The 70,854-nt window shown below is 51.0% G+C and overlaps 1 protein-coding gene across 1 annotated transcript; it reads right to left on the reverse strand.

Moving 5' to 3' along the window:
• Window positions 1-881: 881 nt before the first annotated feature.
• ALX4 (ALX homeobox 4) lies at window positions 882-45,310 on the reverse strand. Its single transcript, XM_067295551.1, has 4 exons — window positions 44,920-45,310; window positions 12,473-12,783; window positions 4,368-4,496; window positions 882-1,205 (listed from the first exon to the last, which is right to left on the reverse strand). The coding sequence occupies exons 1-4, from the start codon at window positions 45,308-45,310 to the stop codon at window positions 882-884; spliced, it is 1,155 nt and encodes a 384-aa protein (XP_067151652.1).
• Window positions 45,311-70,854: the final 25,544 nt, after the last annotated feature.

Genomic DNA, 70,854 nt, shown 5'->3' on the forward strand with positions numbered 1-70,854 from the left:
GCTGACCGTGGCCTGGACAAAGCAAACCCAAGGTGCTGACTGTGGTGTCACCTGAAAGCAGGCTGGGAAGTCGTCACCTCCCAGGGCCCTATCCCAGCTCAGGCTGGGGCACCAGGGAGATGACAAAGGCTCACACCGTGGTAGCACCATGCGTGGTAGGGAAAGCGGCCTCCCCTTCGCATCCTTAGGGCCTCTACAGCTTCTTGCTTCATCTAAGACTGCGAAACAGAGAGGAGGCAGGGCAGAAGGAGGCAGAGTAATGTCGCCTTCTTTCCAGCCTCGGGCATCGCCGCAGCCCTGTCCCATTCAGCTGTGGGAAGCCAAGCCTCCCGCCAAGCGGACGGGAGCAGCCTGGGCTCTGTCTCTTTGCTGGTGCCAGAGTCCCCATCCCGTCCCCTGCCCAGGGCAGAGCTGAGCCTAGCAACGCTGCTGACAGTCTGGGAGGAGAAGATGCACACGTGTGTGTGTGTGTGCGCGCATGGCGGGGAGGCACGGCGGAGCCCACTGGAAACGCCAGCTGGCTTTTGCTGCTTGGAAAGGCAGGTCTGGTGTCAGAAAAAGAAGCGGGGAGAAAAAGTGCCCAGGTCACTGGGAACGTGACAGTGACGGGGGACACATCCCGAACCAAGCCCCACTGGAAGAGCTGCTGCTCCACAACTTCGCTTTCCCTGACTGATCCCAGGAAGCTGCGCGTTCCCTGTGTTCATGCTGGAAACACTCCACTTAGGTTAACATATGTACTTTATATACCTAGGGTAGCTAAAAGTGCTGCATTCAGATCCCCAAGGAGGAAATGGCTGTCTGGAGTCCAAGCGGATGGATTTTTTCGGCTGTCCTCGTGTGCTCGCTCAGTGTCTCAAGGGCGCTGGGTTGCAACCCTGTCATGTCGCCCAGGAGATAGCGGCGCTGTGCTCCTTCGCCTTCATCCTCAGGGCGGCGATGCTGGAGGTCTTGCGGTCCGGCTCGCTGTTCAGCTCGTAGCCATTGAGGCCCGGGCTGATGCCGGCCGTGCCGAAGAGGCTGCCCATATGAGTCTGTCCCACGTGGCTGCCGGGGCCGGAGACGCTGAGGAAGTCGGAGACGCCACCGGCCGTGTGGGGGTGAGTGTGGGGGGACATGCAGGAGGGCACTGTGTCGCAGGGGACCACGCAGGCGGGCACGGGGGAGGCGGCGCCGTTGTTGCCAATCCAGGAGGGGTTCTGGATCTGGGGGTGGGAAAAGAAGTGTCAGGGCCGCCTGTGGCGGGATGCAGCAGGCCTGGCGAGGGAGACCCCCAACGCAGCCGTGCACGAGGGAGGGAAAAACCTGACTGGGGGCCCCGCTCCCTCCCAGCTCCTGGGTCACCCCCTGCAGGTGCTGCAGGATGTGGTGCCCTGGGCACAACGGAAAAGCGGCACCCGCAGCACCCCAGGCCGTGGTGCGCGGTGCCCAAGTAGGACGGGATGCTGCAGGACTGCCCACGTGTGCCATGGTGGGATGGCCTCCTGCGGAGGGGCGCAGAGGGCTCACTCCTGACGTGACTGTTGCTGGTTCCCACCTACAGCGGGGACTGGGACAGGGGTGCGGATGCTGACATAGGGTCATCGTGACTTCGGACATGGGCCTGCGAGTTTTGGGGGTGATGAACCAAGGGCAGTGGGAGACAATATGGTCTTTCTGTCTAGTCTACAATGGAGAAAAGAAAGGGTCTCTCATAAATCAGTCTAGAGACCAAAGGAGAGGGGATCCAAAGAGCAGTTTATACTGAAGGAAAAAGAGTAGGCGAGGAATGGGGTTGGAGGCGCTTGTCTTTCCAGTCTCATGTAGGCAGAGTGGATGGGGTAGGAGCGGGGGAACCGCCTGAGCTCACTGCATGGGGCAATAGGCAGAAGACGCCCCTCGCGAGGTCGCTGCTGGAAGGTCAATAGCAGCGATCCGGTCGTGTGTGCTCCCACCCCGAGTGCAGAGCAGTGGTGCTTCACCGGCCCTTCCTCACCGCTGGGACCTGCTCTTTGCTGATGAAGTAACTCCCAGCTGCCCTGAGCTGGAGGAGAGCACCTTCCCTGCGCAGTCACGAAGCAGGCCAATAACTGGGAGAGAGGATCTCATTTTGCATCTCTGATCCAGTAACACCCGGGGCCCCCTGCTTGCGCTTGTCCAGCCTGGCTCCAGCGCTGCCGGTCTTGGTCCCTCCAGCCTCATGAGTGACTGGAGCAGCTCTGCAAGTGAGGCTGTTTACCTGAGCCAGCCACTGGCCACCCCAGCTCTTGGGCACCCAGGAAGCGTGGAGCCTGGTACAGGCTGAGCGGGAAGGGGCTGGTCCTTGAGTCCTGGGGGGCTGCACCATCCCGTGGGACTGCACCGTCCCACGGGACTGCACCGTCCTGTGGGACTGTGCCATCCTGTGGAGGCTCCAGAGGGAGGGTGTGATGCAGAGGCACAGCCGGAGCCTGTCCAAACCAATGCTTATGCTCCTTCCCCAGTGCAGGGGTTGTCTTGGACAAGCTTCTTCACTTGTCCCAAATCCAGGGCAGACTAGGGAAAGGGTTTTTTTTCTAAAGCACTGTATTCACTTTTGTCAGTCCAAAGGCCTTTCCGAGTCAAATCACTTGACCGAGCGGCTCCTCGAGCTCTGCACTAGACTGCGCAGAAGGAAAGGTAGCAGCTCGGCAGCCCCCGGGCCCCCGCCAGCCTCTCTGGGGGAGCACGCGCAGCTCCAGCAGGCAGGCACCGGCTCGCCCTGGTGCTGCTGCGCTTCGTCCATGGCTCGCGCCCCAGCAGGCCACGCAGCCCAGCGTTGGGCTGACCATGCAGGACGCTGTGCGCAGGCATTGGTGACCATGCCCAGTTCACCTCATTGTCACTGCTGAGACCTCGGTCCGCGCTGTGCCCTTGGCCACCAAAATCCTTAAGCCGACCCTGACAGAGGCAGGTAGCACAGGAGATGATCGACACACAGGGGAGCTGGGCAGTGCCGCAGGATATGGTGTCTCTGTTAATCCATTTTCCCCTCCTGCCCCTTTGTCCTTTCTTTCATGCCATGAGCACTTTGGAGCAGGAATGGTCTCAGCACAGAAAACCCAGTGTTGTCTGCACTGTTGTTAGGGGGGTCTGTGGGCCTGTGAGCTGTGGGGGCAGCAGGCGGAAAGGGACACTGAACGGTCACCGAGCCTGTCCTCCCACCCCAGCTTGGGGTGGCTCTGCCTGCAGGAACAGTTTTTGCATTTCCCTGCAGGGCTTGTTGGAGCCGAGCTGACCGCAGCCCCCACGGGCTGTTTCCCGGCCCCTCTCCCGAATGGCGTGCTCTGCCTGCTGAGGACATGCACGAGTTGTGCCACCTGCCCTGGCTGCAGAAGCAAGGCTGGTTCGCGTGGCCAGCCGTCGGGGCTCCTGCACCTTCAGCTGTGAAATGCCACTGCAGGAGAGGAGCGCGGGGCTCAGCGCCTGCCGGCAGGAGGCCCCACGTGGGGCAGTAGGTGTGTGGTGCCGCGGGGAGAGGGCACGCGAGATGAAAGCAGGGATGAGGTGAGCGGCCGGCTGGAGAAGAGAGCAAAGGGCCCTTCATCCCACCGCCCGGCCGCACTGCTCGCCCTGGAGCCTGTCTGATCTTTTCCTCCTTCGAGTTGCTTTTTATTTTTGATCTTTCGGGCTGGAGGAGGCGAGCAGCATGGAGGCAGGGAGGTCGGATAAGTTGCAGAGGCAGGAGAAGAGAGCGCTGAAAAGGCCGCTGAGGGCGTCCTCTGCTTGAAAGGCTCCTCTGGCATCTCTCAGCTGTTTCGTAAGGGCTTCTTGTTCAGGCCGGGGACGACGCCAAGCAGGAGAGAGGTCGGATGCTCGCGGAGGGGCTGCGGGGAGCTTGGTGCGGGGAGGTTAGCCGTGTGTCGGACAGCCGGGGGCAGGAGCAGGAGGGCGCCCGCAGCGCCGTGAGGGCAGAACATCGCGCCCGCAAAACTGCGCCCTCGCGCAAACCCTGGGGGGCCACAGGAGGAATCGGCAGGACGGAGGGTTTTGCGGGGGCACAGCCCAGCCCTTGAGCCGGCGAGCACCCGGCTGCCCCGGCAGCGTTTGGGGGCGGTGCTGTGAAACGGCGGGGGCTGGCCGCTGCCCAGGGTGCTGCGGTGGCAGGTCTGCAGGACGTGAGCTCGAGGTGGCAGCAGCTCTCGCCGCCTGCCTCCTGGGCAAGGCAGGAGCGGCCCTCGCTAAATCACTCCGGGGTGGTCATTTCTGGGCAGTACCGCTGCCGTTGGGGGCCAGCGCCCCGGAGGCGCCGGGCGGTGCCAACGCGGGGGGCCGGGGAGGGGAGGGGAGGGGAGGGCGGCGCGGGCGCGGGCGCGGGCAGGGCCGGGAGGGAGGGAGGGAGGGAGGGAGGGAGGGAGGGGGGCGCTCACCTGGGCGTAGTTCTCGGCGCGGGTGAGCAGGGGCAGCTCGTAGGCGGTGGAGAAGTGGGTGCGGACCTGCTGCATCTGGCCAAACCGCTCCCGCTTGCGCCACTTGGCTCGCCGGTTCTGAAACCAGACCTGGGGGAGAAGGCGACAGGGGGCCGTGAGGAGGGCGAGCGGGGCCCCGTCAGCCCTGGGGAGCCTGCTGGCACCCGCGCGCCTCACAGGCCTCGCTGGGCATCCGGACATCTCGTCCAACCCCCCCTGCTCAGGCAGGGTCACCTAGAGCACGTTACACAGGATTGCGTCCAGGAGGGTTTTGAACACCTCCGGAGAAGGAGACTCCACCACCTCTCTGGGCAACCTGTTCCAGTGCTCTGTCACCCTCACAGTGAAGAAGTTTTTCCTCATGTTCAGATGGAAATTCCTGGGGCTTGAACCCTGATTATGACAATGCCATCAGCTTGAGAACTTATCACTGACCTCTCTGCCTTGTTTTTCTTAACTATTAAAAAAAAAAAAAAGTGGGACAACAGTTCCCTTCTTAGACCCAGGAAATGGCAAGTGCACTTCTACAGAGTTGCACATCCTGTAATTTACACCCAGTTTTCTTTGCAGGGTTTGTAGTCCTCTGCTTCACACTCATTTGTTCAGATCCCTTCAAGGCAGAGGAAACACCAAAACTCTGGTTCTGCTCTTATTTTTAGTAGCTTGACATCAGTGTGGATTATTGCACTGTTGTCAGCACCATTGCTCCTGATTTGCATCAGTATAAGAGAGATCAGAGCCTGGCCCAGTGTCTTCAAAGCCTCTTGAAGCTTGTGAGTCAGGGAAACACATCAATCAAGAGCTGCTTTGAAGGCCCGGAGAGATGCATGCGATCACCAGGCGCTGGGTTGTGAAGGTCACGCCAGTGCATGAAAGAAGCAGCCCAAGAGCCTCTCGTTTCTGCTTTGAGTTTTGCACGGTGACTCAGGGAGGAAGGGGGGGGCACCGCTAACTGACAGCTCGGCTTGGCAGCGCCTCACCGGGGCCGGAGGGGCAGCTCTGCTCCTCGCGGGCAGCTGCTGAAACCAGACACTGCTCTGGATGTCTGGAGAGGATAGCTGGGGCGAGCGGGTCGCTCAGCCCAGGGAGGGGCGGCAGGCTGGGTTTCAGGGACAGGAGAGGGGTGGCATTTGCCTGAGATGGCCAGACCCAAAGCAGCAGCCTGACACTACCCACCCCCAGCCAAAATATCAACAACCCAGGGAGGATTTGCAGACAGTGCACTGAAAGCCACAGAAGAGCCCCAAAACTATCGCCAGCGAGGGCGCACGGCGCATGAAGCACGTCCTGCTGGAGCAGGTCTGATGCCCCAGGCATCTGTCTGCTCTCCTTCTCCCTCCTCTTGGCACAGCCATGGCAGCCCAGCTGCAGGCCAGTCCCAGGGCTGGCCACACTCACGCCGCTTTGATCTGCAGGCTCAAAGTTAGCGGTGGTGACCCGGCTCATGCGCAGCGCAGGGGCCCCGCTGTGCACGGAGGGGCAGGAGCAGGTAGGGAGCATGGTGTGGGCCTGGGACCAACATGTGCCAGGCATGCGTGGCCTTCCCCCCGCGCAGCGAATGGGACAAAAACGCAGGCTTCCGCGGCAATGCCCTGCTTTGTGGGTGTCACTGGCAAAGGTGTCAAAGTGGGGCTCGTGCCATGGGACTCCGCATTTCGCCCCCCTCGGGTGGCGCTGCGGCATCCCCCGAGGCCTCAGGGATCTCCCGGGCATGGAGGGCTGAGGGGCACCAGAGGGTTTTCTCCTCTGCCGTTCGTGCGGGCACTGAATTCAACTGGTGCTAGCAAAAGCAAAAAAACCTGTAGACTGGTGGTTCCCAAATTGTAATCTCCATGCTACTGGGGGGATTTGCCTGTGGCAAATCAGCCACAGAGCCATGTCAAGCTGAAAATGAAAAGTGTGTGCAGTCAAGAGCTGATGATGATGCCTGGGGCACTCGAGAAGCTGTGGGGGCTGGCAGTGATCTTCTGATCCAAAACACTTGCAACAAGTTTTGGACCACTCTTTCAAATTATCTTTTCTCCTCTGACCTGGGCTGCTTGGCATCTTATGGCAGGGGTACTCCAGTCCTCTACAGTGGCAGGGCAGGCAGGGCAATGTATAACTCAAGGATGTCAGCAGAAAACCAACTAATTTTAAGTCTTTGTTGGCTTCCTCAATCTTAGAAGACACTGCTTTTAGAAAGCAAATATAACGAAAGCCCATTTTCTTTTCATTGCAAGTCACCTTTAGTCAAGGGATGCTGCTGTGAGAGGGCAATGCGACAGGAGAGAGTGCAGCACTTGGTGCAATGTGTCCTCTGGGGTCAGGATGGGGTATTTCATGCAGGAATAAGCAGTCCTTGTGGGCTGCATCTCACTGTTAACAGCTAGAGTGGAAGTGTAGGCTAATGCCATGTGTATGACTCCTGCAGACAATGCTTTGATAAGGCCTGATGTACCAAATCAGTCCTATAAAAATCTACAGAACAGAAAATGTTTCATGTCTCGATAAACATGCAGCCATATGCTGGTACCCAAATCCATATGCACGCACATCTGACATGCTGCGGCAGGGTGGGAGGCTGAACCAAAGTAAGGGGGAGCCTCCGCGCGCCATCCCTGCTGCTGCCCTGCCGCTCGGCTGCTGCCGCCGGCTTGCCCCTGCCTCCCATATAACCCCGCACCCGGCTCCGGTGGGTCTGAGCCGGGCCTCATCCAGGACACTTTGGCCTTTGCTGGATGCCCAGGGAGGGCACAGGAATTGCACCATTACTTTTGTCCTTCCTCCAAGTTAAAAAAAAAAAAAAAAAAAAACACGTTATTTCTCTGCCTGACCGAAGCTGAGATGGGAGAGGCTGGCCCGTGGGGCTCCCAGCGCCCAGCTCGTGGGGGTGGGGGCTGGCTATGGGTCTCCGTCCTGCTGCGGGGGGAGCTGCCCCACTCAACCCTGTGCCCCACTGCTCCTGCCAGCCCCACTGCCACCTCCCGCTGCCCCAACCCATCTGTCTGTCTGTCTCCAAGACCCCGTCCCCCTGTTAAAGGCCAGGCTGTCTCCCCTTCTCCCGGAGATGGCCACAGGCCCTTCGCTCCCCAGCCTGCAAGAACAGAGCCAGAATTCATCCTCGAGCGCTGAAACTGGACACCATTTTATCAGTGGCCTGGAATGGGAAATTGGAGCCTGGGATGAGAGAATTGAATAACTTGAGCTTGTTTTCATTTCATGTTTAATTTCCTGCAGGCTTAGCTCAGTCTTTCCGCTCCTTCCACCAGCCTCCCAGGGTTTTATGGGGGAAAAGGGATCAAGATATATTACTTCTTGCTTTGCTTTGCTTTTTTTTTTTTCTCTCTTTCCCTTTTTTTCCAAGGCAATGATTTTGCTACAGCAGAGTTTGACATTTCCCTCTCACTTTCAAGCCCCTGCCACATCACAGGGTCACTGGTGAAAAGATTTTCATTAACAGCTCCAGCAGTCGTATGGCTGGCACTGGAGGGGCTTGGCTGGAGGGGTTATATTGCCTGGACGCGAAGCCTCCTTCCACCCCTGTCCCTTTCTGCCCTGGCCCAGAGGGGAGGCAGAGCTGCTGACAGCCCAAGGACAGGATGACATGGGCTTGGGGACGTGCATGTGCGTTGCACGTGTGAATACACACGTATGTGTCCAGCATGTCCTGCTTCTGCAGTGCCACGTGCAGTGGCATCAGCACCCATCGCTGAGTGCACTCTGGTGCTGGGGGGAGGCGAGGGGGGTCTGCAGGGACCAGGGGACAGCTATCACCCTGGCACATGCCCCAGGGGAGCCTGCAGCGCACCCCAACCAGCTCGGGGCCGACGAGACGTGCGTGTCGGGGAGGCCCAGGAGGGCACCACGGAGGTGCAGGGCAGGGCACCGGCCCCGGAGGCAGAGCTGGCAGCCTGGCTGTGCTGAGTCGGTGAGTCTGGCTGGTTTCCGTTGCCTGGAGCGGAGCAGAGCTGCTGCTGCTGCTCCTTGGCAGCGAGGAGAGAGGTGGGAGAGGCTGGACATGGAGGGAAGCCTGCCAGGAGCTACCCTGTGCCTCCCACCTTCCCCTTCCCTGCCGTCCTGCCCTGGCTCTACCCCCTCCCTGGAAAGCTGCTGCTGCCCTCCGTGGCTCTGCAGAGGCTCAGGCAGCTGCTCCTGCCCTGCAGGAGCCCTTTCTGGATCTGTGGAGGGTCTCTGCAGCCCAACATGATGAAGAGGAGGAGAAAGGAACAAAATATACACCCGGCGTAGGACCTGCTCTGCCGCTGCGCAGGACTTACTTACTGACGGCTTGCACTTCTGAAAACTGGAACGTGCCACAGCTTAACAGGTACTTTTCAACAAGGCGCCAGGTTGCAGGGGGGCAGGCAGGGGACACTGTGCATTGCATTGCAGGGGGAATTAGCCTTAATATCTTCAGACTCCAGCAATGAGGGTTGGAAACCAACGCAGGCAGAGAAATGGTCTCTCCTGCAGCTGGAGAGGGGCCAGGCTGTGGGATGCTCTCTCGAGGCACTCCACCGCAGTGCTCTGCCCATGCCATGGCCTGTGCTCTGCCCATGGCTGGGGTGAACACTTCTCCAGGCACTGGGCTCTGTAGCAGCTAGTTCACTAGTGAAGTGTGAGCTCAGGAAGGGAAGGAAAGACCCAGAGTTGCCCTGTGTCTGTCTGCCTCCCCATCAGAACCTGCCTGCAGCCTGGGGGCTGGCTGCACTCCTCAGGGTGACAAACTTGGCCAGAGAGGAGCTGGTCCAGCCCAAAGTTGGCTTGGCTACAGGAGGGAGCATCACATCTCAAATCTGCTCGGTGCATCTCCTTCCCACCGCTCTGCTTTGCTAAGATCACCCTAAGTCCATCCATTATATTATCCCATGACACCATCCACATGTTAGAGGCTGCACCTTCCTTGGTGCTCCTAGAGCTCACCTCAAAGCCCATGGAGATACAATGTATGCCCCCAAACACCCAGACACCAGCCACAGCCCTTGCTGGGCTGGTGGAGCTTGTCTGAGTACATAGCTACGATTTGGCTTGTAGTAGGAAAGAAATGAAAGGGCTCATGGTGTATGTGTTTTCTGCTGTGATTTCTGCCCTCTGCTTTGATCCTGGTTTGTACCTTGGTCCTTGCAGTAGGTGTTTGCTTAGCCAATGGTCTACTTAGTGGCTTGCCCTGTGCCTACTTCTCCCTGCTTGCTCTTTGGCTATGAACTGGTGCTCTCTGGGCTGTGGTCCACCTTTCCCTGAAGCAGTTCTGGAACAGGGAGGCCTCCATGGAGCAAAGCTGGCCAGGGAGGTGGGAAGCCAGAGCAAGGCATAAACCGGCTGTAACAAAACCTAGAGCTGGAGACAGGAGCTAGGATGGTTTGCTAAGGCCCTGGCCCCAAAAGCCTTCCATGTGGAGAGCACAGCCTCATGCAGTCCCCAGCCCTTGCCACCCCACATCTGGCAGGTGCTGCCTGGGCTTGCCAAACAGGCACCGACAGCTCTGGGGTGGGTGCAGAGCGTGGCAGCTGTGGCCGCCCACACTGGACACACAGCTGGTTGTCTCACCTCACCCCCTGCCCTGAGTGCAGCCCTGTTTGTCTGGAGCATTTCCACAGGAGAAGGCAGCTTCCTTGTGCTCCTTGGCCTGAGCTTAACCAAGGAGCATGGCCTAGGTCCCTGCCCTGCGGTTGTGCAGCCAAGAAATGGAAAGAAAATGCATTCTGGTCCTAGAGCTGTCTGTATGTTTTGCTTAATAACAATTTAATGCAAACTGTGGAAACATGGACCTGCAGTAGACCCGAGCTCACTAGTTATTGCTTTCCAGTGATGTGAAGTCTGTATTTCCAGCACTAGTGTGGCAGGCCTTCATCAGGGGCTGGTGGCTGGCTGTCTAGCCCATAGCCTGATGCATGGGGGTCTTTCCTGGCTGGGGTGGTATAAATCCCGACAGCAGTGTAATCAGATCTATCACCTTTGGGTAAGTACTTGAACAACCAGGCTACTTACGCAAGTAGTTCAGCTATTCTGTTATACAACCACTGTCATCATCATCTTAAGCGAGACATGTGAGCCAGTTGTCTGCCCTTCTGGGATGATTTGAACAAGTGAGAGCGGGGAAGCTGCTCTGAGCTGTCAGTGGCGGTCTCCACTGGGCACTTATCCCAGGACCAGGTGAAATCCCCAGGCTGTGGACCTGCAAGTCACCTGTGCCTCCCCACATCCCTCGTGACAAGAGCGAAGCCATGGCCCTTCAGCTTAAGTACCTGTGTCCTTTTGTTCAGCTCGAAGGAGAGCCTTGGCAGGAGCAGCCTTTTAACCTGCCAGCAGGCTGGGCTCAGTCCGGCAGGCAGTGGAGCTCCAATGCAGCTCTGCACATTACTCCTACTGCAGTGTTTACAGTGCTGCCACTCATTCTGCAAGTGATTAAATGGTAACCAAAAGGTTTGAGCAACAGCAGGTAGTTCCCAGAATCCTCCATGCTGAATGTGAGCAATCATTTCCCCCCAGTGTTATCCAGTGGTAACATAGGGAATAAAAACACCTAAGACCATGGCTCATATGTAACAAATTTGTGAATCACATCTGCCTTCCCTGACCTGGCTCTGCTAGACAGTCCCACACTCTGGCTGAGACATGCTAGCTGCATATCCTGGCTCGGAGGCAAGCAGGAAGAGCTCGCTACCCTCCAGCACCTCATTCTCATTCCTGAGCAACAGGAATTTCATGCATTGTGAAGCTGGTAACTTGATGCTGTGTCTGGCATCCCAGGAGACTCCATTAGCACTTGTGATGTGTCCCTGGGAAATCAAGGGCTGCATCGAGCGGCAGAAGTAAATAGCTGACATTTGCAGAGATGCCCATCCCGCGGTGCTCAGCACGCTAGGCACTGGACCAGTGGGAATTTCTGCTGAAATGCAGCCATGTCCGGCATGAAGAGAAACAGCTGTGGGGAAGAGCACAGCAGCCTTGCAAACCACTTTAGGCAAGCAGACAAGAAAAATCCTGTAGCCAGTTGAAACTGGAAGTAAATGTACAGATTAAAAAGGACTTATGCAAGGATGCTGGCCTGATTGTTGTAACTGTTTGCAAAAACTGCTTGCAAAGCTTAGAGCAGAGGAAAAACTGGGCTGCCTGTAACCTGGGCGTCTTCCTAGTGTAAGAGATACAGTCAGATGCCTCCATACTCCAGCTATCCTTGATGCTAACACAAATCCCAGGGGTGGTGATCTGATGAATGCCAGAATATAGAGGTCACAGGATTAGCTAACTGGAGAATTAGATCCTAAGGTTCAGTGGGACCTCTGATGGCTATCAAAGCATGAGATATGGAGGTCTGCTCCAAGAAATAGTGCTTTTTTTTTGAAAATGCTTCTGAGTTCTGCCAGGCCTTTAGTTTATTATTGACTCAGAAGAAAGAGCACCACTCAGAGAATCACTGAATACGTCCTGTGGAGTTTGGCTTCGCCAAAGCCCAGACCTCACTTTTCTAGTGTGTGAGAGCTGGCAGCTTTGCAGGTCAAGGTAGTGAGACTGTGGCATGGCTGTCTGACTCTCCTGCTCCTTTCAGGGTGGTGGCCATACCTTTTTGCTCCAGAGCAGTAGGGTTCATGCACTGTCTCAGTGCCTCCTTATCCAACCAGGCAGCAAAACCTATCTCACCTAACGAACAAGTGTCCCCTGCCAGTTCTTCTGAAGAAAAGTCATTTTGTGACAGCTTTGTTTAGGGTGACAGTGAGGCTTACCTCCCACACTGTCCCATTAGCTTAAAGACAAGAGCCATCTCTATGAACCTTGAAGCTTGGGACACCAGCCCCAAATAAAGGAGCTGGCACTAGTTTCAGACAAAGATGTACCTCCTCATCCTGTCCCTACACCTTGGTGTGTTGATGCCTTCAGCACAGAAGAGGCATGCTAGCCTGTGGCTTGGGCTCTGGGCACAACTCAGTTGCCTGCAGGTTGTGGTGAGGTTGTAGGTGATCTCAGGCAGAGCAAGGGACAATGAATCTGCAAGGTTCATGAGTTTGCTCCCAGAGATCTGGAAAGCACCAGTTTGTCTGCAGAATTGCCCACCCTTATGCCTAACCCCAGAGCTTCCCCCTTACCTGTACTCGAGCCTCAGTGAGGTCTGTCCTCATGGCTAGCTGCTCCCTTGCATAGACATCTGGGTAGTGGGTCTTCTGGAAGACCTTCTCCAGTTCCTCCAGCTGGTAACTAGTGAAGGTGGTGCGGTTCCTCCGCTTTTTGCCCTTGTTGCTCTCTGAGTCGGCCTTGTCCATGGGGCTGGGGAGGTCAGTGCTGGCCCTGTCCTGGGGAACTTTCACCCCGGCCTCCTTCACACTGAGGTAGCTGTTGTCCATTCCCGAAGGGTCGGAGCTTGACTGCAAGTCGGCCTCTCCCAAACTGCTCTCTTTACCTATTTGGGTGGGAGAGAGGAGAGAGGAGGGCAGGGAGAAGGTTTGAGGAAACAAGGATGGAGAGGAAGAGAGAGAGAAGGAAATGGATGTAAATCTTATGACCAATTAATCGGTTTGGGCAGGACCGTCAACAACAGGAAAAGAAAATACTTTCACAGAATAAGATGGTGATGATGAGCAGGGATGGGGAAAACGAGAGACTGATGATGCCACCCTGGGGCAGCAGCAGCCCCCAGTATCTGGGGCTGCCTGGCAGCCCTCTGTGCCTGGGAGGGCAGAGGCGAGGGATGAGCGTTTCCTGCCCAGCAGCAGGCAGGGGAGAGCAGGAGCACAGCTCCTGCTGTGTTTGGCTGGGGCTCTCGGGGCCATCTGGAGGAGAAGCGCAAAGCTGGGCTCCTGCAGCTGCGGAATCTGCTGGGAGCTGGGCAGATCTAGCGCTGAATCAGCCCAGGCTCGGCCGATCCCTCCTGGACTAACTGCGAACAGAGTTTGGCTCCAGAATGGAAAGTTCCCAGAGTTGGAGAGTGCCGGGAGCTGAGCTTCAGGGTTTGTGCATGTTTCTGGCTGTGCTTTATTTAAGAGAGGAGATGGCTCTTTTTCAGGGCAGGCTGATCAAAGCCATACCAGCGCCATTACACCTGCCTGGCCAGGCTGTGCTTTGGGGAGGGGAAGGGCCAGCTCGGGATGCTCCCCTCCAGTCCATGCTCTGAGAGCTGGTCAGTTGACATGAACATCACTGCAGTCCTGACGTGGCCCTTGGGAGTGAGGCGTCTGAGTGCCTTGCATGCTCTCGTGCACATGCCCCAACAGCACCCTCCTGCTCCCTCCTTCAGCGTCCCATTTTCCACAGACAGGGCTGAATCACACAAAAGACTACGGCTCTTGATCCTGGCCACAGAAGGGGTCCGTGAAGATGCAGAGGGCCAAGTCCGGGCCCCAGAGGACAGTCCCCATCACCCAGCCACCTATATTCCCTTGCTGCATAACATGAGCTTCTAGGAAAAACAAGGGCAAACAACAGGAATGTGTCATGCTCAGTGAGATCTATTTTTTGACCATGCATCGCCATGTAGCAGTGGCATGTCAGCAGGCAGCATTTACACCTGTGCAACTCAGAGGACAAGGGCATTGCGGCTTCTCCTTGCTCTCCACTGCAGTCAATCCACGCAGTGGGCTTTCCCCAACCTGCCCTCTTTCCCAGTCTGCAGCAGGAATCTGCATGGGAGCTGTGGCTGGATGGCAGCTGGCCAGGCCAGCCCACCACCTGGACTGGGGGCTGCAATGACCAGCAGGCAGACAGCCTGCCCGGCCATGTGCTGCACAGCTGTGCAGCACATGTGGCTGCATTTCTGCCTGGGATTTTGGGACAAAAAACATGGTAGCCCCACTGCAGAGTTTAACTTTGAGCCTCTGTGCTCAGCTCCTAAAAGTTCCAGAAGGAAAGAGCGCAGTAGTACTTTCCATCTTTGGTCTCCTAACTGATCCAAGATCATGTCAATTGGCTAGTCTCTTTTTTTAAAATTTTACTTTAATAATCTATTTTTAAATGTTCTCAGTCCAGGAATCAGACTTTCTGGGAAACAACACCAACATCTAGTGAATCTCCCTATTGGGAGATTTCCCTCAGGAATCTTCCATAGCATCATATCCAAGCTCATCAATGCTAGCTCAGGCATCTTAGCCTCTGTCTTTGGAAATCCCCATTTTTTCCAGCACTCATTCCTTGTTACACTAACATTGTTACACTTAATTTCTTATTTATTACATCTTACAATCTTAATTATTTATTGCTTTTTCTGATACCTTTCTCTCAGGCTTTTGAGGAGAATCCCTGTAAAGCTCTGCCTCAAGACCCTCTTTGCTTTGATCCTTAGGAACATTTTCCCAAGATTTTTGCTTTTATGGGGTTGGGACCAATATCCAGGACAACGACTAATATCCTTTCTCCTTTCTATAGTCCACACTGTCTGCAGTCCTGACCTGCTTTGGGTTCTCCATGGGGAATCCAAGCTCTTTGAGGAACCAGCCTTTTTAAAATGTGTTCAAAGAGTGCCTACTCAAATGGGACTCGATGCCACAAGCTGGGTAAATTGTATGCTCTGGCATGATATTTATTATTTTTAACAGTAATCATAATAGTTCCAGAAAATCTACAGAAACTGGCTACTGCAGATGTGAGTCAGTAGAGATGGAGTAATAAATAAATAAATAAATAAATGTATTTCACAAATTTTCTTCCTTCTTTCTCTTTCTCTCCTTCTTTCTTTCTTTCTGTCAGGGAGGTCAGGCAGCTCTCTCCCATGTCTTGGTGGTGACTGCCCCCCTAACACCCAGGCTCCCTGTGATTCCAGTAGCAGAAAACACAAAATCTGAAGCCTTTCCTCAGGAGCTCCTCTGCTGCTCCTTAGCTACCCACATGGCTCAGCTAGCTGTGGGACAGGGTTTGGGTTCAAACACAACTTTGTGTCACATTGTGAGGTGCATCTGGTTGCTACTGTTTATGGCAAATCCTGTTCACAGGAGGGAAATCATCTCAAAAAAGGGGAAAAGTCCATGAAAAAAAAGACTTACACAAGGGAAGTGCCTGCACTGAGGCATATGTGCCGTGGGAGGCCACCCGATTCATAATGGGATTGAGGATTAACTCATGCCCTCAACTGGTACCGCCTCGTCCTCCCCTGAGCACTGCATCTGGTGCGGCACTCCCTGAGACCTTCGCTGTAGGGCTTTAAAGTGACCAGAGCTCCCTATTAACCGTGGTTTTACTACCACCTACAGCAGGGACCCCTTGTGTTCCCCAAGAGGGCGGTCACCCTTGGGCTTGAGGTCCTTCAGCATCTCCACTGCCTTGGCAGGGTGTCAGGCACCCTCAACATACATAAACAGAAAGAGCTAAGGCTCTGAGCTGCGAGGCTGAAACACTGGCCAGACCAGCAGTCCAGTGGCCCCAGGGCTCCCTCTCCCAGCTGAGGCCGTGCTCAGTGGGTGCAGGCTATGGGAGCGCTAGGCAGAGCTCCCCTCCGGCCACCAAGGTCTCCATGGGGCAACCCTTGTGGGCAGGTGTGTGAGCATGGCCCTACAAGACAAAGTGTCCAGACAGCCCTGATGAAGGGAACACTGCGATGAATGCTTACTAGGCAGCCTCAGTCGCCAGCGATCAGTCCTAGCAGGGCTCATCTCAGGCACGTGCATCAGAGCAATGGAAGAGCTGCCAGCGGCGTCCGCCAGCCCCTGCCACATGACCACATGGCTCCTCTCCTCTCCTGGGGCAGTGGGCAGGTGGGCAGAAGCTCAGTCCTTCTCACAGCAACTACGGCAGGGCTGGAAAAACACACACGCACCCCCCCACACACACATGCACGCAGATGAGCTCTGGGTCTGATCTAATTTCATTGACTGCATAACATAAACTGCAGCTGGGAGCTGGGCCCAGGGCTTTCAGCAAAGATATTTATCTCTGCTGCAAGCAATCAGCCCTGACTAACAAACAGCTCCCTTACGCAAGCCATGGGTGTGGGCAGCATGTGGGGTGTCCCTAGCTGGGGGCACGCTGCCTCGCTGATGTCAGTCTGGAGTCCACTTTGCCAGATCGGCAACGCTCGCTTTATGTCCCCACACTCCAGCCCTTTATTAGCTGTCTCTGTTTAAAAAGAAATTCATCTTTCCAGACACGGAGGACTGCGTATTCTTGTGTTAGCTGGGGGGTTCCCATGTTAAATACAGGCCCTGCTCTCCCTTCCCTGTGAGTCCCATTTTTCTTGCCTGGCTGGAAGCTGCCAGGTGACAACTTAGAAACCACCTGAGGAGCTCATAGGATTTGTCCTGGGACCTCACTGCTCCCCCAACTGTTTTTCCTCTTCATTTTGCTAATGTTCCTGTTTTAGCACCTCACTTTTCTTTGCCAAGCCTGGCCAGAAGGACAGGTGCTATTTTCAGTGTGACAGCTCTCACCTCGTGACACGTGAGATGGGTCAGTGCTGCCAGCTGCAGATTTAGAGGTGGGGATGGCGAGGCATGGGCAGGGATCAGGATGTTTGGGAAGTCACGAGCTCAGCTCAGGAGAGCCCTGCCTCCTCACTGCCCACCACCTTCTTGAAGCACATCCTAGGGTGCTTGGTAGCCAGCAAAGCCCGACCATTTCTGCAAAGTATCAGCCAGGGATTTGGACTGGCTAAGCCCAAAAGCATCCCTCAGGCCAACAAGGAGACATCCGCGGGCCATTAAGGACAATCATACCCCAAGAAAACTGGCCAAGGTTGCAATGTGCTTTCTGTAGATAATCAGAGGCCAAGACTCACTGTACCCTCTCGCATGCCCTTCCTGGGGCAGGAGCAGCACCTAGAGCAGGATTAGATGATTAAAGTGTAGATTAAAGCCATGGTAGTGCTCACAGAAGGACACTGAGAGCTAAGCCTGCCAACCGATTTGCATTCCCAGCTCTGCCAGAGCATCCTGCCAGTTGCATGCCTGTGCCACACTTCCCTCACCTGCAAATGGAGTCCCACATCTCTATTAGCTGGTAAACAGGTCCCTGCATCAGAACGGCTGCAGAGCATCTGGGACCCATCATGATGTGCTGAAGCGGGCCCTGCTGCTTTCTGGGCACAGAAAAATTAGGGAGGGCATGTACCCCCCCCACCCTACGCCATGCAAGCAGCCCCCCAGCTGGGGCTCAAGGGTCCCAGGCACCCAAAAGGGTCAGCGGTGCAAGCACCCAAAGCTGCTCTGTGCCTGGTGGGAGGGTGCGCGCACTCTGAGGTGACATGGCTGCAAATGTGCTGCTTCCCCATGCTGCGAAAGGTGCCTCCAGGGACCAGGGCTCGGCTGAGCCCTATGGCATGCCTTGGCAGCAGTTCCCATTAGAGAGGCAGTGAACACTACATTTATCTTCTCCTGCCCATGTTTCGGGTGCATGTAGTTGAGAGAAGAAAAATCAAGGAGGATAAGCATGAAGACAGGTAAAAACAACTGCCCCTGAAATCCAAGGGCTGCTTGATGATTGCACTGCTGGCAGTGGGGTCATGCTACAAGAGGCATAAACTCCTTTATCTCCAGCTTCTGTGGGCACCAGCAGAAATTAGCTGTCTCCACAAAAGGGGAGCAGGAGCAGGAACAGTGGATAGTTCCTGTAGCAAAGCTATCTGCAAGCCTTGGGAAGGGATGGAGGGCTGGACTCACTGAATATGGATGGTGGTGTATAGAGGGGATGGGGGTGCATCTACTCTCAACAGAGCATCAAGAGAGGTAACTGCTCATTCCCTAGGAACGGGATCGCCTGACCTCAAAACAGTCATGCTAAATGCTGGAGTGAAGCAAATTGCGTACATCTGCATATAGATATGCCCAGACTTCCTGTAACTAGAGATGGCCTCAAAGTTTCAACGTAAAGTTTGGGGTGTCTGTTTCTAATCAAACCTAGAGAGACCTTGAGATACATATTTTGAAGATCTCCATGACAAGGAGGCAATGTGAGCATCATTATACCCTTACAAGACCCATAGGACTTGGTTTGGTGCTCCTTCACTCACCCCTTCCTTGCCTGGAGCGGCAGTAAAAGGAGGATATTTAAAGTCTTCCCAAGCTGACACCCTGCTCTCCCAGTGCCTCAGGTGCTGGTGGGGGTGGACCACCGGCACTGCTGAGACCTTCCTGGAGTCACCCTGTATCAGTCAGCAGGGGGCAGGGGCAGCCCATGACAGCTGGACACACAGGTCTCAAACGTCATCGTGCTGGTCTGCTGGGTGGCCCGCAGGCAGGCAGGTTTCACAGAGAGCTTCTCCTCCCCTCGCGGTGCCCATGGGAGGCTCAGTGCTGCAGCTGGTGCCTTCCCCCCCTGTGGCCGGCTGCTCTACCAAGAGGAGTTTTTCAGCTGCAGGGATGCGCACCAGGAATATACCCGTCCTCTAGCAGAGGATCTCTGGTGCCTCAGGTAATGGCTCGTGAGGATCCCTAGCTGTTCACTGGGAGAGGAGATGCCTGTCTGATCCTACCCACATTTGTCCTGTGGACCCTACTGAGGGAGAGGGATGGGGTGAAGGACATACAGACCACCCTTTGCCTTTAGGTGTCCCTGCAGCCCCAGGGGCCAGCTCTGGTCATGGACATGTAGCACACTGCTCTGCCAACTCCGCTCCTGCAGGCAACAGGCTTTTTAACCACCGCATCACAAGGTTTGCATTAACAATTCATATCTACTTTGTACCCAACAGCCACTATTTTGGGAGGGTGATGAAGTAAAATCTTCTCTACGAATAATCTTATCTATCAAATTTAACTCAGAGCTAATTCGGCTTGACACATCATGGCCGGGGAGAGTGGAACATTTCACACATAGAAAGCAACATTGGGCTCGGTTTGAAATGATGTGTCCCCTACCAGCGCAATGCCAGTCACTGAGGCTGGCCAGTGGTGGCTGATCCACTTTGGAAGTGCGTGCAGTGACGCGTGGCTGCTGGGGGATGCTGGAGCCCCGGCCGCTCTGGGCTGTCTCCCTGCTCCCTTGCGAAATGTTGCAGCGGCCATCTGCCTTCCCGCCAGGTTACAAACACAGCGATTCTCTCCCCGTTCGTGCCCGGATCTCTCTGGCCTCGTACATTGGCCATTTCATGGTGCCTCTCCTTGCCTGCACAGCTGTGATCTGACTCTTACTTTTCATAGCAATAATGCAGTTTTTATTTTCTAACTCTCTGTTACAGATATTTAGGAGGGCTTCTTAAATCCAGTCCTGGCTCTTAATGCCATTCTCTCAACTGCTGCTTAAATACAAGTGCTAAATTTTCCCAAGATATTGTTTGGGCTGTGTATTCTGGATTTCTTACCAAGGAAGAGTTGCACTACCAGTCCAGCCAGCACACCTCCAGGACTTGGCCAGCTGTAGTAACCTTATCCAGTCCTTGTGATCTTGCCCCAAAAACATGCTGAAGCTATTATACTTTTTCCCAAATTATCTGCTGCAGCCTTCTACCTCCTGTCTGTCATTGCAGTCAAGAAGTTGACACACAGCTATCATTTAAAAGCCAAACCACTTTTTGGGTTATATAGGATAAAATGGAATGGCTGGATTTTAGGCATACAAAAGCCCAAATTCTTCGGTTTATTCCTACTCAGAGAGTGAACATCCTTGTAGGCTGCAGATGTAAAGAAGAATTTAAAGATGAGGAGAGGACCCGGAATTTCATGGCTGAATTTGGCATCACCAATTTTACTAGGAATGATAGGATATTTAATCATACCTTCCCTCTTGGGCCCAAGTGGACCATGACATTAAACAGCATTCATTTCTAAAATGCAGCCATCCCCAGGGTGTTTAACTGCACTGCTCTGCCATAAGCAGAAAGGCTACATTAACTGTCTAAAACTGCGGGAGGAGATAGGCTGAGTGCGCAGCTGAAGTTAGATGTTAGGAGATGGTCCGTCGCCTGCAGAAGGGCCCAGCACTGCCACGAGGCACTGCTGCTTTGGGCTGATACTTCTGCAGGAGACATGCTGGGTTCTTGAGCTCTCTAGAAAATGAGAAGACTTTGAGAATGACCCGGAACTTGGTGCTGCTCTCCCATCTGCTGGCTTTAATCGCCAAGTGACAGACATGTCACCTTCAATTTGCCACATGCAAAAATGATCCCCTACAGGTAGCCAGAAGAGGAGGTGGCCTGTGCCCCATGTTTGCTTTTGGTTAGCTCCATCCATGCAGGAGAAACTAATGTGAGCCAAGGGGCTAGAGGAAGAAACAAGTCACTGGAGGCAGTTTGGTGCATCACCTTGGAGGCAACCAGGTTCCTGAAAGACAGGGACAAAAATCGGCTCCTGTCCTTGCCTGTCTCGTAGCCGGGCACACTGCTGGGTGTCCGGCTCCTTTGCCAGCGCAGCAGCTGGGGACAGCAGCAAGGGGTTTAGCCTGGAGGTCAGTAGGAGGGCAATGGATCCGTTAAGGGTGTGACTTTTCAGTTTGTCTTGGGGTCCTTAAACTGCTTTAAGAGGTCCACTGTCACTAGCTAAGAAGAGCGAGGCCACTGGGATCCAATTTTGCTATATAAGGATGTGTACTTGTAGAAAATGATTAGGAGTCCACAAATCAAAAAGGAACAAAAAACCCACAAGACTAGATAAGAGGGGAGATTTTCACAGCCTGGGAGCTGCACCATACAGGACTGGAGCACCCTCAGTGGGAGCTCCAGGATGATTTTGACTGACTCCTAACTTGAAGCACTGAGTGGCAGATTGCAAGTATGTGGCTAAAACTGGACACTTCCCAAGGAGTCAAAACTGCCTTAGTCCTGGCTGCACGTGGGCCCTCTTGTGCCCGGCTGGTTGTATTTTGCTCAAATAATCACTGGGTGGATTTCAGAATAGGGAGTCTGATAAAGGTTACTAGTGCTGCTGAGAAGTTTGCAGCACAGCAGCCCTTGGGGGAGTTTGCATGTGTGCATGCACATGCACGTGTGTGTGTGCGTGTGCGTGTGTGTGTGTGTGTGTGTGTGTGTGTTATTTCTTTGTGGAAGTTGGTGTTTTTCTTGCTTTTTTTCTGAACTATCTTTTTTTCCCCATAAAAACAACTTCTTTCAAGGGCACATACTGCTTTATTTTCTGATTACCTGAATTAACACATCCTGTGGCTACTTGGGGAGAGCTCAGCGTCACCTGCATAAATGCAACATGTATTGCTTGCTCCTGCTTCATGATATTTAAAAGACACTAAAATAACTCACTTTCATATAAATAAATCAATTCCAAAAGCTCTGAGGAGAAGCTGTGGCTAGAGTGAAAGGGCACAGTTTATGCCCCAAATTCTTCTTCATGTGGCATGTTCATTGGAACAGCAAGAAAGCACTGGCTAGCAAATTTTGAAGGCATAAAAATTCTTCTAGCAACCTGCTGTCATTGAGACTCACTTCCTGCCTCCCAGAATGCAATATCAGAGAAAGAGAAAGAGCGAGAAGGAGTGAGAAAATATATTGCCATCGTCTCCACTGGAAGAAAACAGGACTGCTCGGTCGTGTATCATGGCCTCTTCACTACTGAAGACGAAAGGAAACTATGGTTTACTCCAAATATTGTGGAGCTGGGGATCTTAGCTGTCTTGGAAGAACCCAGGAATTTCTCAGTGACCTGGTTCTTTCCTCTCTCACACCTGAAGGTCTTCAGTGGCAGCAGCCGATGACACAGTTCCTTGGAGCTGTGCTCCGCCGTGCCAGCGTCGGCCACAAGATGGCATTTTAAATGACAGCCGAGAGAGGTGACAGTCACCCCTGTGCAGCAGAGTGACAGCCAGACCCTGACAGATCCGCACAGCAGCCCCACGCTTAGGCCGCATGGTGGTCAGCTAACCGGTTTTGAGTGCACCCTGCCCACTCTGGATTACGTGCAAAATCCTGCTCAAAAATATGATAGTTAAGATAGGTTAGCTACTGCATTTTAAAATGACACTTTTATTTTCCACTGTATGCATGCTACAAACAGCTGGGAAATACTTGTGGCTTTTGTGCTGTGACCCACTTCTTTGCCTAAAGTTGTGTGTGTGCACCAAAAGCCACCTAGCACCTTTGCACTGAGGTACCACCAGTGCTTGTCTGCCAAGGAAGATGGATGTGGATAAGGCAGGCAGGGATCAGTGGGGGTCTTGAAAGGACTTTCAGTTTCCTTTTGGCTCTGAATTTGATACCTTTTGAATAAGCAGTCTCCTCCTTCCAAAGCAATCATGTGTAGCATTTCCATGGCCATGTCCATCTGAGGATCTCAGCTTGTCTCAAGTCCCTCAGAAACAGCTCCTCATGGTGGTGCAGTGTGAGCACCTAATTGCTCTTGACTGAAACAGGAGTTGGGCACCCGAATACCCCTGAAGACCTGAGCAAGTACTGAATAAGACAAAATACAGGAGCTCTTAAAAAAAACTGAGCGTCATTAATATAGAACGAAGTATTGAGTGCGGTTGGCTAAGTCATAGACTTGTGCCTACACACCTGCCTGTAGCCATTTATGAGAAGTTAAGTCCAAAAATGCCCACAGATCCCGTCTTGGTTAAATGAAACGCAGAACTGACAGGTCCTGTGCTGCTTGCTGAAGTGTTTTTTTCTACACAGACAGCCACCTAAGCAGCTTGTCATTTTGTATGCCCCAATGCCATGAACCAACGTGGTGTCTCTGTCCCATTCCACTCTGAGCTGAATGTCACTAATGGGCCATCAGCATCCAGGGGAGTATCTGCCCTGTCCATCTTTCTGTCTCATTTCGGTTCCTCCCTGGCTGTGTTTCCTTTAGAAAATCTGGATACTGTGAGGTTGCTCTTCTCCTATTTGGAAGTTATCTCTAGCACAGTTGCAAGAGGATAGTTTTTAAGGTAGCCAGTATGCAACAGCCCTCCCTGCTCCAAGGCTTTACAAAATTGGGACCTGTATCTGCCACAGCGAAATGTTGCACTTGGCTAGCATGCCGGGGACTGCTGGGCTGATGGCAGCTGTGCATTCAGCACACGTGGAAACACTGTGAATTTTTCAGATGTGAGTGGTACATGAGGGTGATGCAGGGCACAGGGCTAAACTCTGACTCTGAAGGAAAGAGCATAAGCCTCCCCATCAGATGCAGATTTACACATTTATCTTAGCCTCTCCCTTTGGCCACTGCAAGGAACTGAAAAGATCTCTTGCCTGAGCGCTGTAAGACAGAAAGTGGGCTCTTTCCTGCAAGCTGCCAGCTCCTCCAGAGCTTTGCCCTGGGAGCAGTGAGCACCTCTGCCTTCCCCACCACATCCCCAGCCATTTCCCTGCACCGCCTCGCCAAGGCCAGGCACTGGGCAAGCTGCGAGTCTGCTCTGTCAGGGTGAGATGGAGGCGTGAGCCACATGTGTAACCTAAACGTGGGTCCTGCTGCATATTTCCTGCCATGCTAACTCCACAAGGCAACGCCAGCCCTTGCTTATGACAGTGGATATAAATCAGCCATCTAGTTGCAGAGAGAAATCGGCGAAGCTCCTTCTCAGCCAGGGTGCAAGGCTGGCAAAGCAAAACCACCTCAAGGGATTTGAGCCTTGCTCTGATGTCTGATTGTGGCACAGTTTATTTCCTTGATGCCAGCTTTGAGAGTGATTCACCCCATCATATGTGCCCGTGCCTGCCCAGACAGCGTCCGCACGGTCGGTCTGTCTTTCTGTCTACGTCCCTCTGTCCGTCTGCTTTAGCAGGGGAGCTGCTGCACAGCAGTGGCAGGAGTGCATTGCTGAAGTTCAGCTGCCTCCCAGAGGTGACTTTAAGTTGCCTGTTTTGTGCTGCTAGTAACACGGCTGAAACTGTAACCTAAACTAACAGGCAGAGCAAATGGGCAGAAGGAAGGAGATCAGAGCCATTTTGTCATGAGCTGAGCAAGGGCTCAGCTGCCTTCGCATTAGGGAGTCCTGGTTCAAATTAGCGACAGACGAACTTCAAAAGCCTTGCAGACACTGTCCAGAGAGGCATTGAAATGGGGTACGCCTGGCTGCAGCCTAGCCACGCTACGGCCCTAATCCAGCAAAGCACTTCATCATATGTGCAACACTGGACTACTCTTATGCTTAAAGTTAAGCAAAGGCTTATGTGCTGCAGACTGGCAGTCAGACAAGCCCCAACAGATCCTCCCAGCACAGCTCTTATGCTAATTGTAGTGATTCCTGATTCAGGCCCCAAACACCCCAGCGGAGAAGAGTTGGGGATGTTGAGTCTGGGTGAGATGCTGAATCTGCCCCAGTTCTAGTCAAGAACAGCATGTCTCAGGAGAATTTGGGTGCTACTGGTTTCACTTGGAAACTGGAAAGCGTGAGTGATGGGAAAATGAAATAAAAACAGAAAACACCCAGACTTGGCTGAACTTTGCTGAACCACAGAAAAGCTTGAGTCTGAGTGTTGGGCCAAAGTTGGCCCATGCTCTTTAACCAAATAGTTCTGCCGCTCTTCAGTTTTATATAGCTGATTAGTAAAGAAAGGCACAGACGAGGGAAGAAAAACATTCAGCCTTTACCAAACATGCCTGTTCTTGGAAGCACAGCTAAAACTTATTTCCATTCTGATTACACATTGCAAAACTCAAGGCCAGCCAGGTCTGGGAATTGCTAATGTTCCTATGAGCACTAGGCTTTTATAAGCCTCCAGAAAGAAATTAGGCTACCCAGACCCGCCAATTCAGTCACTGGGGCTGGGAGACAGACTGGCAGTAGGTTTTAGTAGCAGATAGAAAGAGGGCAGCACAAACACAAACTGAAGCAAAAAGTGACGTAAGCAAAATTGGAACTTGCCAACCAAGAATGAAGACAAAACAGCAAAGGGCAGATTTGGCAGCGGCAGGCTGTCTCCCCTGGCCCCCTCCTCCCTCCATTGCTCAGGTCATCTCTCGCGAACGAGCTCCCCGGCAGCGACAGTGGCAGTGGCCAGGGCACCCCGTCCCCATGCCCAGCCGCCCCGTGCTTCCTCTGCCCACCCTGCTCCCCAGACAATATTGTTCTGAATTTCTATCTGTGAAACATGTCCTTACTGTGACCCGCAGAATATGTGTACTTTAGCTAGGGAGAAAGAAGGAAATAAAGAAAAATCAGTCTGAGACTGATGTGCTTGGAAACTCCAATTGCCCCTTACACAGTCTAAACAAATATTTATTTAAATTACTCAGAATGCCCCAGTCTTTTTATATGTATCCCAAAAGAGTGTCATAAAACATCTACAAAAAGGACTCCATTAGCCTCTGCTGCCCTGAGTTAGAGGAACATATTTCACCTCCAGTTAAATTGAAGTTTAATAAACTCTCAGCCTCTGTAGGATCCCTCCAGCCCCCCTCCAGCTAGTCCTCCCCTGCCCCAACCTTGCTCCAGAACCTGCGTACAACGTCGGCATTCGCCGTGAGCAGTGGCCGCCAAGACGAGAGGCTCATTAGCCCTCCTCTGGCCTGTGATCGCAGCAGCAGAGCACCTGAGCGTGCTCAATAAATCACCTCTCTAAGTGGCTGCTACAATCTCACACCTTTCATTTTTTTCTGTTGGGGTCGTGAGGAGGAGGGGAAGGATCTTTGAAGCTCTCCCCTGTTTTTCTTCTGCCCCAAAGTCTAATCACCAGCTTAATATGCTTTTATCTATGAAGGATTAGCTCCACAACCTTTGTACCACAGCAGGAGAGGGTGCATGTTCCGTAAGGGAGTCAGGTGCAGTCCACCTCTTTTGAATGATACCAACCAGTGATGTAAGTCACTGTGCTAAAAAACAAACAAACAAACAAAAAAAAAAACAAAAAAAAAGGAAAATCCTGCTTCACAATTTAAACGCAGAATTTTTTCATCCAAAAAAGTATGTATGTGCAGTTCAATAATCTCCTCTTAATAAAGTTTTGCCAGCTGATCAAGGAGCAGAAATGATACCACATGACTTGGCCAATTACTCTCAAGAGACATTTGTGCAGGAGTCCAAGCACATGGTTCACAAAGAAAAGGGATGAAAATGATTTACAGAAGCAGCGAGGCAAAGGTTTATTGATAATGAGGCACTCAGAGGAAATGGGATGAATGTGCCTAAAATTCCTTTGGTAAATGAATAATGAATAGTATTCACAGCTGACACAACTTACGTTTTTCATTTTGAGTAGTGAATAGCAAGACAGGGTGAATGACAGTTATCAAGAAACAAAACAAAAATTAGGTAGTACTGAACAAGGAAAACATCAACAAAAGTGTGCTCTTACTTGTGAAAGAGGAGCAGTGAATTGCTCCAAGGGTAAATGGTTCATGTCAAATGATTCAGAGTGCTACACCCTCCGAGGCCTGAATAGGGGGATTTTATTCCACTTGAAGACTAACTTCTTCAGCTTGCAACATGCTTAATTGTCACCAGGGAAAAAAAAAAGAAAAGAAAAAAGTAAGCCTGCATGAGCCAAGAGAGTTTGACTTTTATATTCCTCTCCACTTTTTTGGCTTAATTCTCCCCCCAGATTCCCCATCCCCATGTAAGCTGGGCTCCCGCAGCCTCCCACCCGTACTGCGCTTGCTCTCCAGCAGTTTGGCTGTGCCACCGAAGGCACGTGGAGTCTGGCCACTGCCTTTCGGGTGACTGGATCAGACCAGGAGCAGATCTCTCACCAGCACATGCAGCACTGAATTCCTTTAAAAAGCCACTCCGGGACCCAATTTTTCTGGGAAAGACTGCCCCACAGACAACGTTTGCACCTCATATGGCTGCGGCTGGCAGGGTAGCCATACCCGGGCTGGTACGGCTCCACCAGCGCTGACGGACCACAGCCATCTCTGTCTGCTGGGATTGATGCCCTCCTGGCTTGGCACCCAGGCTGCACTTAACTCATGGACCAGATAGGTCCACAGGACACAAGATGGTAAGCGGCAAGAGCACTGTCTCTGAGGAGCTTTTGTGCCTTTCCTCTTTTTTCTTCCCTAATATGCTCCTTGCTTCCTAGGTCTTCAGATCATATATCAGGGAAGGCTGCACAGCTGCTTGGCTGTGAGCACGCCCCATGCTGCGCCCATGGCCCCCTTGCCTTAGCTCCCGTTGGGTAGGGCCTGGGGACAAGGACAAAAAGCCGCAGGCAGCTAGGCTGAGCTGATTAGGTGAGCACTGAGCAGGTGTTGCTGAGGAGAGGCATCCGGCTTTGGGCGGTGTGCGGCAGTGCTAAGGCATCCTTTTGACTCCTGGCACGCAAAACGGGGGGCTGAGGAGCTGGGAATACACTGTGGCACTAATGATGTCAGCAGCATGGCGTGGACAGGACAAGAAATAGGAATTGATGCAGTTGCCATCCCCCCAGCGCTCTGGTGACGGCTCACATTCACCTGCCTGGCTCCCTGGGTGTGCAGAGGTGCTCGGGGGGCACACAGCCGTGGGGGGTGTTTGATAGGGCCCCAATTAGGGGGCTCGGGCAGGCTGTGCCTGTGTGTGAAGCAAGACCCAGCCCAGATGAGGACGGTGGGCGTGCATGTGTGAGCTCTTGGCTCTTCCTTCCCATGGGAGAAGCCAAAGGACGTGACACAGTGGTTGCGGATCCACCTCTAATCTGGCCACAGTGCTAAATCTTTGGGCAGGAGCTGATAAAAGTAGGCAAATCAGAGGAGAAACTCTACCTGGTGAACAGCTCTGTGTTTCTCCTCATTGTTCAGTGTGAGTGCGAGCCTTATTCACTGTGTGGCACCTGCACCCAGTGCCAGCAGTGTCCCCAGGCTCCCCATAGCAGTCACCCAAGCTGCATCTGAGCGTCCCAAGGAGATGCCTGCACTTCTGGTCACAGTGACCCTGGCGAGATGAGGCACTGCTATTGCTCACATTGTGCAGATGGCAAACTGAGACAGGGAGCCACCAGGCACAGAGCAAGCAGTCTGAGATACCTAAGCCTGGTTTTTAAAGAGTACTTAGCATTACATAATAGTTTTACATGTTGGAGATGAAAGCTGTAGTGGCCTCAGCTATGCTGTGAGTGCTCAACAGCTCTGTGAGCTAGAAATCAAGAGGGCCACACGGGCACCCTCAAATTGAAGAGCACAGAGCTGGTGACCACCTGGGACAAGTCCAAGTGGGCACAACAGTGACTGCACAGCCTGTCTGAGGGAGGCCTGCTTCGCTGCAGTGGATGCCCTGACGCTGGCTCAACAGGCTGTGCCAACAGCAGGGACCGCCGGACCAGGAGGCACCCGAGTCTGCGCAGGTGGCCCTGGGAGACTTGCACTGTCTCAAAGTACTTTTAGCTTCAACGCTGCTCAGATGCCCTGAACCATGCAGTAACCTCCCAGGACCTTCATATCTTTGTCATGCAGTCCCAACCTCCTCTTCAATCTGATAAATGGCCTCAGTTTTCCCCTTCCCAGTCTTTTGACCAAGCTTCTGCCATATCCAGATTTCTTATCTCAGCATTCTGTTTCTTCCCTCGATAAGGCTTTTGTGGATCTGTATTTAAATCAGCGTGCTCCCTACATTGCCTAGAATTAAGGAAGGCTGAGACCATCCCTTGGAGTAAATGGCCACTGCAATTTGAGTGAGTTCAGACCTGGATGGAAACATGCCCAGAGCATGTAAAATCTGCAGTGTGAAAATCAAAGCTGTCTCTACTGAGCAAGTGGGAACTATAACTTCTTAAGGCTTGTTCTTGGACGATTTTTCACAGGAAAGAAAAGAAGCACATTTCTTACCCAAAACCTAGCTTCACTGTGAGTCTGACATTCTTGTTCCAAAGCACAGTGCACCAGAACTTCTGAAAAAAGATACTGTCAGATTTTTCTAATGCGGAGAAAACAAAAATATAATTAGTTTTAGCTACGTTCTTGGAAACAGCTTTAATTGCTTTAGATGAACTTTAAAAAAAAAATAGTATTATAAAAAGAGCCAGAGACAAACAACTGCTGTGGGAGTTTTTAGCCCAAATCGTTAACTTTGATGAAGTTAGAAGCAACTGGAGACAGGAGTCTGGTGGGAAGTGCCAGACAGTAGATACAAACAGCACTGACTCTAGTAATGCACCTCCTAAAAGAAAACAAAAATCATGGATTTTGAAAACAGAGAAGCTCCTGGAACACCACTAGTTCTCAGCAGAAGTGGATGATTAAGTGAAAGATGATGACCATGAAAATCAGCTTATATTAAAAACTATCCAGGGTAGGATCATATTGACACGAGTGACAGCAAATGTCAAATAAACATTAACAAATATTCACAAAAATCATTTTTAGGAACTTGTGAAAAGGAATATTTGCCCCAGCAACCTAATTCTGCCAATAATGCCCATCCAATCAGGGAATAGAGATGACTCCATGTGACCTTATCTCATGTATCCACCGTGTATCTACCCTCAACCCACCAGTGCCAATCACCTCTTGGCTGCCTAATTCTTGAACCACTTGACACACACGCACACACACTCTGACTAAAGATTACTCACAAACATTGCTGTGCCAATAATCCTGCATCTCTGACAGACCTTGAAAAAAATCATATCTTGTTCACAGGTGATTTGCAAACGCAGCATGAGTTTAGCACTTTCCTCCTGCCCCTCTTTCCTCCAACGTATTCCCTTAGGGGAGCCCTTGATTTTGCAGATTTCTGATCTACCTGTGGGCAACTTTGTGTTGACACAGTCTCCCTAGGCTTGGGAGGGCTCTGTCTGGAGAAGAAGCCATCCCAACATCCCAGCCAGCACTTTGGGCTGTGTATGTTGCCTTTTCTAGAAGAGTGAGAAACAACCAGAAGGTCTTAATGGTACCTGGAAAGAGCCCCTGCAAGCAGGATGTGTGTTTGTTTGGCCTAGGGGGAAAAGTAAAATACACGATCAAAATTTATGGGCTGGAACCAATATGTGTTGAAAGCACTAGTCCAAAAGATACTAACTGTTTCAAAGTTTCCTAGCTGAGAGTAAGCAAGACCCTTTTTTACCCATTTCCTCTTCCTCAGTTCTTTAGAAATAGGCCTGTCTGCAGGGGTCTGGAAAGAATGAAATTCGGGAAGAAGAATGGCTAAACACTTCAGTTTCCAGTGTCTGAGGGTTCCTGGCATTCACCACAGGGAATAGGAGGGGGCCACTAGGCATTGGCTGGGCCGCCACTTCCTGAACTGTCCCCAGCACTCCAGCTCCACGAGGAATGTCTGCAAGGAAAGCTGCCGGGGGCTGCAGTGGGCTGCCTTTTCCTTCCTTCTCATTTCAAACTAGGATTCCCACACCAGTGTCTTCTCAGATTTACTAGCGCACTGAACATTTGGGTCATAATTCTGCAGAATTCACAAGAGGCGAACATGCCTGCATGGGAATGTGTGATTTCTGATGCAACTCATTTTGTTCATGAGACTCTCAGAAGAAGATATACAGTCAGATATAAATAATGATTCTCCTAACTACAAAAATCCTTCAGTGAAAACAGTTATAAGGCTGTAGATTGGAACAAGCCAGGATTTTAGAGCCAAGTTTTTAGTGCTTCAAGAAACTGTGGAGGTTCTCCATTGTAAAGAAGGGGTCAGAGAGCCCCATTGCTGGGCCTGCTTGTGCAGAGGGGCTTATCTGGAAGTAGGAATAATGTGAATATTCGCAGTTAATGATGTCCTGTGTATTCCAAAGCGAAGATTCAACTTCCTGAATCAGCTTAAATCAAACCGTTATTCCTCATAGACACCTCCTACAGCAGATGAAGCTAGGGCTTATAAAGAGGGATAGCAGGCTTGCTATACAGTCCAATTTGCTGAAAGTGTAGTACATACTGGTCTAAATAAACTTCCCCTGTAAATAAGACCTTTGTAAAATAACTCCCAGATGAGAGAGATTTTGTGTGTGTATCTTCGTGAAGAACGTGCTCTGAGCTAAAGAGAAAAGAAAATCTTAGTGCCTCCATGTCCTAGCAGCAACCTGTAGCCATGATGTTCAGATACTGTAATAAGAAGCTCTACCGATTATTGTCAGTCGGTGATGGTTTGGAAGCCAATGTGTCATCTATTTATTTAATGAGTTTTGTCCCCAGGCGAAACCTATGCCAGGAGGGGACTGGGTGGCTGCAGAGCAAAGCTGCCCGCCTGGGGTAGGGTGGCCTGGGCATGAGGTCTCGTCGCACAGGGCACAGCAGGAGCTGCTGGGCTAATCTGTGGTGCTACATTACTATCATTGCTGTGCCACCAGGTCCCCTATTCACCCCCCTGCCCCATCTGCCCTACTGCTCTGGACATATCTATCTTTCTCTGAAGTGCTGTTCGAGCTGCACTCAGCTTTTTGGTGCCTTCTTCTGCTGATTTTGTTGGGTTGCTGGCACTCACGCAGCTGCTGTGTCACTACTTCTGGCACTGTACTGTCTGAAAGATGGTTGTTCTGCTCACCGCCACCAGGCAGCCCCTGCAAAACCCACCCCTTCCTAACCTACTGGCAGCAGAGAGCAAAAGGATGGAGTCTTGTCACCTGTTTCATCTCAGACACACAGGGAGGAAGATTACCAAGGGAACAAATCTAACTATTTAGATACTTGTATCATGTTTTCCTGTCAGGACATTTTCACAGAGACAGTTCGAAGGGATTCAGTTCTCACTGAGATGTCACTGCAGGCTTTCTCTCACTCCTCAGCTTCTTTTTGACTCCCTGAGAGGAAGTTCACAGCAAAGTTTATGGTTTCAATGAAATCTGTGGGCTAAACCAGGCCATTATGTATTTTTCTCTAACAGAGAACTAATTTTCATCAGACTCAACATCCCCACTTGCATTCTCAGCTTTTAAGACCTACTCAATTCCTCTCATAATTCCTCCTGGACCACGGCCCATTTGTCTCTTACGTGTTAATGCATATATGAGGTCACTGCTACACACCGTGACTTATCTGCTTTGGGCTCCTAATCTCTCCTTCTCCATGGGATGTGGAATCACCAAGGTTTCCACATGTGTATCTGAATCACAGAATATGCATTTTGCTTGAGGCTGTACTGAAATTTATTTTTCTCTAGAAAAAAAAAAGAGCCTTTCCACTTTGAGATTTTTGCAAAGTCCAGATATGCCACACTGGTGCATACCAAATGGCCCAAATTCAGGAACTCCTTGCAAGAAGTTTGGCTTCTTGGCTAATGTTCAAGGAGGAGACATGGGGTCAGACTACACTCTTTCTTCCTACTTCTCTGTAAGTCATTAAAATCAACAGGGTAGACTAAGAACTAGATTAGACCCAGTCCTTCTTTTGCTCTTCTGTGGAGTGTCCAAAGTGTGAATCAGTTGCCCACTCACAGGTTTCTAGTGCCATCAAAATGCCCTAAGGTATCTATCTCAGACACTCACATGGGGCAGGAAGACATGAAGACCTTTAGGAGCAGCACCAGGAGACCAGGCAGTGTAAATCAGGGCGTGTGTGCCAGCACTAGACATCTCTGTTATTCAACCGGCTCAATCCCTCCTCCCTGCACCGGCTGAGCCTTGCCCACTCCGTCAGCAGAGGAACGCTGGGTAGCTCCTATTTGGTTTGTTAGGATCTCTAACAAACCTGCTGAAATACTTTGGCCTCAAATCTCTGCCTTGCTGCATGTTCTTCATGTCTAGGCCCCCAAATATGGTGAAAAATGCATCTCTTAAAACCTTGGTTGCTATCAGTTTCTTTGTTCCTTTTGGGGTAAGTTTCAGGTCATTTTCTAAAGAAATCCATGGCTACTAACAAACACTGTCTGGCAGATTCCATCTCAGGCAAAGGCCAAAAAACATCAACAGCAATGAATCCCAGTAAGGTCCCTATGAGACACTGCTCAATAGGGTTTCTCCCCATCTTTGGGGATCCACTTTTGCAATACAAGCCATGCAAGAAATGCATCACATTTCCTGTAGAAATTTTCCATAGCCTGTCTGCATTTTCCTCAAAACCAGTTCTATCTTGGTTTGGCTAAGGATTTTGCAACCTCAAGATGGCCAGTGGTTTTAACATCTTAACAAAACCTCAGAACCTCCTTTTTCAGTGTTTCTGGTAGAATAAGCTCTCATGAATACTCATCACTCATTGTTTTATTTCCCCATCTCCTATACAACATTTCATCTTTAAATTCCAAGCCTTCTCACTATGACCAGAAAGCTTTCGCCCTCCAGTTCTGTAGGCAGTCTGTATTCCAAAGCAGACACAATTGCAAAATGAGTTTTCAATCACGCCCTCTTTTGATACCAGAAGCCTTTTTTGGGGATGCTCAGCTCTTTGACCTCTGCTCTTACAAACCCACATCTGCTGTTCCAGTGGATGAAGCAGAAATATTTTCATTTCTGCAGACTGTGAAAGAAAGGAGAAAAAAAGGATGCAGCCTCAATCCTTTTAGTATGCATTTCCTTACTGTCCTGCTGAGGGAAATGTCCGCCCAAAAAAGAAAGCATCTGAAGAAGGCATTTCCAGAGCTAGTCTCGTGCCCAGGCCTATGGGTATCTGCTGATCACTGCAAATTTCAAGTCCCAGGGCAAGGTGTCCTTCAGGATTGCTGAATGCGGGGAGCTGTTACACATCTGCATGCTATGTCAGGATCACAAACTTCCAGACAGAATAGCTGGGTAAAAAAAATCTAGGGATTTAATCACTACAGGATCTGTGTGTGTAGTGTGCTAACATCACTCTAGCGTTTTTTGCAGTATTTAGTCACCATCCATTCAAGCTCATTTTGGTTTCATGTCAGTGCTGTCCCCACTCCACAAACACTGCCACCTGTGCTCAAAAGAAACCGCTTCAACTCTGAAAATGCACAGCCACTCTCCTCTGGCCACTGAGGTAGTTCTCCCTTCTCACAAGAAGTATGAGGTGCTTTTGCAGTCCTGGCAAATCCACAAATAACCCCTCAGCAACAGGATCAGTGCCCTGCAAAGTCTGTGAAAGCTGGAAGTGCTGACCAGGGCCATCCAGCCTCCCTTTTCTCATGTCAGTGGAAGCTCTGCCCCCAACGCCCTTGCCTGAGTGTTTGCACAGGATAAGCATTACGCCTCTTAAATGGTTCACCTTGTTTTGGGTTCAGTTTCAGATTGGCAGCCTCGAGTTTATGACAGCCTGTTTATAAAAATGTATCAGTTCCTATTTAAAGGGTTTACAGTATGGCAGGATATCCTCAGATATAAGAGGGGGGCTGAGTGGCCAGCCCTACAATACCTGCTCTGTTAATCTCTCAAGCATGGGCTGCCTTACACAAGCAATGGGAGACCAGTGCTACTGATTGCTATGGACTTGTCCTAATACGAAAGCCATTTTTACCTCCACATATCCACTGATCCACTGTGGAAACCAACATGAATCTAGTATAGCATAACCCAGATATAATCTATTAATGGTAAGGGACAAGCACCCTTTGGTTAACATAATTTCCCATATTCCCAGCAAACCTATTGCTTACCTTTTTTCTAATCAGGAAAATTAATGAGGTCCAAGAGTTGGCTTAAAGCTCAAAGAGATACATTTCTGGAGGCAGGCACTGCAAACAGATTGCCCAGACCTCTTTGTATCACTTGTGCCATGTCTCCGAAGGAAACCACTGCAGCTTGAAAGGCCCTGGTGCTTATCTGCCAGGTACCAATCGCCCTGAGCTGCATGCTGAGCATTGGCTCAGCTCCTGCCTTGGCTACGCTGAGCTCTTTCCCAGACCCCGGAGGTCTAGTCTGCCACGTGCGTTTCTCCCCAGCAAGAGCACTTTCCCCAGTTGCTGCCTTCCTTTGCACCCATGAGATGGCTCCATTTTGGATTTCCCCATCCTCTTCCCTCTCTGTCTAGTTTCAGTTAGCAACTGCAGAGCTTGGCTGGGCATCTGCAATGTCTATAAATTACACATGCAATAACCCAGCTCTGGCTATAGCAGTCTGGCTTCGCCCATGGGCCTCTCTCTGAAGTGGAGCACTGCCAAGTGGAGGCAAGTAGGTTGTTTAACCAAGAACTCCATTTTTTGCCACCAAGGCCAAGGAATAGAGGATTTTCAGTACAACCAGTCACAAAAGTACCCTTCCCGAAAGCAAATTAGTTAAAGGCTACAGGGAAGAGGGGGAGTGCTTTGAACACCAACTTAATATCCGGCCCTGGGCACCACAAGGCATTGCTACAGCTTCAACTCTAACTTAAAAACAGTATCTCCCAGCTTGGCATGCACAGCTTCACATCCTCCTGTTTCCTGAATTCAGTTTGGGGCTTTCAGTAGATTTTTATGAGGCTCTGTCCTGACTAGCCATATATTTATAACAACCCTTTTTGTGGGTGTTTCCCCTCCCCACCAGAGCAGCACTTAACTGAGCTGCTGCAGTCATGTTTGATGTCGTAGCCAATCCATTGCTTTCCTATCCTGCATAAGTCCCTTGTTTTAATAGCTTGAAGTGGTATGAACTGGATGAAAATCCTCTCCTCTCTAGCATAGGAGCTGACCTTATAAGACTTAAAGCAACCAGCTTCCCTCTTCCAGTAGCAGCCTTTTCTACTCATGCTAAAGGGCTGAAATGCAATATTTAAGCTCTGCCATAAATCCCACAATTTCGTGGAGTGTTTCTGGCCTCCTCTTACTCCACAATCTGCCTAAGTGCCTAGCAATTGGTCCATCGGCTATTTATCTTGGAAATCCTCACCGGCATCTGGAGATGTGAGGAACACAAAACGTCTGCAGGTCCTCTGCCAATTTAGGTGGGTCTCTCCTTCCCCATGCCTCCTAGCATTTGGCTGTGTCCTGGCTAGCTCAGACTGATATCTGGCTCCAATCTGCTTACAACAGTTCAGACCAAATCTTGATAAATCAGGCTGTGTCTATAACACCGGGCTGCTCAGCTCTCAGGTATGGGTCCTGGCCACAGCCGTGCTGCTGACTGCGCCCCAGGAGGAGGCCTGGGCATGCACTAGCCCAGGGGGGCAGCTTGGGCACGGAGCCTGGGAGAGAACCGCAGCGCGGGCCAGACAGGCCTCCAGCCCTGCGGCGAGAGGCCGGGACACAGGCTACAGAGCGCACCCCTGCCCCGCGTTCGGCCTCAGTCTCCTCTCCGTGCAGGAGCACTGCGACGCCAGGCTCCCTCCGACCCATCCTTCCTCCCAGGCACGCAGCGGGAGCGGGCAAGCATTGGCCTCCCACCAGCTCCTTCCCCCGGCAGTATCACGGGAGCTGGAAAACCCGATGCTGTGAGCCCCCCTGTGTCACAGAGCACACATGCTGAAAATGGCCAGTCCTGTGGGTGTCCCAAGCCCAGCATGACAGACCGGACAGTGCTAGACCAACTGCATGCCCAGCAGGCTGGCACCCCAGCGATCCTCTAGTTTCCTTTTCAAGATGATTTTTCTATTCTTTTAGAATTCACTGCTGTGGCTTAGGCTTCCTATTAAGTTTCAGGCTGAACAACACTTTCCTGTTTCCCCTGTTTTGTGAAAATTCTTCTGGCCTGTAGCATGCACGTCCCCAACCACGTCACAGACTTGGGGTCTTGCAGCTGGGCCTTCAGATCTCTCTGGACACTGTCCCAGCAAAGACTCATTTTCAGCTTGTTTTTGACCCCACTGGGAAAATTCCCAATATTGCCCTAACTCTCTCTACAAAGTTCACAACTTTGGGGTTTTTTTTGTTTTGATTTTATTCTTGTGTGAATTCCTTTCACTTTTTATTGCTTCTTATTAGGTTAGATTTCTGTAAGCACCTTTGTTATCTAATCCCTCTTGCATCAAAAGAATATACAGCTCACTGTTTCCCTCTTTGGAAACTGAATCCTACCCCTGATACCAGTGTTAACTCTCCTGACTGAAGCAGTTAGTCAATATTTGAAGTCTTGAGGAGGTAATTTCCACTACAGAGAGAAACTGATGAGTCCTGCAGTATTTCTTTTATGCAGTGGTGTTTGCATACAAAGCCCTATCTCCCTAAAAAAGTCATTTCTGTAGTCAATATCACAAGCTTCTTTTATTTCCCCCAGAGAGAAATCTGCCCCAAACACTCATTCTTTCTTTTCCTCAGGTTCCTCGTTTCCCACTGATAGGTGCTTCTCTGACAGGGCTTGACTGTATGTTGACTTTGGTTTTGCAGTGTTTTTGGTTATGTTTCCTGCCACACATGCACACATATACTCTTTCCACCAGAAGTGTATGAAGGATTTGCATTGAGTTTCCAGTTAAACTGTTGCACCTACACAGCTCTGGGACTGGACAGCCTTGCTGGTGGCCTGTGCTCAGCATAGCGGCTCCAAATGCTCTGTCTCTTATACTCCCATGGCAGCTTCCTTGCTTTTCAGATTTTTACTGAATAAAGGAAGTCACTATCTTTATAAACCATATAGATTTTTCACCTGGCCTCAGTGTACAGTGCATCTATCAGTGACTAAAACAGCTTACCTTGCAAGCTCCATCACCTCCTAAAAACTCACTTGCCTCACAACTAACGTACAGAGCCCTTGCTAATAAAGAATATACTTAGAAATAATACTTATTCAATCATCTGCTTCCAGCAGGCAAATTAACTGCAACAAGGTAAACCTTAAACTGCATCTTCACTAAAAGTTTTATCAGACTTAAATAAGCATTTAACTGCTGAGTTAGGTGATGCAATAGTCATTGATCAGTACAGAGAAGGACAGACGATAGTTCATGACATATCAGCTTATCATGGATAAATCCTGCTGGGACCTGAAGACAGGAGCTGCTAAATGTTGAATCACAGCTATTCCCCATGGAGAAAGACATGAAGAATCCAATGCTTGTGAATTCATACTTAGACTGTCCCTAAAATCAATTGCAGACCACCTTCATTAATAGTTGTCAGTCTGCCACTGCTCATCACTCTTCCAGGTTTCTCCTCTTCTTCTCTGTCTCCTATCTTTCATCTCTGTTCCCTCCTCTCTCCATCCTCCTCCCCTATTCCTCACTGAAAATCTTTTTTTGTGGAAAAATGGCCCTAGAAATATTACAGTGATTAGAACTGCTTTTTCACATCCTGCCTACTTATGTGACAGTCAAAATATGGAAGACTGTGAGTATAAAAGCAAACACGGCCAGGCAGAATGACCAGTATGCCTAAAAACACTGATTCATCTGAACTTAAACAGAGTAGCAAGTGGAGATCATTTGTTTAATATATATAACTTTACTTATGTATCTCCACTTACAAGCTGGGGCAGCTGAGAGACAAGTAACCGTTGTAAATTACTGTAACACTTTATTCATATGAAATGTTCCTATCGATCTCTTAGCAAATGATTCTCAAATCACAGGAGTCCTATGTTAGCTATGTAACTGCTCAGGCTTTTCCCAGTCCACAACTATTTATTTTCCTTTTGAAGATGTATCTATATGAACATATTAGATCTTTGCTTTCCAGACTGACAATGGGGATGGGATTTTTTTTCTAAATGTGTAGGAAGGATAACTCAGAAACACATGACTTTTGGGGCAGGGATTTCTCAGCATTTTCTCAAAAGCAATGACCAACCCATCTCTCGTTTTGGCCAATATGAGTTGTCCAGGCAGATGAGTTGCTTTCCAAAACTGAGACCATTAATGTGTCTTGGCAGGTTAAGCCTATTTTATATACTAGGAGACCTGGGTACATAGGACACACAAATTGCTACAGCTTCTTGGAATGAATAAGAATCTGACCATCGGGAAATCTAAGTTTAACCCCCTCAAAAATCAAACACAGGACATTCTCCACAGTAATTTCCCTGTCTCTGCGAAGTGCACTCCTCCTCTGCCTCCTCCCTCCAGCCTGCTGATAATCTCCCGAAAGAGCCGTGGCCGTAGGAAGAGTACGATGAAGCCACTGAGTAACAGCTTGACCTTGCACAAGCCACTTTCAGTCTCTGAGTCTCAGTTTTTCCAACGGCAAAATGGGAAGGAAACTACCACAGGATGCATCACACTGAGCTGAGAATTGCCACGGCTACCCAAACACCATGAACAGGACAATAAACCGGCTTTAAAGATTTCAGGGGAAAACTGGCTAAAGAGTCGGAAACTAGGGCAACTAAATGGACTGAGATGGGCTGGAGATGTCCTTTAGCAGCAGACCTTGGCTATGAGCCTCCCAGACACCACCTCCCTCTTACAAGGCAAACTCATCATGGCTTTGAATGCAGGGCTTGGAAAGGGAATAAATCTTCAAGATCTGAGGGACTCAAGTCTTCACATTAGCTCCCCTTAAACCCTGAGTGCATTTAACTTGGGAGGTTAGAAACCACAGCCAAAGAAATCTCTTTTGATTCACAACTTGTTTTGAGCAGTCACCCATAAAGCAGCCAGTGAATCACTCCAGCCAGTTAGTCATGCAACCACACTGAATGTACACTCAAAAGGGAGCACAAAATAAACAGCCTGCAGCTCCAGATAACACACACACAGCTCATTTGCGCTATCTGGCATCAGTATATATTGTTAATAGCACTCCTACATCAAACCCTTAGGAAAAGACGCACTCAATAAGCATCTCCAAATCTCTCTCCCCATCCGTATATTTCTCGTCTGCTTCTCACTGTGTTGCTTTCAAAACAATTACGACTAGTAAAAGACCATTTTTTTTCCTCTCTTTCTACCCCCTTCTTGTTGCTGGTAACGTCCTACTGGGGTTACAGCGTGCGCTGCAGAAGTTAAGGGCTAAAGCGGAGTTAATCTCAATCAGCAGCGGACAAGTTGAAAATAAACAGCTCTAGTGTGAAAAGAAATCTTCCTGCGAGGAGGGAACAGCACAAATAAAAGGGGAGGGAGGCTCCCGGTCCTTTGACACATGAGTGTTATAAACAGCTCGGGTCAGGAATCCTATAAAAGTCTCCAGCCAAATCTACCGTCCAAGTCAAGAGAAGCGAAAAACATCTTTGGAAAGAGCCACAAATAAATCTTCCTGCGAAGACACGGTAACAAGCGTGAGCCCTACCTTCGCGTCCTGCTCCGCTCCGCTTAGCTCCCTGAGGAAATCCCACAGGTTTCTGCGGAGGAGATCCCGCACCTCCAAGTGTCTGTGCAAACAGAGGCTTAGCCAAACTCCTGGCGAGAGCTCCCTCCCCTCCCTGGGAGGGTGCCGGAGCCCGTGAATGGCAGATCTGGTGGCCCTATTGTGAAAAAGAGAAGGCAATTGCCAAAGCAGCGTCAGCAGCACCCTGGGGAGCCCGCAGCCGGTCCTGGCAGAGGATCGCAAGGAAGTCAGCGTTATAAAACTTGGGAACAGGCAGTTTCTCCAAGGAGCCGGCGGCGCTCGCCCTGCATGGCTGCCCGTCTCAGCCCTTCCCGCTCCCCTCCGTCTCGCTTTTCCCTCCCTGGCGGAACTTCTCGCCCTTTCCTTCTCCCTCCTGCCCGTCAGGGCTCGCTTCCCCTTCTCCTGCCCCTGCGTCCCCACGCGTGCCGCGCCGTGCCTCCCTCCGGCGCGGTTTACACTCCCACGCTGCTCCCCACAGGTACCGGGCAGCGTGTCCCCTCCGCCCCCGGCCCCGGTCCTGCCCGCCACCGCTCCCCCGCTCGGACCGGGGAGGGTGGGGAACCGGCCCGGGGACAGCCCCCCCGGCCCTCTGCATCCCGCGGCCGGGGTGAGGGGCTGCCTCCGGCCCCCCCAGCAGCGCCCCCCGCCGCCCCCCGGACCGGCGGCCGTGCCCGGCGGACCCCGGGCGGCCGGGACACCCCCAGCCCCGGGACGGGGCACGGGGTCACCCCCCGACTGCCCTTTCCCCCTGCCCGCACCGCCCGATGCAGAGGAGCCCTATAAAAGGGAGCGCAAAGGGCCGCGGGTTCCCCCCCCCCCGGCGCGGGGTCCGGCCGCGCAGCCCCCGGCGCGGGCTCCCGCGCCCGGCGGTGCTTGCGGAGCCCTTGCAAACCCGCGGGGAGCCGCTCGCTCCGGCCGTGCCTGCAGTTTACGTTTCATTAGCGGGAGGAGGAGAAATGCATTAAAAGTGTCAATGTAAAAAAGCACGCAGTGATCCTCTAATCGGAGAAAGCGGTTGCTTTCTGCACTTCCGTTAATAACGCGCTGTAGACTGCACTTTATATCTGCTCGCTAAATAAAAGAAATGGTCATTATCTGCATAACCCGGCACTTAAAGAATTTCCTCTGCAAGAAAAAGCCCGTTTCCTTTCTCCTGTTCCCCTTGAGCAAACATCCCCATCACATTCGCGTTCACTTCCCAAAAGATTTTTTCCAGCCTGTATTTCTAGACTACAATATATGTATATATTTTGTGTGTACATATGCATACACATACATATGTTTTAAGACATATAACTTACTTCAGCTGCACGCAGAAGAAATAGCAAGTCAGATTACTTCAGCACATAAATCACTCGAAGGTTTTCCCTCTCCTAAGCAAAGATATATAACCTGTTCTGAGGGTTTTTGTTCAAGATTTCTGCTTTAATTGCGGGTTCCAGTTTGCGGGATAATCCGCCACTCACAGTTTTACAGCAGGGAAGGAGCGGGGGGCCGAGCCGAGGGGGCGGAGGAGAGCCCCGGCGGAGGGGAGACCGCCGGCCGGCCGTCTCCGAGGGGAGCCGGGGCCGCCCGGGCCGCCGGTGCCAGCAGCCGCCAGTCCCGCCGGCAGCCGGTCTGGAAGCACTTCAGTGATCACCTATCCTTTCCTTCTTATATTTACGACCGCGGCCCTCCCTGGCCTATATTTATCTGTACAATGCAATGGAAAAGCTTAGATCTAGAAATAGAAGCCGAGAGCAATAGATGGCAGGCATAGGCTTTTTATAACTCGAAACGACTTGTTCATTAAAGAATTAAAAAAAATTGTATATATTAAAAAAAATAAAAATAAAAAGAGCCCCCGCCTGCTGGCTCACGGGGCGCCCGGCAGCCTCCGTTCAGCTCGGGCCTCGCCGCACGGTGCCCGACCCGCTCAGGATAAGAGAGGGAAAACCGCGGCGGGCTGGGGCCGAGTTCAAGGGGTTGTTGGCGGTGGAGGTGGCCGAGGGCGCGGGGCACCAGCTCCCTTCGGGGAGCGGGGGGACGGGAGAGGCGAGGAGTGGGAACGCGCAAGGCGGGGGCCGGGGCCGGCTCGCCGCGGGCGGGATGGACCCGGGCAGGGACGGGGACTTACACAGGCGTTTGGCCCCTCAGCAAAGGGGGCACGGCCCTGGGTGCGGGCAGGGGAGCAGAACGCCTGAGCACAGCCGGGCGGGAGAGGCTTCTTTTCCCTCGGCCTCTGATTTTCATGGTTTTTGTCTCGCTTTGTTTTTTGTGTGTTAAATAGAGGGACATAGAGCAAAGCAGGCTGGCGCCCGCACGCGCTACCTCCCACCTCCCGGCACCTTCGGCCGCGGCCGGGCGCGGAGCCCCGTCGGAGCCCGGAGCCCCGCCGGTGCCCGGGCAGCTGAGCGGCGCCGGCAGCGAGAACAACGGGCCCGCGCGAGCGCATCGTCCCGGCCGCGGCGCGGGGAGCGACCCGCCGGCCCGGCGCAGCCTCCTGCTCGGCCTCCCGGGAGAAAAGCCGCCCGCTTCCCCCCTCGGCGCGCCGGCTGGCCGGGCTGGTGCCCGCCGCGGAGGCGAAGGACGGCCCTCGCTTCCCTCGCCCTCAGCCCGGCCCAGTGCGTTTAGCCGGGTCCGACGCCTTTGCCATCTGGAAGAAGGCGGAGGCGTCCCTCCAGCTGCCTGCGCTGCAGTCTCTATCCTCAGCGTGAATCTGGCTGTTATTAGCGAGGCTCTCTCTTTAATCATTAGCCCTTATTGTTATTATTGCTATTAATTATCCTCGCGGATCCATGTGTCTCTTATTACAACCCCATCGCCTCTAGCCACATCACACAGAGCTCGCAACGTGCTCGGGGTCTGGGCCGGGCCGGGCCGGGCCATCCGCTCCCGACGCGGGGCTCCCATCTGAAGTCGAGCCCGGAGCCCCGCTTGCAAATAAGTCAGGGGGGACCCCAGTGGTGTTAGGGCGGGTGACAAATTCGCGTGGCCCTACCCGGGGTTGTGATGTGTCATCACAGGCTAAGCCGGTGCCCTGGGCTTTTCGACCTACAAAAACAAGAGAGCCAGTTAGCAGAGACGGGGTGGCAGGGCAGGGCGGCCGGGCAGGCCCCGCCGCCCCGGTCCGGGCCCCCGGGAACCGCGGCGCCGGCCCGGGACGGCACCAGAGCGGCACCGGGCCGGGGCCGCCTCTCGGCGGGCGGCGGGAGCGGAGAGCGGGGCCGGGCACGGCCTGGCCCTCCGGGCCTCCGCGGGTGCGGAGCGGGCCTCCGCGCGGGCTCTCCGCGGCCTGTGCGCCCACGGCGTGTGGTTTTCCACCTAGCGGGAGCGGGGAGAAAAGGAGAAAAACTCACCCTAAACCCTGTCCACGACTCGCGAGAAAACAGCCCTCCAGCCGGAGCCGTCCGTGTCACTCCGCAGTCCCTGCCCCCGCGGCCCGGCCGGGAAATACCGCTTGTGGGGAGCCGTGCCCGCCGGGGAGCGGGCAGCGGATGGGGCAGGGAAGCGGGTCTCCGACGCCCGTCGCCGGGCTCAGGTGCCGGGAGAGGGAGTTAATGGCCTTTCCGGGAGCTGGAGGCACCTGCGCGGGGCACGGGCAGCGGCCCTGGCGATGGGGCGGGGGGCGCGGGCCCCTCGGCGGGGTGCAGCGGGAGGGGGCCCGAGCACGTCGGGGTGCGGCTTCCTCTGCCGCGCTTAGGTCTAGAGAAGGGAGAGAGTGGGGAGGCTGGGGGAGAAAGAGAAAGTAAAGAGGGCAATAAAAACAGCGGGTGAGTACCCAAAACGACGGCGAGAGACCGGGCCGCGGGAGGTGGGACGCCGGGCGGACCTGCCCGAGCCGGGCCTCGCTGGCTCCCCCGCCGTGTCCCGCCCGCCCGGGGGGCGCAGCCGGCGCCCCCGGCCGCGGTCCGGCCCCGTCCTGCTCCGGGCCGCGGTGGCCGGGGCCCTAGCGGGGGAGTCGCCATCCGCGCTAGCGGCGGGCGCTGCGCTCAGGCTGGAGCCAGCCCCGCTTCCGCGCACGGAGATCACCGAGGGGGAAAAGGAAGAGACTTTATTTCCACTTTCCCTTCTCCGGGAAAACAGATTTTTTCCCCCCTCTCCTAATCGCCTAGAATAACGGAAACCTCCCAGAGAAGCAGTTCGCCTTTTAAACACATGCTCGGAAACGAAATGAGAAGAGACTCCGTTGAACGCTATCCTGCGAAGCGCCAGCGAAAGGAAATGTCTTAATTGCCGTTAATGACTTGAGGAGAGGATGCGTGCGGGTTATCTGTAGCGACTCAACTGCCAGGCAGAAATCAATTAGGGGAGTGGCAATTAGGGGGGGAAAGTGAGAGACAGGAAAGTGGGAGAGACCATTACAGCGGAAAGTGATGATTTCGGTGAAAATTTCCAGGAATTCTCCTTTAAAAAGAAGGTCCCCTCAGAGGATATTTTGCCCAAACCAGCGATCCGCTCCTTTCTTTCTCTTTCTGTTTCCTTCGCTCCTCTCTACGGATTTTCCTGAATTGCAAAGAACGGGCTAACACTTCTCGGGAGCGCGTCGGCTTCGGACACAAATTACAATGAAATCACCGCAAAGCGGGGCAAGGGGGAGGTGGGGGGACCCCCGCTTTCCGCGGAGACCGCAGGCCGCGGAGCACGGCTGGGTGCCGCGGTGCGCGGCCCCACGAAGAAGCGGCGCGCGGCCGGGGGCGCTGCGTGCGCGCAGGCAGCCCGCAGCCGGGCGCGGTCCCCCGGCCCCGGCGGACGGACCCCCGCTGCAGCCCGGGGGTCCGCGGCGCGGCGCTGCCCCGAGCCCCCCGCCTCGGCCGGCCCGAGCCGCGCGCAGGGCACTCACCGTAACAGGGGACCTGCAGGGCGCCGTTGTGGCCGCTGCTCTCCTGCAGCTTGAGGTTGCTCTCCGGGGGGGTTTTGCAGGGCCCTCGCTGCATGTAGAGGTGCTGCTGCTGCGGTGGGTATTTGCTAAAGGAGGCTGGAGCCCCGGCGGAGCTGGGCGCCTGCACGCTGCCGTCCAGCGACTGACATTCCTGCTGGCTGTAGCGGCTCCGGCACTTAGTGCTGCTGTCACCAAAGCCTTGTCCTTTGCTGGCCAGGAAAGTAGGGCTGAACTTGTCACTTGCTTGAAATGCCCTAAAAGGCGAGGAGCCTTCTGTGCCCTGGGAGGCTGCGTTGTAGTAGGAATCCATGGCAGCCGGATCACAATAAGAAACACAAGTATCAGCATTCATTCCTAAAATTAAAAGGCCCGAGTGTCCTTAATGCGCTTGGAGGGGTACCAGGAACCTCTCTTTCTCTCTCCCTCTCTCAAACACACACACTCACAGCTGGGCCAGGGAGGTCTAAGAGGATTCAGATGTTCTTGAAAGCTGACCAGATCTCCAAACCCCCTCAAGGTCTTGCACAGTAAAAGGGGTCTTTTTCTTTCCCTCCCTCTCCCTCTCTCTCTCACACACACTCACTTGCTCTCTGTCTCTCCCTCCAAACTATCTAAAGTCCAAAGAGACTCTTCTCAGTAGTTTCCCCCCACACACATAGGAAAAAAAGAGACCTCTCCCCCAATTAATATGTAGATGATGACAGTGGAGGGGAGGGGGCCCAGAAAGGGGTGTGTGTGTGTGTGTGTGTGTGTATGGGGATGTGTGGAAACAGAGGGAGGTGGAGGTCGTATCTTTCGCATTTAGAAAAAAAACTTTTTGTGATTAAAAAATGGAAAATCAAACACATGACATTAATGCAATTAGGGGATGAATGTGGAGAACTGTGCAGGGCGGAAGCACGGGGAACAATTTAATGGTTATGACACACTCGATTCGTTCTGGCCCTCTTCACCATTCACTTTGCAACGCAGCTGCAGGGACCCCAGACTCCATAGCCCCTTCCTCTATTAAGTTCTTTATTAAAGACAATATGGATTTCCCCCGCAGCTATATGCCTTTAAGCCTCCCTCCCACCATTAACCCATTCCCTCCTTCGGACATCCACACGGCTGCCAGCTCTTTGGGGAGACTCTCCCAGGGCTGCTGTGAGCTGTTTACGTCCCCTCGCACTTCAGTGCTGCAGTCACCCAACACAGCGCCAGGCAAGCGCTCCTTGGCGTCTCGGCGCTCGTTTATTATCATCAACATTTATTTACCTCTAAAAAAAAGTGTTCTCTCCTCTCCAGATATGAAACAACTGGATCAAAAGCAGGAGGGCAGCAGGAAGGTGTTTTAACAGGGTCGCCAGGCACACAAAGTTAGCTCTGCTTCTGGGGCTATCAGAGGTGAACTTGCAAAGGGACAAGGGCTGGAAAGAGCCTTTTTTTTTATTTTGAAAGGTCAATTGCAACCCAAAAGCGGCTTAAAAATAAATCAATATTCGCCTTCCGTCGCCCCCCTCCGCCATTCAACCTGATTCCCCTCCTCCCCCGTTTAACTCCTGCTACCCCTTACACTTACTCTTACCCTGCTTTCCTCCCATCCCCACATCTGGTTTCTATTGCTCGCTTACCTTGAAGTTTTCAGTAATAAAGATATTACGCAAACTACATCCACAGTTCTTCAGTCAAAAAAAGGGGGGGGGAAAGAAAAAGGAAAGGGAAGGGAAGAAAAGAAGGCCCTTAACCCCTTCGCCGCCGCCTGCGCGGGCAGCGGGCCGTGCCGGGGCGGCGGGGCCGGGGGCGCCGCCGGGGCTGCGAGCGGGCTGCCGGGTTTGCGCGGCGTCCGCCCGGCTCCCCCTCGCCGCCTCCCCGCTGCAGGGGACACTCGCCGCTGCCGCTTATTTGCGAGGGTCCACGGGTGCGTGGAGGCAGCAGGCGGCGGCGAAGGGGGGCGGCCCGGGAGGCGCCCGGGGCCCCGCCGCCGCCGCCGCCGCCGCTCGCACGGGCTCTGCTCCGTGCCGTCGGGGCTGCAGGGGCAAGAGCAGCCCCCGCGGTCGCCTGAGCTGGGCGCAGCGCGGAGCCGCCTTGCTGCACTTCGCTGACAATAACGGGCTCCCCCCCCGCCCCCGCACCCCCCCGCAGATGCAGAAGGATTTCTAGCGAGGTCGGCTTTAAAACAGCCGAAGATGGATTCATTTACTAGATTTCAAACCATTTACAAATCTCCCTCAGAGCAGTGCGGCAGCGCCGCGCTTGTTCAGCTTTCTGGTCCAAGAAAGCTTTCAGCGGATTTTCCTTTTTTTCCTCTTTATTACCTGCTTAATTCTTTCCTCGTTTTTTGTTTCTCTCTCTCCCCCCAGTTCCCCACCACCACCACCACCACCACAGCCCCCTCTCGCTCTCTCCCTGTGACTTAATAAAAAACAAACCAACTCAATACGTGCAAGTCTTTCTAAAAACCACTTCTGGACTGCCAGTGGGGAATCCTCAGGGAAAGCCAGGGGAGCCGGGGACGCTGCCCGGGTCCCCGCAGCGTGAGTACCCGGCCCTGAGCCGCGCCGCGCCGCGGGCAGCCCCAGTCCCGGGGCAGCCCCAGAGCCGGGGCAGCTCCAGTCCCGGGGCAGCCCCAGAGCCGGGGCAGCTCCAGCCCCGCGGACTTGCAGGCGCCCGCATGAAGGAGAATATCGGCGTGCGCGTACGCGGTGTGTGCGCGCGTGAAATACAAGGTTTCTAGCCACTTGCTTCCACAGCAATCAAATTGGCGAACGATCAACCAGCCTGAGAGAAAAGATACTCAGGTATTTCTAAGTGCTCGGAATAAGAGACTGTGACATTATAGACGACCTCATTATATTCGGCAAATTTGCCACTAAAATAAAGCAACAGAAAAAGAGAGAAAAAAATTCCAGGATCGGGCAGGAGATGGTTTATTTTTTTCATAAGCACTGCGGTGCTGGGGCTCACAGAGGCAGTCCCTCTTGGCCGTGCCGAGAGGGGGCTGCCCGGGTCTCTCTCGGCCGGAGCGCTCAGCCAGCCCCTCCTGGCATTAAACTTTAACGAAAAGTCGATTAGTTCCCAATCAGGGCTAATCCTCAGCCCCGCGGAAAGGATCGCAATAAAACCCTCTCTCTAATGGCCAATTTGTGTCAATGGAAGCGAGAGGTTAATTCGGGAATCGTTACCGAGTGAAAGGGTGCTTGCAAATACCTGGCAATCTGGAGGAGGGAAACTAACTGAGGAATCGCTTTTCTTGACGGTTTTCGTTTGACTGGGTTGGGTTTGGTCTGAAGTCCTTTCAGCAAATTTGACGGGGGAGTCCCCCAACCCCCGTTAGCTGGGAGCGGAGCCTTGTAAAAGTAAAAGCAAACACGGAGCCTGCGGTCGCACTCTCTTCGCTCGCCGCTGAACACGGCGGCCGGGCTCCGTGTGCCCATCCTGCCGGGGCGGTTGTGTCCATCCCATCTAGAAAGGGAGACGAGTCTGGGCTGGGGATTTCTGGGCTCTCGGTCCGGCCGCGTTTCCCCCGCGGAGGGATGAGAAGGCTCCCGCGCCCGGGGGCGAGGGCAGCATCCCCGTCTGCGGGAGCGAGGATCAGCAGAGCAGGGACAAAAATGGACACGATTCACTTGAAACTTGAGCTCACCGTTTTTCCTCCGAGTGACCCCAAATTTGGCCTGTCCTTACAATAAATACGTCCAAAAGGAAAGGGCGAAAAAGTGGCCAAAGTGTCTGCGCTCTGCGGAAACCGAGTTGCGAAATATGTATGTATATATGTTTTAAATCGAGATCGTTTTCAGGTACATTCGCTGTTTTTTTTTTGTTGTTGTTGTTTTTTTTTGAAGGGGTCACCCCCAAAAGGCCCTTCCTGCACAGGGCTGCGAGTGCTGGGAAGTCCAGGTAAGAGCAAACTGCTAATGCCTTTAGGGGCGACAGGTCACACCAAGCACATTACTGCTGGGAGAATCACTCGGGTCCTGCATCTCCGGGCAAACCAGGTGTGCTCTCCCAGCGACTCAGACTCCCCCGCCGTACCGGCACCGGCCGGCAGCCCCGGGGAAAAGAGCAGCCCACGGCAGCCCTGCCTGACTTATTTTCGAGCAGCAGTTTCCTTTTTTATTGGGGCAGAAGCAGGCACCGCTCCTGGGGTGAGAACCGAGTGTGCAGGGCAGGCGATAGCGGGTGAATCCTGCACCTCGAGCTCTGCAAAAAAAAAAAAAAAAAAAAAAAAAAAAAATCCCTTGCAATTTCAAAATTCAGGCTCGTGTCGCGCCCAGGGGAACGGGCCGCGGCGGCCCGTGGTTGCCCGCAGCCGTGCGGCCGCGGCCCGGGGCGCGGCGGCGGCGGGGGCGCCGGGACACGCCGGGACACGCTGCGGGCAGCGGCGGCCTCGCACGGGGGTCGCGCCGGGGGAAGGCGCTGCCTCCCCTGCCCAGCCGCCGCCGCCCCGTCCCCCCTCCAAGCCGCCCCCGGGGGCTGGTGGCGGCGCGGCGGCCGGGGCGGCCGGGACGTCGGTCCAGGTGCCCCGGTCCTTCCCGGGAGAGACGGCGGCGGCGGGGGAGAATAAGTACCCCGGGTCAGGGAATGGGCTCATTTAGCGGGGAGGGAGGTTGGGGAGAGAGGGGGATCTTTCACACCGTTCCCTCCTCGGCTCTTCGGCAGCGCCTTGCTCTTGGAAACTATCTCCAGTGTGTTTTCCCTTTTTTTTTTTCTTTTTTTTTTTGGTGTGGTCACTTCAGAGCTGCGGGTTCTTTTTGTACCGGACCGAGATCTAAAAGCGACCTATTTATAACACCGCTGCGGGCCGAGAGAGGGAGAAAAAAAAGTATTTGTGCTAATCTCCCCAAACGCTTTCTCCTTTCCAGCGGGATGACGGCTGCATCTTTATTTCGGGAATGGAGTTTGCCTAGCAACAGTCTCGTTGGTACCTTTTGCCTTGCGCTCTGGCTCCTGCCGGCGGCCCGCACAGCCCGGGCTGAGGACTGAGCTGGGTCGGCCGGGATGGCGAAAGGGTTGGGGGCACTTGGCTCTCCTGCCCTCGGGCCTTGCCTCGGATGTATATATATATAATACATATATATTTTATATATATATATATATATATGCAATGTCTATTATAATTACAACACGGTCCTCGTGTCACGAAGGAGCTTACAGAGAAGCGGACCCGACCCACTCCCCCCCCCAGGGAAAGCACAAAAGGAGGCTCTGGGTCGGGCCAGGCTGCCCGCTGCCCCTTTCTGGGCTTCTGCGAGCAAACTCCCTCGCCCCCCTCGCTCCGAAATCCCTTAGCTGCCTTTTACCGTCCCTTCAACCAGGCATAAAAGTCCGGCGGGCTCCGGGGCCGGCCAGGCCCCACTCCCGCCCCGCAGCCCCCCTCCCTCTGCTCGCCGCTTGCCCCGGGCAGCGCTGCCCCCGCCAGCCCCGCGGCCCGGCCGGGCCCCCCCGAGCTCCCGAGGCGCCTTGGGCCGCGCTGGCCGCTGCCGTGCGCGTACGCGGCTCTGTAACTTTGTATGTCTGCGCATCTGCGTATTCCCGTGTCTACACGTGTTCTCCAAAAGCGGGCACCTGCTCGGTGCCCGCGGAGCTCGTGGGGGACAAGCCGCGGCCCCGCCGCCTGCGCTCCCGCCGGCACCGCGCTGCCCTGCGCGCCGTGGGCGGGCGGGCTCCGCGCGGCCCCGCGGGGGCTGCGCCGCCCGGGCCGAGGCCTCCGCCGCCGCGGCTCCGGGCCGGGAAGCGCCCGGCTCTGCCGGCGGGTGCGGAAAGCAGCCGGGACCTCCGCCCCGGCGCAGAGAGACCCGCTCCCCCCGCTCTCTGCGGAGCTGACAAGTCCTGCTTTGCTAGCGGAGCCCGAGGGGCAACACCGGCGCCCTCTCGCCAGTCAGGCTCGGCAGACCGCTCTGCGCAGCCCGGGCTCGTTTCAGAGTTTCTAGCAAACCTCTTAGCAAACCTCTTAAAAAAAAATTTTTTTTTTTTAATTTTTTTTAAGGCTGTGTCGCGAAGGCAAGCACGCTCGTTTCAAGACGCAAGTGGCGGTGTGGCATTTATTGTTGCAACGCGCAAGTGGCGGCGTGGCACTTATCCACGCGTTGCCTTATGCAGCCCCCCGAGCCGGCGGCGGCCGCCCCCTCGGCGGAGCCCGGCAGCCCGCGGCAAGCAGCCCAGGGAAACCTCGCCCTCTCGCCCACATTGTCCCCAGAAAATTATGGAACCGAAAATCAGTTCATCCCGGGCTCCCGGTGACGTCATTAACACCGAACCAATGGGAAGGCGGCGTAGGTGAGGCCCAGATGCCCCCCGCGCCCCCGGCCCGGCCCCGGGACCGCGCCAGGCGCCGGCGGCAGCCTCGGCCCTTCCCGGGGCCAGGACGGTCCCGCCGGACGGGTTTTAAAGCTCCGCCGCACGCTCCATCCCGCTTCCAAGTATCCCTGAACATGAACTAGGAGGGGTCTATATTTAATATGCCATCACACGATTGAATTTTTTAGTGGCTATCTATAAATTACTTCCTGCAGGGAAAAATCCACTTGCTATTAATTTCCTCGATACTTTCCATTTGCGTGTGACCTTGTCAGACCTCACTCTTAAGTCAGGGGCTATTTTTTGCCTGAATCAGAAGCCTCACTAAAGGGAGGGCAGAGCTGCTCCCGAGCTCAGCGAGCTCACCCCCCCCCCCCCCCCCCCGGAGTCGCGGCTCGGCGGGGCACGGACCGCGCCGCCGCCGCGCTGCCCCTCGCCTGCCGGGGGCACCCCAAAACCTGGGGTGTGGGTGGCGATGCACCGCGGGGCGAGCCGAGCGAGGTGCCCTTCGCAGGGCGGCGGAGACCAAGGGATGAGGCTTCGGGCAGCGCCGCTGTCCGGGTACCACCTCGGCTTTGCCGGGAGCTCGTCGGGGCTGTGCGCGCTTCCCCGGGGGGACCCACAGCCCCAAACACAGCCAGCGAGGGGCTGCTCGGCCCGGCGGGCAGGGCAAGGGCAGCCCCCGGCGTCGGTACCCTCTCGGGGCCGGCGGGAAGGCATTTCCCCGCGGGTGTGCCGGCCGGGGAATGTCCTCTTCGCCCTGCGCACAATACGGCGAGGCCGGGCAGGAGCGGGTCATACGGCATTTGGTGCACCTGTCACGGCGGCGTGAGCGGCTCCCCCTGACCTCTACGAGCTGGGCAGGGCCGGGACAGCCCGGGGCGGCGGGGGAGGACGCACTGGGGCAGCGAGGGGGGCCGAGCGAGGGGGAGAGGGAAGGGGCAGCGGAGGGACGGGACAACCCGGCCAGCGCCGGCATGGCCAGCGCCGAGAGCCGCCCGGGAGCCCCCGGGACCCCTGCTCCTCCCGGCCCAGCGATGCACCTCTAGCATTCCCCCGACGAAGAGCAGCTGGTGCCTGCTGCGGGGAGCGGATGAAAAATCCTCCCAGAGAAGCGTGGATATTTTTAATTGCAAGTATGAGACTCTCCGGGCAAGACGACCCCAAGCCTTGAGGGCACCGCGGCAGATCCGCACCCGCCTCCGCGCGTCGCGGAGCCGGCTCGGCGCGCCTCGGTGCGCGGCGGGGCAGAGGCGAGCCCCGCCGGGTCCCCGTTATCGCCCGGCCGCTGAATTTCGTTTGTTCGTCTCCTTGCCTTCCACTCTGAGAGATATTTTTCCCAGGGGTCGTTAGCAAATAAACCAACTTTCCCTTTCTAATCTCCAAGCAGCTCTCCCAGTCCATCCCTGAAACACACAAGAACCGACCTCCCCAAACAAAGCAACCCCGGTCCACCGCTAACAATAATAACTGTTACTATTTTTTCTGATTATAATTATGTCCCAAATCTCAGAAATCACAGCAACATACTAGGCGGTCACTGCACAGTCCGCAAAGTTATTTTCCATGTGATTTGTGCAGATATCTACCGAACCAGCACGAATAAGGTGCCCACAGCTATGCAACGGCTGTAGCTTGCCCGTCGCTCCGTGCGCCCACGGCGCGGGGGAGCGCTCGGGCTGCGCTCCCACGCGTGTCCGGGATCCGGCCCCGGGCACCCCCCGGGCACGGCAGGGGCAGCTCCCCATCCGGCTGTCCGCAGCGCTGATTTCCGGGACAGTGCCGCCAGCCCCTCCGCCGGAGGAAATCCCCTCTTTCTTCAGCAGGATCTCTGTCAGGTTCATTTGGGGAGGGAAATAGGAAGGGGAAACGGTATTTTTTGCGTGTGTGCGTGGGGAGGGATGTCAGGCAAGCCGTCGAAAAGCCCCTTCCAGGAATGCTTTGAAAGGAGACAGAGGCAGCGCCAAGACGCACGGACAAGGGGGATTCGCAAGAAAACGTGCTCGGCTGCTTCTCCCGGCTTCGCTCCGGACATGCGGCAGCTTCGCCGCCGCCCCTGCTCCGGTCCGTCGAGAGGGGCCGGGAGGGCCGCGCCGCGCCGGGCTGCGCCGGGCCGCCGCTCCGCTCCGCTCCGCGGGCGCGTTGCGCCGCGGCCCTCGGCCTGCCCGGCCCCGCCGCGCTGAACCTCGCAGCACTAACGTGCCCCGCAGCCGCTGCCACGAGATCTCCGAGCAGATGTGATTCCTAGCAGGGGCTTAATGCTGCTCTTTGAGTCTTCTGGACCATTGCTGTAACCTTTTCTTTTCTGTTGCTGGTTTGCTTGTTTATTTTTTTTAAGCTTTCCAGGAACGCTGCTTTTCCTTATTTTTATTTTTTGAGCTCCCACAAAAGAATCAGATCAAGCCTAATTGTATCAGACCCACGCTGAATTAAGGGGGATACGGATTCAGAGGTCTGCAGGAGGCTCCAGAGTTGCTCTTTCACGTAGAAAGCACCAAAGGACGTTTGCAAGCAGCAGAGCGGGCTGAGGGGTAGCCTGGTTGTACATCCATGCAGATGGCACGTATTTATTGCAGTCTCACACCCAAGGGAGTACCTTTGTTTTAAGACAGAGAAACTGAGTCTCAAGGAAGTGATTTCTCAAAGTCACAAAATCTACTGTCTGCTGAGAGCTGGAGAAAGAGCCCAGGAGTCCTGCGGGTCTCTGCCTTTCTCTCCTAGTGAGTAGTTCAGCTGCCCCACCATCCTCCATGGCCAGCCATGCACAGGGCCTTTGAGCTTCAGCCAGAAGTGCCATATCCACTGAGAGACACAGAGATAGAAGCAGCTGGGATTTCCACCTGTCCTGAGCTTCTTCAGCTTCCCCTGAAGCCAGTAAAAGCTGCAGCAGCTCAGACAAAAATCTGCCCCCCCCATATGATTTAGACTACTGATTTAGAAACTCTAATGTTGGGCACCCAGACTGCAAAACTGCATGGCCAATGATCTTGCTTGGCTGCAGTGAGATGTCTGCCCAGCAGTCATCCTTAGCTTGTAAGGGGTCACCCACCCGCCAAACCTTCTCAGCAGGACACAACTGGAGTGATATGAGAGAAAGCCACCACAAAAGGCTGGATAGGGGGAAAGTCTGTCTGACAGCATTAGGAAACCCACTATCAAACTAGGAGCAATGATGCGCTATGAATTGTTATCTCTGGTGGCTTAAAGATCAGAAGGACAAAAGAGGAGGAGTAAAAACAATGGCAACAGCAATAACATGAACGAAATGAATATAGACCCTCCACAGCCACTGCAGTCTAGGATGGAGACAGCCTGTGGCTGCACCAATGCTGGGACAGGGTGGGAGGACAGTCAGACAGACCTTCTCCAAGTTAGAAATGACAGTCCAGTCAGCTGAGCCCCAGGGCCACCTGAGTCCTCCCTGCTGCTCAGATTTATAGAGTGTAACATTTTAATAAAAAACACACACACCTCTCCACTTTGGTGCATTAAGAGATTTCTAGCAAAACACAGTAATGTTGCTATAAATTTCCCTCCCAGCACCCTCACAAGTAATAACTCAAGCCCCAGCATTTTGTATTTAATGTTTATTTTGATGGCTGCATTCCAAAAAGAAAAGGGAAAAAGAGGCAAAATCTACTCAACCACCCTCCCCATTGCTATTAGCCTGATGTTTTCAATAAAAGTTAGTGCAAACTGGGAAACAAACACTTGGAAAAAGAAAGGAGGAAAACAAGAGCACTTGGGCAAAATTCTTGACATCTGCCAAGGCCTGGGTTCAAATCCTGGCTTAAATTACAGATGTCCTGCCATGGGTTCTCATTATGTCCTCTTCCCTTGGCATATTTGAAGAGCACTCCAGGGAGCTATACCGGTGCTAAGGAAATCTCAAGGATGGGGTGCTCCATCACTATGGGGAAGGACTGAGACATAGAGGCCTGAGGCTGAAATAGCAAAGCCTGAAAATTAAGGATTGAGGTTTCTTGGCCAAATAGTGTGGGGCCAGAATACTAGGGGTACAGCCTTCAGGTTTGAGGTATGTGGCAGAGCTATTTAAAGCTTTCAGAGCACCTGCTTATCTGTGAAGTCACTGGTTCTTCACTTTCACCAGCAGTAAGTTCACACTTGCTACTGAGAAAGGAAAAAAAAACATGCAGACAGACCCCTCCATGATACACCAAGACAAGCCATGGTATTTTCTAACCAAATGCATGCTCCAAGTGATGACTCTTTACTCTGGTGAGAGTAGCTTAAACCTTTGTATGATGGTGAATATTTACCCAGAGGGGATTTAAGCCTCTGATTGCTTACCCAGAAGTAGCAATTCTTGAATTTGCCTTGATTCAGATGTGGTAGAAAAAAATATGTAAAAAGCAGCAACACCACAGGATCAGGTAGCCAGCTAGTGAGAGATGAGTGCCTGGCTTACAGTCAGGGTGTGTATAAAGAGTACCTGGAGCAGAGCTGGAGAGCTTCACACCCAGGCCAAGTGAAACTCATTTCTGTGCAGCTGACCAGAAGAAGCCAATGGGCTTAAGGAGTAACCAGACTTAAATGTTGCAGGAGCTTGTGGGCTGTCCTCTGCTAGGCACACTTGTATTTCCCAACCAGTAATTTACATACAACCACATGCCAGTATGGCTATGTCCTGACTTTGTATGTATTAATTCAGTTACAATTAGATCTGGATTTTCCAGATTAGGTATTATAGTCATGACATCCAGCAGTAGAGGGATCTATCAGCTTGTATTAATTCTTATAGTAATTTTGATATAAATGACATATTTGTGAATAAGTGTTCACAGCACCTTACTAGGAATGAAGTTTGTTTCTGCTGAAAAGGACTTTGTGTTGTCTGTGGCTCTCTGAAATTTCCATGCCATCTGAATGGACTTCTGTGTTGCATCTGGTCATATCAAGCAATCAAAGGCAAAAAACAGATTGTGGAGGGCCAAAATATATCACTCATGCTTGTGGTGCCTTCCCGTGTGCCTCTTTTCTTTGTAGTAGCATGAAACAAGCATTAAGACTTGGTCCCAAACACACTGATGAGAGTGAAGATGTGGCTGCCAGTAAGGGTCAATAATGCTTTCTGATCTCCCTTTCAGAGTTAATGTGATTATTTCTGTCTGAATTAATCCCAGTTACGCATGTGTCACATGAGGTGTACATTAGGTGCACGTGAATTCACGCCCACTTTACTGGAAGCCATATGCTTGTGGCAATGGTGAGCTGCCCAACAGCGAGCTCTCTGCTCACAGGAATGGGAAAAGCTCATAGCTCCTTGCCAATGATTGTCGAAACTGTATTTTCAGCCAGAGGAGGAGGGCTAAAAAACAGATCAGACTTTTCCTGACCGCAGGATGTGTTTGCTGTATTGACTTCAGTGCTGATGAGTAGTTTCAATGAAGCCAGCACTAATTTTACACCAAGAACCTGGTCCTTCACTTTATTTTCACTCTTCTCTTAAATAGAAACTTTAACTGAGCAGACAATAACCCTGTAGGGCAGGGCTGTTAAACATGCTGGCAAAAAAGTATTAATCAAATATGTCTTTGCTATTAACTGGGGAACATCTGCTCAGTGAATAGTATTTGGGACTTTTTGACTCATTTTAAGGAATGCGTCAGTCTGTGATCCCAAAGGTTTGAAATGTGAACCCACTGTTTCTAGAAGGGTTAAGTCACATCTTTTTACCTGTTATGTATATTCCCATCTTCCTTCCCAGCAGAATTCTCTACAGCAGACTTAGTATATTGAATACTCAGGCTGTTTTTTTATGTACTACAAATTAGATGGATGATATCATGGTGATTTATACAAGGCATTTGACTCCACAGTATTTGTCTCAATTCAAAAAAGAAGAAATCTAAAGGTGCTTAAAATGGATAATGCTGTTCAGAAGGAGGGCTGCATGGGTTTAGGTTGATCATGTTCAATATTCAGAATCAGCAAGACTCCGAGACAGCCTGGAAAAGAGGAAGGAGTCCAGGTATGTGTCTATCTGATTTCTTTTTTTTATACAGCACAAGGCACTGCAAGATTTTGGAAGAAGTTTAGAAATTCCTCTTCAAGGCCTCAAGCAGCATGAAGGAAATATATTTTCTAAGAACCTCAAATTGACCCAGTGGACTGATAGCCAGTTCCAAAAAACTCAGCATTTTATTCTGTATTATTATTATTTTTTTACTAGATTAATATTCTTTTTATAAGGAGAATGGGAATAACAGTTCACTCAGGATGACCGGAGTGATTTACTTCAACTGCATCAGCACTCTTCCAGCTCATATTCAAAGCAGCTCTTGGGTGATATTTCCAGGAGGGCAATGGAATTGTGTGATGCCATTTAAACAAAACAGAAACCTGAAATATGATTTTTTTAGATTTCTTGGGGGACGAGAGGAGATTTGTTTTAAAAACCTTCAGTTGCCTTAAATCCATAAATTTATTTTACTTCAGGACAAACAGCGAGGATGAGATCACTGAACTGCACGGATGAACAGAGACCTCACAGATACCACGGAAACAAGAGTTTGGTTACTTCCACAATTGAGGATGAACTGAAACTCTATCCGTTGCCTTGTGTCCAGCTCCCCCCTCCCCAGGGGCACCACTTCTGTGTTACCTGGGGCTGCGAGCCTGCCAGGCTGAGTCAGTGCCTGGATCTGCGAATGGCCAAGGAAACCTGCTGCCAGAAGCAGTGGGAACTATTCGACGGTGTCCTCCTGGATGCTGGCCCTGGCCTAAGTTTCACATCTGGATGCCACAGGCTACTGTGCCGCTAGACCTGCCGGTCCCTTCCCTGCCTGCTGGGCACGTGCTTGTTTCGGAAACAAGCAAGCTGGGCTATATGAGCACAGAAGCTGTAATTCTGTAAAACCACTTGAGGTAGCAAAGGACACTGCAAAAATCAGTGCGTCATATTTACATGGCCCTGTGTTTTGTTAACAGAAGCTAGCTGGAGTTCATTAAGTTCTTAGACTGTCCTTCTTTGAAATCTCTACATAACTACAGTAGCAAAAGGAAAGAAAGTATATTTTTGACTGAGGCTGCAAGATTGCATCCTTATCCTTTCAGTTGCAAATATGGTCCTGAGGAGCTTCACGTTTATGATTTTTAGTTTGGTTTATTGTATCTCAGTTTATCTGCAAACGAAAATAGTCTGTTGCAAAAAACCTCCAGTAAAGCTAAATGCAGCAGTGTCACTATTCAGATCCCTCGAGGATACACCTCTAGTGTTCAGCTCTCTGTGTTGCCTCCTTATAGACTTGGGGGCCAGTTCAAGGTCTCTCTATTGATTTTTAAAACTCTTGAGAGGTTCTTCTGGTCCAAGAGTATAAAGGACCACATAGAGCAGTGTGGTCTCTCTACACAGAGACTTCTCATGCTGTCAAACTAGTTACCTGTAAAGAGAGATCTGAGCTGAAAGGTGCAAGAACATGCGACAGTTTAGTACAAGGTTTCAAAAAACTCATTTCCCTACCAAAAGCACACACACAAGTACATGCAACTAGCACAAGCAAATGGACTTTAAGACTTGTTTTTCTACCTGCTAAAAAGAAATATATTTTTTTATTGGAGCTGTCCAGGAAACATACTTCCAGGTCTGTGAGAAATGTTGAGTTTTGGGAATTCTCTCCTTCCCTTAGTCATATGAAAGTCCAATATTTCAAACAGTTGGGTGGACTTGTTTCCAAAGGGAAATATTCTCCCTACACTCCTAAGAAAACATTATATTGGCTCATAGAATATGGATAATGACTTGTCCCAGCTCTTGTGTATATAGGTCCAGTCTTGCCTGCACTGAAGTCAGTAAAAGTTTTGCTGTTCAGCTCATTGACAGCAGGATTAGGCTTTCCTTTTATATGTATACTTTTTTTATCTGTGATTTAGTTTTTCTGCCAAGGTTTATAACCATTGTTATCAACTGATGATAGGGGAGGCAAGAGGAGAGGGAGACATTTTCTTACTTGAAAAACTTTATGTTGAACACTTAAGCACGTTAAAAGTTGTGTACAAAACTTACTGTTCTTCACAGAAATGCCTACTTTCCCGGATTAGAATAACTCACTGAAGTTATTATGTATTTTAGCTCTGTACAAGAGCTCTTAAAGATATTTTTACATCTTAAGCCCTTCAAATAATATTTAAACCCTTTAAGAGCCAAGGGCAAGAATACGCCCATGAGTTGTTCTTAGAAAAATGGGTAATGAATGGTCTAAAGTTAAAACTATCTTTCTTTCCTCTTTCTCTGTGTCTCATATGGGCCATAAACCAATATCCTCTATTCTCCAGAAGCAGCAGGAGCAGTGGCTAGTAGCATAAACATGCAGATATTAAAATTTGAGCTCATTCAACCATAAAAGACCAAAAAGAAAATGAAGTAAAAAAAAAACCTTAGTTACATAGCTAAGAAACAAATAATGCCTTTCCCCAACACATAAGGGTACCTTTCTCTCTCTCTGATTAGAAATCCTCAGGAGATTCAGGTTTCAAGTGGGGTTAAAAGCTTTATGATTTGTTTAGTCAACGCATGTAAACCCAAAGGCTATTTTTGACCAAGAGTGTATTCTTGGCACACAGAGCATTTGTAAACAGACAGTTACACTGTCCCCTCTGTGCTGCTGCCCAGTTGGGAAATGAACATCCTTTCTGTGCTGCGCTGGAAGGGAACGGCTGAAAAGCAGCTTGGTAATGGGAGTCATGTGAGTGGCATTTCTGAATTGCATGGGCAAAGACCAACACTGCCAAGAGCTCCATAAATCCTTGCGAGGACACCATGTCCTGGTGGAGCAACCGAATTACCCCACTGCTGCTGGGAATGCAAGACAAACTGTCTAATGATTGCTTCTGGGCTCTTAATCACATCCTCGCTTCCCTTCATGGGAAATCATCACAGCCAGACCCAGAGTCTGAACATATCTGAACTCCCCAAATCTTTGACAGACAAACGCTCTTATAAGAATGAAGGAGTATGACAGGACAAACCTAATTTTCTGTAATAAAGTAATAGACCTACAGTCCCAGGAATTTCATGTGGGTTTGGATTGCTGCAAAATATTACTGTAAAAGTATGCTTGCTATGTCCCTTCTCCAGCATGTACAGTTACATAGGACTGCTCACAGTTGCCCAGACTGGGCTCTCAGTTACAGAGGTAAATCTAGGATAAATCCATGAGACTCCAAGAATAAATGATATGAAGTGGGATCAATAGAGAAGATTCAGGGAGCTGTAGACTGGCTAGTCAGGTATCAGTCACGGATTAAACAGTGCAATGGTTATGGTAGACTGCATGCACAAAGATCTATTGCCAGTACATGGCTTCATAGAAATTGATCTTGCAACAGAAACTGCTTGTTTTTCTCTAACAAGAATACAGGCCTACCTGATATAGTCAACTTACATTAAATTTGGCTAATTATATTTCTTGAATATCCTTATTTTAATATTGTAACTGCCAGATTAAAAACTTGTATTGTGTGGAGCTAAGATGGAACAATTTAAATTAAAAATGGTGGACTGGTTGGTGGGCTTTGGTGCCAATACTACTAGTGTGACACCAATCGTAACGTTTATTTCTGGGGGCTGATGTTGCACAGCATTTGGTAAGGCTGCTACTCAAATATTGTACCCCGTTCTGCTTTCTCCAGCTGCAGAAGTGCTGGAGGAAGTTGGAGAGAATTTTGGTGACACAAGTGGTCCAGCAAATAAATCTTACAGCATGACACTTTGCAGAGCATGAGTCAGTCATTCTGTTGGAGAGAAAAGGTTGGCAGATCACTTGCTGCAGATACTTACAAACAGAAATGTCTACATACATGGGGCTTTTCCATCTTGCAAACAAAAATGCCTCGTAAGATCTAATGGCTGGAAGCTGAAGTTACACAAGTTCACCCTTGGAACAAGTTGTAATTTCTCAGCCACTGAAGGCAGCTCTGCCCGTGATGGGACAGGAGGGACTTCCTCTTGTTTGGAGACTTAAAGACAAGGTTGGGTAGCTTTTTGAAGGACATGCTTTAACCCAGCTTCAGGAAAAAGTCTATTGCCTGTGTAATACAGGAAGCAAACAAGATGATCACAGCAGACCCCTCTGGTCTTAGAGTCTATGAATAAAAGACTGGAGGCACTTTGCTTTTGTAGTGCCATGAGGTGATACGAAAGCTCCTTGGTCATTTAAGCATTTTGAGGTCTTTATTTTATAGGCAGGGATAATGTCTAAATACACATTATTTTTTTAACACCACCACCACCCCCTCTTGTGCTTTGTTGAGTCTCTAGCTACAGTTGCAGAGCTGTGGTCAGGATAAAAGCCGACAGGCCAAACATAAATCAGCCAGAACCGAGTTCCTTAACCTTTCATATTAACCTCTTGCATTGACTTGAGTTAGGTGCTACGCTCTGCTCCTATAAATCATCCTGCAGTGAATTTATGAGCTTCAGCACAATAAAGGGGTTTTTCTTTATTTCCCCCCTCACCCCTTTCTCTTAGCGCATTTTAGAAATTATGCAGGAAAGGCCTAATGACTGGGATCTGTGAATATGGCTAACTCTCCCTACCAAAGGGATCTGGCAGGAACATGTGGGGGTTGGGGGTGTGAGGAGAGACTCTTAATTTCACTTACTGGTGACATGATCAAGAAAGGCTGTTCTAAATATCCCAAGAAACCATTAGCTGCCTCTTGGAATATATAAAAAAAGGCTAGTACTGAAACCCATTTTGGGGTTAAAATAGCAATCTATTCATATGGTTGCAGTCATCACCCCATTTCCCCCTGTCCCCCCAAACCAAACACTTTGTACATAAGGAAGGTGGGCTTTGCCCCATGGACCCTGTGAAACCTGCTGGCTTTTACCAGCCTCTCATGACACCCACACAGAGCACGTGGGGGGCCTGGGATGGGGAGCAGGAGTGGCCTTGTTGCAGCATCACATGGGGGTCAGGCAGCTCCAAGAGGGGCAGCAGCATGTGGCAGCTGTCTGTGGCCAAGGAGCTGTCCCTTATTGAGCTGGACCCAGCATCCCTAGCAATCGTGGTCTCCTCTCCCCTCAGACCTGGCTTTTCTGCAGCCTCCCTTGGGTGCATCTCCTCAGGGACCCCTTATGGCAGCTGGCTCAGGCCCCAGCGCCACTGCAGACACCCCAACAACAGTCCCAAATAGAGTTGTGAAATCCCCCCAGCACTCAGGTCCTTGGTGGATGCGAACTACTGCTGCAAGGCCAGGAGGTAGCCCAAAGCCAGCTCATTGCACTGACACCAGTCTTCCCCAGCGGTGTGGACAGACTGTGGGAACACTGCTGGGCTTCCTAAGAAAGGGCCAGCAGGCAGCAGAGCTCTCTGCTGTGGATATCCCTTAATATTATCCAGGATCATGTCTGTCTAGGCATAGAAATGCTTTGCTGGGCCCAGACCTCTCCATGCTCCTCAACTGTGTGTGCAAGAGCAAGCCCTCATCAGCACAAGGAGACTCCCTTAGAAAATAATATTTCTCACTGCATTTGTTCAGCAAGGCTCCAATATATGAAATAAAAGTCACTAGGGTCCCGTCATCCCAACGCAAAGCTCAAGGAGCCCACACATGCCTCATTGCTCCCGAGGTGCAGCCAGAGACAGGGGAGAGGACTGGGGTGGCACCACTGAAGGAGCTTCACACAGCCAAGGGTCACTCTGCAATTTTCTGGTGCTACCATGAAGGCGGAGATCACTTCTGCAAGGACACCGAGCTGCATGGATCCCTTTTGGTATGAGTGAGAATCTGCCAAATTCTTCTGCTGTTATTCTATAATACTTTGGTTTTCTGTCTGCTGCCCTTGGTCCCAGACCTGGCTACATTTCAGTGCTATTCAGAGGTTTGGAAGTATTTTGAGGTACTTATACAGTGATAAAGTATGTGACTCATATCTGCGTCCTGGCATCTTTCAATCTCTCTGCAGTATTTCTGTGGTGCTGGTAACCACAACATACGACACAAGAGCTAAGAAGTTTAGTATTACTACTCCTAACTCTAGCAATGATATTGCAAGGCAATTAATGCTGGTGAACATTGCAGGGATGTTCAAAACATGCTTGGCCTTGCAGAACCAAGTTCTCCAACCCTGTGACTGAAGGCAATACTTTGTGTCCACTGGAGCTTTCTGGGGACTTCTGCACCCTAATATCGCAAGGCCTGATCTGGGAGCTGCTCTCCCATGGCGGGATAGTGCCGCAAGCCGATCAGCATGGCCAGGAAGTCTGGTTGCTTAACCTCTTTGTTTCCAAATCAGCGCTTGTGGGGCCTCTCCACCCGGCACGCGGCAGCGAGGAGCAGAGGCACCTCCGAGCTAACTTGGACGCAGCTACCTCGGGCCCAGGGAGCAAAGTGTTTACATCAACACAGCTCGCTGCCTTTGCCAGGCACCCAGCTTTTCAGTTGTCCTGAGCTAGATGCCACCCTGGCATTGGTACACTGCTCCCTGTACCCAAACCAGGAGCAGAAGATGGAGGAAGAAGAGGAGCGAGAGCACAGCATACTGCCATGTTCACCTGAGCCTGCAAATTCTTGGTAAGGGGCAATTCAATTTCCATTTCAGGCTGCGGAAAGCTGAGACAAGCAGGCAGTTAAAAATTAACAGCTTTCTGTCCTACCTATGGTACAATATGTCTCAGTGGCACTTTCCAAGATAAAATGGCCACTTCAGTTAAACACAACTGTTGAACTCCAAAAAGCCTTTTCTCTTTCCCTGGGGAGGTGATTTCATTTGGTTATTTGTATTTATTAGCACAGCTGGTGCTCCCTAAAATCACAGTCGCTTTACATTTGCTCAGGCCCAGGGAGACAGCAAGGCCCTTCTCCTCAGGGACCATTCCCGGCACAGGCCACCTGGGGAAGTCACAGGGAGGGATACCTGCTCCCACAGATTTGGGTGACAGTTTGGTGAGGCCGCGTAACGCTGCTCGTGGAAACCCGCTCTCCCGAGATCTTTGTTCTTCGCTCGTAAGAATGCAGCGCAGATGTTTCATGTCTAACCGAGCAAATGAGACAGCATTAGGAAGCAAAGCAAACACTCAGCAACAAAAATTAAAAAGAGCAGGTTTCCTGGTAACCTGCAAAGCGGGGGCGATGATCTGCGTATTTTTGTGTTTTCTTTTTTTATGATGTGTGAAGAAAACTTAAGAGGGTTTGGCTGAAAGTTTTTCTCGTGCTTTCCATTTCTCCTTCCCTCGCCCCTTCTCCCGCGTTCCCTGAATCTGCTCATGAACTTGTTGTTTTCTACCTATCCCAGATTTTCCTGGAGTACTCATATTTCTAGCATATACGCTCTCATTTGTTGGTGGGATGAGCAGAGCTGCTGAGTACTCACTGCCATTTGGGTCCCAGCTGGTCACCCCGCATGGGATTTTATGTCTGTGTGGAGCCTCATGAGCTCCAGCGGCCTCTACCAAAGGCAGCAGGTTGGAGAGAGATCGCAACTTTTAAGGCACTGAAGGCAGGACAAGAACCTGGATGAAAAGTGCTCCATCCCCCACATATTTAAACTTTGTGAAGAAATATTCCCATTCCCACTTTATAAGGAAGTTTTAGTTAATGTTATCTTCCTTCAAATGTTAAGGAGCATCTTGTACCTACAAAGTTGGGGCGGGACTGGAGAAATCTGTATTTCACTCTGCCCTCGACTCCTTCCGTAACTGTGGGTAAGTCAGTCTTCCTCCTCCTTAGTCCCCTAGGTGTAAAATAGGAGGAATTATGCTCTCTTCTCCCAGCCTGCTATAAACTCATGCAGCACCCAGCACTTTCAGGGCCTGTGAGCCGCGACCGCAAGAGAAGCGGCAGGGAAGAGGAGGGCTTGTCAGCCCTGGGTCTTGCTCCAAGGCGACTCAGAAAGCTACAGGCCGAGTTTTTTCTTGCAGACAGTCACAGCTGGCTAACACAGGCACAAGGACCGCCATGGTACCCCTCCTCCTTCAGCAGCGCCTGCACCCAGCACCTGGGGTTCATGGAAATAAACCCTGGTCACTTATCTCATCTCTTTTTTCATCCCAACACCCAGCTTTCCCACACTCCCCACTGTACATTTCTTTGTTAAGGAGACTCCGCTTAAAGAGGATTTGTGAGAATGAATTCATATTAGCAGAACAATACTCTATTACTACACCAAATGCTTTTAGCTTGGCAGGATTACAACCTTTGATTTAAATACCGAGTTTGGTGTAAAACAGCAACAGTCTCTGAGGACCCCAGATCCGCCGAGGCACCCTGGTGTCCCTTCCCTGGCAGTGGAGAATGGCTGGGATATAAAAGGGAAAAGATGCAACAGACAAAAGGCCTGACTCCACTGGCCAGATAATTCAAGGGGATATTTCTAGTTACAAGTTTGTTTACCTTATAGAAAAGTTAATTGGCTCCTTTTGATCTTACAGTGAAAACCACAAAGGAAATTTTGTTAGAGTGGGAGCAAACCAAAGCCTGTAAGTTACCCGTCTAACTCTAGATATTCATTAAAACAATTGTTTGATTCTTAATTTCAAGAAAACATCATTTTTTTTCCCCCTCGTTTATTATTAAGAACCTACTACGTCCCTAGGCGAAAGTGCTCTCCCTACAAATAATCTTTCTGCCAGTTGCCAACTTGGTGCAGTTTATAACTTGTCTTTAGTGTATATATATATATACATATATATATATATATATATATGAATGTGTATAGAGAGCTTTGTTTATAGTGATGTAGCCTTTAAAAATTGCCAAATAGGCGATTCAAAATTATTATAAATCTTAATGTTCCAAAGAATAATCACGATAGGTTTACAGAATGCTACTTTATTTTAAAAATAAGAATGTTTGAGTGTTCTGAAATTAAAACAATTTTTAATTCCAAGTTTGATGCAGCTATGCTGAAAATGTGACAAGAAAATATTTATTTTTTGAGGTTGATTTAATTAGCAGTGCTATATTAGGAAAGTAATGCAATCTATTTATGGACAAATATCTCTACATAATAATAGACAATAAAAATAAATTAAAGAGAAACACAAGGCAAAGATAGCTGTTTTTCTTTTCTTAAGCCTCTTCCAGCAATTTCCCGGGGCGACAGACAGCAGATCTTTGCTGTTTGTATCATTTTTGTTTTAAAAAAAATTATTCCCTCCTCTGTTTTATGAAACCTCTGTCTACTTTTATGAAGTTAGTAGAGGGGGGGAAAAAAAAGTCACTCAGCAGCTTCCCCCAACCCCCCCCCCACACACACATTAAAAACTATATTGTAGAGCAACAAACTGGATTTAGAGAAAACATGGCTTATGACAAAAGATGACATAAAACAAACAAACAAATAAATCCAACCTCATGCTTGGAGGAAAAAACATGTCTAAAACAGATTAAAATCTGAAGGGACAACCTCTGAGAAAGTTTGTGTACCAAACGCACAAACGCTAATTGTAAAGCAGTACTGTTTTAAGGTAGGAAACTAATAGAGTAGGTTCCTGAATTATTTTCTTCTTCTCATTGTAAAACCTAGCTATACCCTGTGCCCATCTCTCTCCCTCTCTCTCTATGTATATACAGGGAAACAGAGCAACATGTATTTATATCTTTTTATCTATATACGCACTTTCATCCAAACATAAGCTCTTGTTAGAGGATAAATACACTGAAGACGAAACAAATTAATGTGCAACAAAGAAAGTGCATAAAATGATTATCAAAGTAGAATAAAGCAGAGATTCATTCTGTAATGAGAACAAATATTCTGCACGTAATTACAACATTAAAGTCAAGTAATTTTATTTTAATTTTAAAAGGCTACATAATTATTAGCCAAAATATGCCAAGTAAGCACAGCATAAATTCATACATATTAACTAGAGTTTTATAGTTTTCTTGTTATGTTTTTCAGTGGTGATTTTTGAATCAACAAATGGGACACATCAACCATTCAAAAATCATTAAAATATTTCTCTGGTTTGTTTTAAGATATATTTGTAAGAAATATGGTGCTGCCAAAATATAATTTTAAATAATTAAGACAATAAAACCAATACTAAATTTGATATTTTTGTATAGGTATATAGCAGAAACAGGCTCTTTAGAAAGCATCCTGGCAGATGTTACAATTCTTATCAACAATTTTATACTGTGTTTGGCAATTCCAGTTCCCTTGCATTAGTGCCTTTTTCTAACCATGAATATTTCTCTTTTCCAGTAAGTATAAAGATACCCACAAGCTATTATGTCAAACAAAATAAAGACAATGAAATATTTTCAACTGGAAAAGTAGAAAGGTATTATTCCATTTTTTTTAAGCAAGGAAGTCATAATAAGAACTCATAAATAGGAATGCTGTCTAATAAGAAACAAAGTGTACTTGACTGTTGTTTTGTTTAAAATGAAAGGCAAATAAAACTAATTGGAGTTCTTTAGTTTTATCCTTTCTAAAATACTATTCTAAACAGCATAATTTTTCACATTTTCCCCACCAGAGAAGAGTTTGTAGAATTACCGAAAAATGACATTTTTTTAAAAATATAGCAGCAGAAAAAACAACCAAATTAAATATTTCTGCAGGTTGATGACTAAAATGAGATAATTCTTAAGAGGGTGGGGAGGATAAAGGGAGTGATAGAGTGTTGAAAAGTACTATCAGGCAGCAAAATACAAGCGTGTCTCTGCCAAATCCAGCTCAGTGTTAAAGCAAATAAGTTATTCAGCAAAGAAAGAAAAGTTCGGACCCTACCTTTGTCAGCTGAAAAGTAATGGGGAACGTGTTCCAAAAGTGGGTATGACCTGCACTGCCTATACGGTACGCCTTACCTTAAAATCTATACATTTCTAACCAAAACAGCTTGGAGCAATTCACATAAAACAGACCCAAATGTTACCCATTCCATGTAAAAGATCAGGTTTCTGTCTCAGCGCAGCCTGTGATATCAGACTCGTGTTTTTTTTTTTTTTAAATATGTATTCTTATGTTTCCAATCCTCCAACACACTTTTTTCATCTCAGTAAAGTTCTCTTTTTTGGAAAGGGTGTGTGGGAAGGATTTCAAACTTGTCAGGGCTCTCTCTTTTCAGTGCAATTAAGCTTTCACTTGATCATTTGAAAGGCCGGAATGATTTGCTGTGGTCACTGGCTCTTTATTATTAATATCGTTGCAGATACATAAAGTTTACTGCAAGCTGTAAATATGTCAGGTTTTGCCATGGAGTTTACTAATAAAGAACTCTTAGAGGGGGATTATTGATGGGAAAGATAATCTTTTCAATAAGGGTTGCTGCTTTTCTTTTCTTTTCTTTTTTTTTTTTTTTTCCCAGCGAGCTCACAGCACAGCGCAGCAGCATTCCACACCAAGGAAAAGGCAGCACTCGAGTCGCCGAGCGCACAAGGAATACTGGGCATAGCACCTCTGTTCTTGGCTTTCTCCCGACTCAGTGTGATTCTATCTTTCAGCACGATTTTAAATGCCCTATTAGTTTTATTAATACCTTTGGTACTATGTTTTTTTTTTAAAATAGCTTGTGACCATAAGGAATTGATTGATTGTCAAGTGACACTTCCAAGTTATTTCTGTAGGTGTCACCTTGGGTTAGCGCAGCAATATTAAACGTAGCTTCAAAATTCTGGGGACATCATGTGGCTAATTAGTTCTTTTTTAAAACAACAGAAAAGGCAAGTATATTTGCATTTCTCTTCTGCCAACATTTTTCTTTCTTCCCCTGAAAAATCTTTACATATATATATATATATATATGGTCAAGTCACAATAAGTGTCTGATCAATCATTCTTAATTCACTTTGGTATTCCCTGTAATAACAATAAACGATTTTGGGCTCATCTGGTGTTAATGTGGCTGTCATATGGTTGCCCAGAAAAATTCTATGCACATTTACCATTAATTAAATGCATCATTATAAATTGCATATCTGAAAGAAAAGAAAAAAGAAAAGAAAAGAAGGAGAGGAAAAGGCACATGTAGAGCCCTGTCTGGGCAGAAGTACTTTCCTAGTTGATTACATATTCTTGGGAAGGAGGGGAAATTAATGGTGAAACAGGGCTGTACTGCTTCAGCAGTTGCACCAAACCCAAAGCTTAAATTTTGCTGTCATCCAAGTAAAATCTAGACAGCACAAGAATCGCTAGACTTGTTCGAAGGAGCTTCCTTATACACACGTAAAATAACGTCAGAGACTAGAAGACGACGACAGGAGCATTTTTGTACCTTTAGAAGACTGCCACGGGTTGCCTGCAGCTGATCTGCTGAGAGGTGGGGAAAAACTGGAGACCTAGCGGGCAGGTGGGAATCTGCCTCCTGCCCCCGAGAGCGCGAGTAGGCCAGCAAGCGCGTAGCGGCCGGGGCAGCACCGACGTGCCCATTAACGGCGCCACGCAATGGCGCAGGGGCAGCCGCGCAGGTCGGGACGGAAAGGCTGAACTCGCCGTGATGGAGATGGGAGCCGGGGGATTACGAATGCAGAGCGGGAGGGAGCTCGGCAGGCAACCCCCCCCCCCCCCCCCAAACCTCAGCTGTCATCGGGAGAAAATAACGAATGGCTGAGACCCAGGCTTGGTAAAGCAGCCGTGTTCAGGAAAGCCTTTAACCTCACGCTTACTTTTAAGCCCCACTGGTGTCAAATCAGTGCTGTCCTGAGGAATGGTGGATTTAAGCATGTACTTAACAGTTTCCTGGATTCAGAGTCTGAAAATGAGGAGGCCAGCCGGGGCATTTGTAAGCTGTGGGCACAGGGTTTTCTGCACATGGTCAGAGCCTTAGCAGAGCAGAGAGCTGAGCCTGCTCAGAGTCAGCCCAAAGTTTTGATGTATAATTGCAAGCAATTCCCATCTAGGTTCAGGAAAACTGAACAGGGGCCTTGTTTATTTTACTCTTCTTGTTTTTTCCCCTGAAGGCAAGCAGCCAGGGTTAGATTTCAGCCTGGTGGCTGTTTGGGCCAATGACGCAAATGAACAAGGCCTCATTTGCTCCGTTCTGCTGAGCCTGTGATAGTCTCTGGGTACTACAACCTTACTCATAATGTTAATGAAGTCCCTTAACATAAACACTGCTTTTCTAACACGCTCCTTGGGGATATGGAAAAATCCCTTGGCTTCAGCTCAGGAAAAGGCCAGGGCAAACAGAGACACATAGCGGGTATAATCTGTCAGAGAAAAAAACCTGATTATTTCCAACAGGTCTAGGTAGTTGTTTAAACATGATCTTACTCTTGCCCTCTCTCTTCCTCGCTGTCTAGCGTCAATCCTCGGAGGCAGGCACTGAATTAAACTGATGTAACAGGTTGGCTTCCTAACGCTGACTGCATATTTCTAATGATGTCCTTGACTGTCATAACTGCACAGCTCAGAGTGGCCTACTGCTTTGAAGCTCTCCTGGCACAATAATCTCATGGAAATATCAAGTCAGACGTGTCTTGTAACAGAAGGGCATCCTGCACCTTTAAAACAGCCTCTGCAGTTTTCTATTGCCAGATTCTTGTCTAAGTCAAAATAGCATATGTTGTTTTTGGTGGAGTGAACCTCCACTGTTTCTTCAAATAGTAAACCTTTTGGAAAAGGGAGTTCTGAAAGGCCCAAAACGACTAGTGAATTGTTTCAGCTGAAAACTTAGATGGAAGGTTGAATAACATTTCAAA

The sequence above is a fragment of the Apteryx mantelli genome, chromosome 4 (genome assembly GCF_036417845.1).
Source record: "Apteryx mantelli isolate bAptMan1 chromosome 4, bAptMan1.hap1, whole genome shotgun sequence".
NCBI classification, from domain to species: Eukaryota; Metazoa; Chordata; class Aves; order Apterygiformes; family Apterygidae; genus Apteryx; species Apteryx mantelli.

Bases quoted from the DNA above. Each gene is read 5' to 3' on its own strand.
- ALX4 (XM_067295551.1), bottom strand. From the start codon at position 45,310: ATGAATGCTGATACTTGTGTTTCTTATTGTGATCCGGCTGCCATGGAT. The intron at 4,497-12,472 runs GTAAGGGGGAAG...CTTCTCCCCCAG, and splicing joins TCACTGAGGCTCGAGTACAG to GTCTGGTTTCAGAACCGGCG. The intron at 1,206-4,367 runs GTGAGCGCCCCC...TCCCACCCCCAG, and splicing joins GCGCCGAGAACTACGCCCAG to ATCCAGAACCCCTCCTGGAT.